Here is a 69,694-nt window from a genome sequence, read left to right as displayed (position 1 = left end):
GAGGACAGTGAGGCCCTGGCCCAGGTTGCCCAGAGCAGGGGTGGCTGCCCCATCCCTGGAGGGTTCAAGGCCAGGCTGGATGGGGCTTGGAGCAGCCTGGTCCAGTGGGAGGTGTCCCTGCCCATGGCAGGGGTGGCACTGGATGGGCTTTGAGGCCCCTCCCAACCCAAACCATTTGATGATTATGAGTTAGTAGCAAAGAGCACTGCTGATTGTGCCTGGAGCAGGGATGGAGGTTCTATCCCTCGCTCTGGGGTTGGTGCGTGGCTGGTGGGGTTGGAGCCTCACAGTGGCCTCGGAAGGGCAGAGCTGTGTTCTCCATCCTTACATCTGGTGTCTGCTTCCTACTTCCCTACACGAGATGCCGCAGCCGGTGGGTTTGGGATACCTGGCCCTTATGTCTCCTGGAGAAGAGGGTTTCCCCCTGTTGATATTGGTGCATATTTTCTGCCTCAACTTCGTGTTTAAAGGATTTTTCCTTTTCTTTCCAGAGTCACACGCCTTATTTCCGCAAGAAGTTTTCCCTCGGGGCGAGCAGGGGTGCTGGGTGATGCCCAGCTCCACGTCCCCAGAGCAGAGGGAGCGTCCCAGCAGCCCCCACCCACCGTCTGGCCACCTTTGCCCATCCCGCGGCCGGCGGCAGAGGAAGCACCTTGATGTGGGCTTCAAGTTTCACTTCTTCGTTCGGGTTAAAGAAGTTTCAGCTTCCCAGATATTCTCCCCTGGGCCTGGGGAGGAGATGTAAGGATGGGGAGCCCCTGGCCCAGGTTGCTCAGAGCAGGGGTGGCTGCCTCATCCCTGGAGGGGTCAAGGCCAGGCTGGATGGGGCTTGGAGCCCCTGGTCCAGTGGGAGGTGTCCCTGCCCATGGCAGGGGTGGCACTGGGTGGGCTTTGAGGCTAAGCCTAAACCTGCCCCTAAGCCCAACCCTAACCTTACAAAAATGGCACCATACCCCTAACCCTGAGACAAATGGCGCCCTAACGCTAACCATAACCCTAACCCTAAATCTAATGGCGCCTTTACTCAACCCCTAACCCAGAAAATAAACCTAGTGGCGCCCTAAACCTAACCCTAAGCCTTACGCTAATGGCGCCCTAACAAAACACTGACCCTAACACTAACCATAACCCTAACCCGAATGGCATCCTAACCCTAGGGTTATGGTTAGGGTTAGGGGTTAGGGTAAGGTTAGGGGTTAATGGTTAGCGTTAGGGGTTAATGGTTAGGGGTTAATGGTGGGGGGTGGGGTTAATGGGGGGGGGTGTGGGGGGGAAGGGGAGGGAAGGGGGGAAGGGGTGGTATGGGAGGGTGTGAGGGGTGTGTGGGGGGTATGGGGGGGTTATGGGGGTGTGGGGGGGGTGAGGGGTAGGGGGGTAGGTAGGGTTAGCGATTAGGGTTAGTGTTAGGGTCAGGGTTAGGATTAGGGTTAGCGGTTAGGGTTAGTGTTAGGGTCAGGGTTAGGATTAGGGTTAGGGGTCAGGGTTAGGGTCAGGGTTAGGGTTAGGATTAGGGTTAGCGGTTAGGGTTAGTGTTAGGGTCAGGGTTAGGATTAGGGTTAGCGGTTAGGGTTAGTGTTAGGGTCAGGGTTAGGATTAGGGTTAGGTTTAGGGTCATTAGGGTTAGGGGTTAGGATTAGGGTTAGGTTTAGGGTCAGCGTTAGGGTTGGGTTAGGGGTTAGGGTTAGTGTAAGGGGTTAGGTTCAGCGTTAGGCTTAGGCTTTGGGTTAGAGGTCAGGATGATGGTTAGGGGTTAGGGTTAGATGTTAGGGCTGTTAGGGTTAGGTGTTAGGGTTAGTGTTAGGGCTTAAGATTAGAGTTAGGGTCAGAGTTAGTATTAGGGTCATTAGGGTTAGGTTGTAAGGTTAGGGTTTGGGGTCAGGGTTATTGTTAGGGTTGGGATTAGGGTTAGTGGTCAGGGTTTGGTTTAGGCTTGTGGACATTAGGGTTAGGCTTAGGGGTTAGGGTTGTGGTTAAGGATTAGAGTAGGTTTAGGTGTAGGGTTAAGGGTTGTGGTTAGCGTAAGGGTTAGGGGCTAGGATTAGCGTTAACGTTAAGAGTTTTAGGGTTAGGGTCATTAGGCTAAGGTTTAGTATTAGGGTTAGAATATAAGTTTAGATTTAGGGTTAGGGGTTAGGGTAAGCATTTGGGGTTAGTTTTAGGGTTAGTGTTAGGGTTTGGGTTATGGTTAGGTTTAGGGTTAAGGTGAGTGTTAGGGTTATGGTTTAGGGTTTGGGTTAGTGTTAGGGTTAGGTTTAGTGTTAGGGGTTAAGGTTAGGGGTTAGGGTTAGATTTATGATTAGGAGTCAGAGTTAGGGTTAGATTTAAGTTTAGGGTTATGGTAATTAGGGTTAGGGTTAGATTTTGGGTTACGATTTAGGGTTAGGGGTTAGGTGTTAGGGTATGGGTTAGATGTAGGATTAGGAGTTAGGGTTAGGGTTTGGGGTTAGTATTTGTGTTAGGGCTAGGGTTAGGGTAAGGGATTAGGATTAGGTTTAGGGTAGGGTTAGGGTTAGGGTTTATGTTTAGGGTTTGGGGGTTAGGGGTTTAGGGTTAGGTTTAGTGGGTTAGGATTAGGGTTAGGGTTAGGGGCTAGGATCAGGGTTAGGTTTAGGGGGTTGCGGCTAGGGTTAGGGGTTAGGTTTAGGGTTGGGTGTTAGGGTTAGGTTTAGGGGGTTGGGGGATTAGGGTTCGGTTTAGGGTTAGGGGGTTGGGGGATTAGGGTTAGGGGGTTGGGGGATTAGTGTTAGGTTTAGGGTTAGGGGGCTGGGGGTTGGGGTTGGGGTTAGGGTTGGGGTGGGGGTTATGGTGTTGGGTTGGGGGGTTGTGGTGGGGGTTATGGGGTTGGGTTGGGGCTAGGGGGTTTGGGTGGGGGAATTTGGGGGGGGAATTTGGGGGAATTTGGTTTAGGATCACTAGGTTAGGGTTAGGGTTAGGGTTCGGTTTAGGGTTAGATAACTTGTCCAGTGCACATTACTTTTGTGCCTCACTCAACCTACACACTTCCTGCTCTTGAAGTATCTTGTTCACCATTTCTGTTCCCAGTACCGAGAACTCATCTTGGCGTCATCAGGAATGGCCTGAGACTTTGCTGACATTCAAGGAGGTCGAGCTGAACTGAGCAAAGTTCTCAAATTAAACCTCTTCAAACCTCTGTGTGGCCCCTGTTCAGCAACGCTGCTGCCCCACGGGTTTGAAACCTCCATGTGCTCGAACCAGCATTCTTGGATTAAATAATTTTGTCTGAAAAAATGGATCAGCAAAATCTTTCTGGCTTTCCTTCTTCAATCTGAAGAGTTTCTTTGAAAACTGAAGCAGTGGGAAGCGTGGCCTGCTGGGAGGTACACTTAATGGGTAAATGCCTGACAAGGGTGCAATGGATTATAGCGCTTCTCCTGTAAAAGGCAAAAATACCCCCAAACCAAATTACTTTCAAAATTAAAATGCGACTCGGTACTCTTCTCTTAGACTTCCCTTCAATGCTTTCCTCACACAGAGACCCGTGCGATAGTCCCTGCTTTAATTTAAAATTTAAGCTGTTTCTTCTCAGTGTGGGAAAGATGAAAGAGTGTTTCCAATTTTTAAATATTTGTGGAGAACTTGTAGAATTTTTATTGCTGAATTTATATTTTGAATCAAAATGGGCTTTAGAGAATGAAAATAAAGAGAGGATTTTGGTGGAAAATTTTCATTATTTTCAAAGTTTCAGGCTCTTTTTTATACAAAAATAAAGAATTCAAGTGTAAAAATTTGTTCTCGTGATGGTTTATTTTTGTTAATAATATTTTTTCATTTAAAGATGTGAGTTGGTTTTTTTTTAAAACTGAAAATAGTGATTTAAAACCAAGGCATTTTCCCTTCTTTTATCTGTTAAAAATAATAAGAAAAGAAACTTTCAAGAAAACCCCAAACCAACCCCTACCCCTCAACCCCCAAAATCCAACCTACAATGCTTATATGGGAATTTATTTTTTTTCTAGAAATACACCACTTTCACTTAAAAACAGATGGCATTTCTCCCTCCACTTGACTTGAGACATTTTCAGATATTCCCTGCAATACAGATCATACAAATATTTAGGAAAGAAACAGAACTTGTTATCTGGGCAGTTTCCCTGTTGCTGACATGAGTTCCAAACCCTGAGCTGTGCTCACTCGTCACATCTGGGATGGAGGAAACGATCTCATGGGTTAAGAAGTGTGCTTAGCCTGGGTTTATGTTCTAGAGGACAGTTCCCTTCAACATGTTTGTAAAATAAATTGTGTTTGCGAGCCCTTCTTTTTGTCCTCCAGGGTGTTCCTAAGCCCTTCAATGTTTTTTTTTCATAGGAAGAAAATCCAGATAAATTTTTGTAGGTCGATTTCTTTCAGATTTACATCTATGTGGGTTCTCTGTGACCACTGTGGAATTTTAATTCAGTTCTACCCACCCAGATGGATGCTTGAAATATGTCGGTTCCCCTAAGCCCCCTCAAGACCCCATAAACCCTCCACAAGATGCCCTAAAACCCCCTGACCCCCAAACACCCACAGGACCCTCACGATCCCCCTAAACCCCCCCCCCAACAAATCATAGAATCGTAGAATCATCAGGTTGGAAGAGACCCACCGGATCATCGAGTCCAACCATTCCCATCAATCACTAAACCATGTCCCTCAGCACCTCGTCCACCCGTCCCTTAAACCCCTCCAGGGAAGGTGACTCAACCCCCTGCCTGGCCAGCCTCTGCCAGTGCCCAATGACCCTTTCTGGGAAGATTTTTTCCCCAGCTCTCTCAGCCGTTCCTCATAAGGCCTGTTCTCCAGCCCCATCACCAGCTTCGTTGCTCTTCTCTGGACTCGCTCCAGAGCCTCAACATCCTTCTTGTGGTGAGGGGCCCAGAACTGAGCACAGGATTCGAGGTGCGGTCTCCCCAGTGCTGAGTCCAGAGGGAGAAGATCCTCCCTGGACCTGCTGGTCACGCCACTTCTGATCCAAGCCAAGAGGGAATGGCCTCAAGGTCCACCAGGGGAGGTTCAGGCTGGACATTAGGAATAAAATTTCACAGCAAGGGTCATTGGGCACTGGCAGAGGCTGCCCAGGGAGGGGGTTGAGTCACCTTCCCTGGAGGGTTTAAGGGACGGGTGGATGAGGTGCTGAGGGATATGGTTTAGTGATTGATAGGAATGGATGGATGTGATGATCCTGTGGGTCTTTTCCAACCTAGAGATTCTATGATTCTATGATTACTAAATCATATCCCTAAGCCCTTACTTTATCCATCTTTTAAATACCTCCAGGAATGGGGACTCAATCACCTCCCTGAGCACCCTGTTCCAGTGCTCGATAACCCTTTTGGTGAAGAAGTTTTTCCTAATGTCCAATCTGAACCTCCCCTGGTGGACCTTGAGGCCCTTCCCTCTCATCCTATCCCCTGGTTGAAGGGACCAGCAACCATCTTTACAAGTTCCTTTCAGGTAGTTGTAGACAGTGATAAGGTCCCCCCTCAGCCCCCTCTTCTCCAGGCTAAACAACCCCGGTTCAACCTTAAGACTTGTTCTCCAGCCCCTTCACCAGCTTCGGTGCTTTTCTCTGGTCACGCTCCAGGACCCCAATTTCTTTCTTGCGGTGAAGTGTGTCGTGGCCCACTTTAAAAGAAAGTGAGTACTTTTTCCCAGCACGGCCTCGAGTAATTCAAAATCACTCTGAGGAATAGGTGTACACGATATCTTTTACTAAACAAGATGCATGCCTTTAAAACACTGGATTCAAACAATCAAACAACCCCCATGGGCCAGAGCACAGACAGGAATAGCTGCAGCCACAAAGTGACCGAAACAGCCCGTCAGCAGCGACGCTTCGCAGCGCTGTAAAAATCTCTGAACTGAGCCCCAAACAGCACCCAGAGCCCTGATGTTTCCCGGAGTCAAACCCAAAATCAAACCCAACCCGCCTGCTACTGCCCACTGCAGCTGCAGCTGTTGCAAAGAGAAAAGGGGAAAAGAAGACAAGGAGAAAAGATAGGAAAGGAGAAAAGAGTTACAAGAGACCAATAGTTGCAAGAGGTGAGAGATGGTCACCACCTTAGGAGCTCCACATGTCGCAGCACGTGTTTCCTTGTCTGGCTGGTCCAGAAGATGGTGAGTGTCCACACCCGACAGACAAACACGAGACAAGACAGAGAGGGACAAGCAGACAAAGACCCAGAGAGAGAGAGTGGAGAGAGAGTTGCAGAGAGAGGGAGAAAACAGACAGAGACAACAGATAAACAGAGAGACACAAGACACACAAACAAACAAAGAGTTGCACAGAGTGTTGTGGAGAGAGAGATTCAAAGCTTCCTGGGGCTTTTTTACACCCTCTGCCCATGCCCCTCACCTGATCAGGTTGGGGGGGACAGGTAACAGCCTCAGGCATGTCCCTCCTGCTTAGACAAGTCCAGGTGTGCTCTCCAGCATTCTGGCCTCGCCACTGAGGCTGGGGTCCATCCTTCTGCTTTGAGCCATGCCAGGCTAGGTCCACACACTTTCACCCTCTCGATGTTTGGCATCCAACTGAAAGCAGAGGGCTGTGCTTCCTTCCCGGAGAGGGGAGAGAAATGGACCCTCTAAGGAGCGTCCCTCTCGGCGGGATGGATGTGCCCTGCAGACACACGCCTCTACAGTGGGCTGGGGACAATCAGCTCACCACCAGGGAAAGGCACCAGACTGCATCCCGTTCTGGAGTCCTTAGCATGGGAAGAACATGGAAGTGTTGGTGCGAGTCCAGAGGAAGTCACAAAGCTGATCGCCTCCTTCAGAAAGGCTGGAGCACCTCCTATCAAAGGACAGGCTGAGGGTTGGAGTTGTTCATCCTGGAGAAGTGGAGGATGCAAGGAGAACTTCTAGCAGCTTCTGGTACTGCAAGGGGTTCCAGGAAAGCCAGGAACGGGCTCTTGATCAGGGAGTTCTGGGACAGGACAAGGGGCAACGCTTTCAACTGAAAGAGGGGAGACTGAGATGAGATCTTAGGAAGAAATGTTTTCCTGTGAGGGTGGTGAGGCGTTGGCACAGGCCACCCAGAGAAGCGGTGGCTGCTTCATCCCTGGTGGTGTTCAAGGCTGGGCTGGATGGGGCTTTGAGCAACTTGGTGCAGTGGGAGGTGTCCCTGCCCATGGCAGGGGGGTGGAACTGGATGGGCTTTGAGGTTCCTTCAACCCAAACTACTCCATGACTCCACGAGCAGAAAGCACAGCTTGTAAATTGCCTGTTTCCCAACATCCATCCATGGGAACAAGGTGACCTAAGACACACCTTGCACCACCAGTGCCAGTAACAGTTTGATGCATCGGACAGTGACTCAAAATGCAGCTATTAATTAAATGAACAAGAAATACAGGAGAATAACGGGTCATTGGAGAAAAGAATAGGAATGTGTCAGAGGGTGGAACTACACAGTCTGCAGCTGCAAAATCATTGAACTTGGAGGGTTGTGTTTTCAGGCCTTGTCCAATTTTGGCCATGCTGGCATGCGCTGCCCCAGTACCTGACTGGAGAGCAGCATCGCTGTGGGCACTGAGTCTGGCCCCAGGATCCAGGCAGCAGGAAATTCACGCCATCTAATATAGTAAAAAAACTTTTGCAAACACGACCCTCCAAGCCAGTCCAGCAGAACCAAGGATGAAATGTCTGTGCTCAGGTCTAACAAAAACCCACTGTGTATGCTGGCTCCCACAAACCAGTCCCTTCAGCCCTTTTGTCCCTGCTAGGGATAAACGACTGCACTTCCCTGAGCTCTCGGTCAACTATTTATACCTGAGAAACAGCATTCTGGCACTGGGAGATGCTGCCCTGGCTCCCAGACCTGCAAATAAATTCCTCCATTTCGGATACCGACAGACACACACAGAGCTTGACGTGATCCAGCAATGGAGCTCGCAGCCCAAAGCCAACCCCAGAAATCCAATCATGCCCTGGGCTGCATCCAAAGCAGTGGGACCAGCAGGGCAAGGGAGGGGATTCTGCCCCTCTGCTCCGTGCTGGTGAGACCCACATGGAGTCCAGCACCCAGTTCTGGAGTCCTAAGCACAGAAAGGACATGGAGCGAGTCCAGTGGAGGCCAGGCAGATGATCCCAGGACTGGAGCACCTTGTGTATGAGGACAGGCTGAGAGAGTTGGGGCTGTTCAGCCTGGAGAAGAGGAGGCTCAAGGGATTACTTAGAGCAGCTTCCAGTACTGAAAGGGGCTCCAGGAAAGCTGGAGAGGGGCCCTTTCCAAGAGTATGAAGTGATGGGATGAGGGAGAATGGCTTTAAATTGGAAGGGAGAAGATTTAGATTAGACATCAGGAAGAAATTCTTCATGGTGACGGTGGGAGGCTCTGGCTTGGGTTTCCCAAAGAAGTCGTGGCTGCCCCATCCCTGGAGGTGTTCAAGGCCAGGTTGGATGGGGCTTGAACCTGATCCAATGGGAGATGCCCCTGCCCATGGCCGAGGGGTGCAACTGGATGGGCTTTGAGGCCTCTTCCAGCCCAAACCATCCCATGATTCTACAATTCTATGACCAAAAAGGAGGAAAACCCCTTGGCTATGGACCAGAGCTAAACGCAGCTTCCTTTCCGCTCCTGGAAAATCCCAGGTGCCCTCACTGGGCAACGCCATGCAGCCCTTTGGGCATCCTCGTGTCCCCCGGGCAACCAAGTTCTACCCATGGGCAAACCAGTGGCCTCACTGGGCAACCCAGTGCCAGCGTTTGTGCTCTATGTCTCACTTCACCTAGAGGAAACATTTTCATCCCCTTCGTTTTACCACTCTGGATTAACCACGAGCAATGTGGATGGTTCATTAAATATTTAGGCTGATGCATCTCCATTATTGTGGCCTTTTTCAGTCTCTCCTTGTTATTCCAGGTGATGCAGCTCGGCCTGAGACTGCACCAAAGCGTTCTACAGCTTTCCACAAGCGCAGTGCCCCCCTGCCCCAGTGCTCCTGTGCACACACGCATTTCCCAGAGAAAGCTGAGCTTCTGCTGCCAAGGATCTGACAGCAAAAAGACCTCAAATTCTTTGGTGTCTACAAAGCTGAGCACACTCTGATTGCACTTTAATCACACGACTTGCTTTCAACAGGTGATGAATCAACTTATTCAAACCAAAATGGAAAGTTCAACACACAACCTGGTTTTCTATAGCTCAATGAGATAAAATAATTTCAATTAAAGCAAGCCACGCTCTGCCCCTCGGCAGGACATGCACACACCCTTGGACGAGCTCCCAGTCTCCATCTGTGCCCACTCTCTCTCCTTGCCCAGAGACAGTTCTGTTCACATGAATCACTGCACAGCGAGGGACACCACTAAGAGTTTTAGTGGCATCTTGAACTATTTGCTAGATTGAGTAATAATAATAATAATAATAACAATAATAATAGTAACAACAATTAGATGTTACTGTAAATGGCCTGGGGTGCTCTGCAAAGCACACAGACCAGGGACTTTCTGCACCAGGCTGAGCAGGGACAGCAAAAGGCAACAAAATGGATGAGGATTTGTTCCCACCAGAGCATCCAGAGTGGCCTTTCAAGCAGAGGGCTAATGATGAATCCTGGGCTGCATCAAAAGAACCAGGGCCAGCAGGGTGAGGGAGGGGATTCTGCCCCTCTGTTCCGCGCTTGTGAGACCCCACCTGGAGTCCTGTGTCCAGGTCTGGAACTCTCAGCAGAAGGAGATGGAACTGTTGGAACGGGTCCAGGGGAGGGCTACAAGGATGATCCGAGTGTTGAAGCCTCTGCCGTATGAAGACAGGCTGAGAGGGTTGGGCTTCTTCAACCTGGAGAAGAGAAGGCTCTGAGGAGACCTTATAGTGACCCTCCAGAACCTTAAGGGGGCTACAAGGAATCAGGGGAGGGACTTTTTATAAAGGCATGTAACGACTGATAGGAGGAGGGGAAGGGGTACAAACTAGAAAGCGCAGATTTAGACTTGACATAAGGAAGAATTTCTTCACTATGAGAGTGGTGAGGCGCTGGAACAGGTTGTCCAGGAAAATTGTGGATACCCCATCCCTGGAGGTGTTCAAGGCCAGGTTGGGATGTGTCCCTGCCCATGGCAGGGGTCTTTGAACTGGATGATCTTTACGGTCTCTTCCAACCCAAACTATTCGATGATACTATGATTCTGTGGTTCTCTGATTCTGTGATTCTCTGATTCTCTGATTCTATGATCCCAGGCATTTGGGGATGGTGGCACCAGCCCAGATGGTGCTGGAGAATGGGTTGGCGCCAGGACCTAAATGTGCCAGGCATAGTGCCAGGAATGAATTAAAATGCAGCCAAGCACGGGCTCAGCCAGTGCAACCAATGCCTCCAGGAAGGGCTCTGCTCCCTCCAGCCTCGGGAAGGACGTCTGGGGGCCAGCATGCACAGAAAGGACAACGGAGCTCCTCAGGAGGAGGCACCGCTCTCTGCACAGCGAACCTTCCTCAGCAGGCTCCACGGAAGCGTCTTGGTAAAACAAGTGCCACTAACGAAGAATTCCAAGAGGGAATGAACCTCAGAAGGTGGCCAGCCCAGCGACAGAGAAAACCAAGTGACCAGAATGAAGTGATTAGACTTGGGGATGGGGCGATGGGTGGCGTGGGAACAACTGAGGGGTGTGATCAGGCCTAGAGGTCCCTCTCTGGAGGTACCGAGCACCACCTGGAACCTGAGAACGATTAAAAGAGTATTGGAGCCTTCACTCTGACCTTGCCTTTTCAGTAGCCAGTGCGTGTAAATCCATAACAGTTTGACCCATAAACATGAGGCTTTGGAGCCTCAAATGAGGCTTCGGAAGCAAAACATAAGACTTTGGAGCCCAAACCAAGACTTTGGAAAGTAGTATAAGGCTTTGGACACTAGAAATGTAGTTTTGGAACTTAAAAAGAGGCTTTATGCCAAAAACATGGGGATTTAGGCCTTCAAAATGAAACTATGGACCCTAAGAAAATGCTCTGGGTACCAGAAGACATGTTAGAAATGATGATTTCAGCCCCAAAGGTGAGGCAGGGATCTCCCAGGGAAGTGCTGGGACCATGCCAGGGACACAGGGCTCTGGGACGAGGGCAGTGGCAGGAGCTGAGGGGACACAGGGGTAGATGGGGCCTGGGGACACCCTGAGAGCCCCCACGGGCCATTATGACCCAGCTCCCACCCCTCCCAGTGGAGCTCCTGCCCCTCCCGGCCAGAGCAGCAGTGGCAGGGGGGCCCTTTGTGACCTCACAGCCGATGCAGCCTCAGCCCGTCAGTGTCTGACCAGGCAGCAACGGGAAAGGGCAGGAGCACGGAGCCAGCGAGGAGACTCCGAGCGCAGCCCACGTCTTTCCCTCACACCCCAGCAGCCCCACGGTGCTGAGGCATTTCCCTTCAGCTCATCTCCCCACACTCCCAATTTCCTCCATCCCACAGGATGGCGGAGAGACCCCCCAGCTGCCCCAGGGCGGCCTGGGAGGAGGTGGGGGCACCCCAGATGAGCTCCCGGCTGGAGCCCGTTGCGGTGACCATGATCCAGCCACTGCAGCCCAGTGAGTGAGGGTGGGGTTGGGCTGGAGCTTGGAGAACAAGTCTTAGGAGGAGCAGCCGTGGGACCTGGGGTTTAGCCTGGAGAAGAGGAGGCCGAGGGGGAGACCTTATCAGTGTCTAAACTGCCTGAAAGGAGATTGTAGACAGCTGGCTGTTTGTACCTTTTCCCAAGTGATAGGACAAGAGGGAATGGCCTCAAGTCGCACCAGGACAGGGTCAGGTTGGACATTTGGAAACATTTCTTTACCGAAAGGCCTCTCGGGCACTGCAACGGCTCACAGGGAGGTGGTGGAGTCATCACCCCTGGAGGTTTTTAAAAGCTGGGCCGATGAAGCGCTCAGGGATCTGGTTTAGTAGTGGAAAGGTATGGTTGGGCTTGAGGATCTGAAATTTCTCTTCCAGCCTAGGGATTCTATAATGCCGGGCTCCTGTTTCCTCGGCACAGCAGCAGCAGGAGCCCCACGGGCATGGGGCACGGCAGGACTGGGATGCCAGGGTTGCTGGGGGCCAGGAGCCACCCCTGCACAGCCTCCATCCTCAGCCATGCCATGCTTAAAGCCCTTTTCCCGGTTTGGGAAGCTCGTTGGCAAGGATGCTGTGTCCCACCAACTCATTTGTGTTTGCCCTCCCTGTAGGCGAGACTCTGCCGGAGAACAATCCAGAGGACCCAGAGCTCCAACCCGGATGGGATCCTGGGAGCGCCTTGTTGCCTTCTGGGCTCTTCAGCAGCAACACGAGCAGTTCCCAGGACTTGGATCCATGGCATTGCCAGGAAGATACCGTGAGCAAGGGGCCCCAGAACCAGTGGGGCTGGCACAGCCTCACTGTCCCCGGGGAGAGGGTTCCTACTGTCCCCAAGCAGGGACAATCTGGGGGCAGCACTCCAGTGTCCCAGCAGCAGCTCCAGACCTCCTGGCCACCAGTGAGCTGTAGGGCCAACAGATGGTGTCCACGAGCCCAGCCCTCCTTCTGCTGCCCTGGGGACCCTCTGCTCTCATCCTTCGCCTGCAGAAAGTGCACCCCTGCTCCCTGCCCTCCTGTGGGCTCTGCTGCCAGCACTGCTGGGCGTCTCTTGCATGAGCCGCTCGCCTTGCTCAGCCAAGCAGCACCGTCAGGGTGCTCAGCGTGACATGTCTTCCCTCCCTTCCTTCCTCCCACAGGTGTTTGGAGAATCCATCCACTCTGCCCTGGTGATTGAGGTTCTCCTTGAGGGCATCGACAACTTGACTGCAGATGAAATCTCTGTACGGCAGATGGGCAGGAATATGCTGGAAATGGCCCTGAGGGACACTGAGTCTTGTCTGACAGATGTAAGCGCCCCGGGGCTGGATTACCCTCCCCACCAGCCCCGTCAGGCCCGGTTCTTCCCTCCTGCTCTAACCCAGCTCTCTGGGGCACCTGGAGCCATTCCAAGGCAGCGGAGGGATGGGAAGGGCAGCAGCTGCAGTGGATGTTTGGGCATGGCTGCACTCCAGTGGCAGCAGCATCCTTCTCTGTGTCCTCTCCAGGTGCCAAACATCATGAGGGGAATCCACAAAAACATGGAGTACATCCACAGGGAGGAAGCCTGGCACATCCTGGTCCAGCTCCTTCTCCTGTTGACCCAGTGGAGGCCCAGGGAAGCAGTCAGGAGCCTCTTGGAGATCTCTCCAATGTGTGACAGGTACTGGTCGTGACAGCATGGAGAGCTGCCCAAGCCAGAGCCCCACCACCACGTTTCTCCCTGCCACAGGGGGAGCCCCCCTCCTGCCCCTCCTCCCTGCCCAGGCAGGGCCCCCCGGCCCCCCAGGGGATGGGGTGGGATGGGGCAGGGCTGCAGCAGCGATGCTGAGCCAGCGCTCTGGGTCTGCAGCGCTGCCCTGGCCATGTGGGGGGCCATGATCTCCCTGCCGAAGACTTTGTGGAACGTCTTGACGGAGCTGCTCGACGTGCTTCAGGACCAGAGGGTGCGCAGGGTGTTCAGCTGTGCCACGGAGGACGGCTTCATCTTCCTTTTGTCTGTGAGTGACCGTGCTCCCTGCAGGGCTGTGCCTGCATTCCTGGGAAAGAGGCACAGCCCCTCCCCTTCTCCCTGTTTCCAGACGGGCACCTCCTGGGGTACACATGGACACAGCCCCTCTGCTTCCCTCCTGCGGCGTCCCCTGCGCGGATCTGCAGCCTGGACACCTGAGGCCGGGCCAGAGGAAGGGGCAGAGGGATTGCTGGGGCCTGGCCTTCAGCACAGCCTGAGGAGGCTTCAAGCCTCCACCCGTGCCTCGCGCCTCCTTCGTGCCAGAGAGGCGCAGGGAGCCCAGCAGGCTCTGCTCCTCTCACTGCTCTCTGTATTTCAGCGGCTGGTCTGCAATGACGTTGGAGCAGAGGAGTTTGCTGCCCTGTATAAAGCCCAGAGACAACTGAGGCATCCGAGCCCAGTGATGCTCTCACTGGCGCTCAGAGCCCTCGTCATGCTTTCAGAGAATCCCCAGATGGTGAGTGGGATGCAGCCAAGTGGAGCCGTACTGGCGGCTGGGGCCCGGGGCGGTGGGAATGTGCTGGCTCGGCATGGGCTGGGGGTCACAATGGTGGGTGACAGAGGGAAACAAATCCATCTGCCCCTTCGGGCTGGTCAGAAAGTGGGGTGGCTGAGCAGCTCTCCTGCACTCCCTTCCAGTCCTCGAGCTCTCTCCGCATCCCCATCAGCAGCCACTGCCTGCCAGGAGGTGCTGCAGCCTCTCCTGTCCCACCTGTGGGGAAGCTGAACGGCAGGCAGCTGCTCGGGGCTATTTTTGCCAGTGTGGTCTTTTCCCCCTTCACAACAAGAAAACCGTTGCACACAGGCCAGAAAAATGACGGTCCTGCTTCCAGATGTGATGGAGAACCTGCAGGACACCAGCGGCGATGACAGGATGAAGGCCTTGCAGCTCCTCAGGACCGTGATGGATCCCATGCCGAAGGAGGAGGCCAGGCCCATGGCTCTGCCGCTGACGGAGAAGCTCCTGCCCCTCTTTGACGACGTAAGGAGCCGTGGGGGTCTCAGCCCCGCAGGGTGCTCTGCACTGACGCTGCCCCTCAGCGCGGCCCAGGCGGCAGCAGACGGGCAGGAGGACTCTCCTCGCTCCTCCCGTGGGGCCGTTCGGGGCTCAGGGCTGTTCAGCCTCAGCTGCAGCTCTGCCCCACAGCCCTGGTGCTGGGGATCCGGCCACGGAGTGTCCACCCTTGCAGCCGCCGCGCTAACACCCTCGCTCGCCGTGGGCAAGAAGTGGCTGTGGCTGAATTCCCCTGTCCTCCTCCCTTGCAGGAGCACAGCGAGGTGCGGCGGCTCTCCATCATGCTCTTCGGAGATGCTGTGAAGGCAGTGGAGGGGAGGCGCAAGAGTAAGATGAAGAAGAATGTGCAGAGGGCCCTGATCCCGCTCTTCTTCCACATGAACGATGAGATGGAGAGCGTGGCCAAGGTGCGGTGAGCAGGGACCAGGGCGGCGGGGAAGGGCACGTGGACACCACTGGGGTGGCCTTGGTGTGCGGGTCAAGGGCTGCTGGATGTCAGAGCCTGGGAATATGTCCCCCCAGGGTCCCACCGCTCCCCTCGTTCCCTGTGCTGGTCCCACCATGGCCGGCTGCAGCGGAGGGTGAGGAGCTGGGGTCCCCCCACAGCCCCTCTCTCCCCATTCTGCCCTCCCCCAGCCCAAAGCCAGGGTCCCAGCAGCACTGGAGTCCCTGGCACAGACATTTCCCAGCCCTGCCCTGCCTCCTCCAGCAGGGTGAGGAGAGCCGGCTTGTTCCCCAGCCAGGGGAGGGGAGAGCGGTTGGAAAGGAGATAGAGCCAGAGGGGGACCCACCCTGCGTCCCAGGATCAAAGCTCGGCCCACTCGCAGCACAGAATGAAGGAGTGGGACAGCCAAGTGTCCTGCTGGAGGATGAGCCAGCAGTGGCCCAGGTGGCTAAGAAAGCCAATAGCATCTTGGCTTGGATCAGAAACTGCTTGGCCAACAGGACCAGGGCAGTGATTGGGCCCCTGGACTCAGCACTGGTGAGGCCACCCCTCGAATCCTGGGGTCAGTTCTGGGTCCTGCACTACAAGAATGACAAGAAGGTCCTGGAGCACGTCCAAAGAAGGGCAACAAACTTGTGAAGGTGCTGGAGAACAAATCTTACGAGGAGCAGCCGAGGGACCTGGGGGTAGTTTAGCCTGGAGAAGAGGAGGCTGAGGGGAGACCTGATCACTGTCTACAACTGCCTGAAAGGAGGTTGTAGAGAGGTGGGTGTTGGTCTCTTCTCCCAGGTGATAGGATGAGAGGGAATGGCCTCAAGCTGCATCAGGGCAGGCTCAGGTGTGACATTAGGAGAAACCTCTTCACCAAAAGGGCTCTCAGGGACTGGAATGGCTCCCAGGGAGGTGGTGGAGTCACCGTCCCTGGAGGTGTTTAAACGCCAGGCAGATGAAGTGCTCAGGGATATTGTTTAGTAGTGGATAGGTACGGTTGGTCCTGATGATCTCAAAGGTCTTTTCCACTTAGGGATTCTAGGATTCTGTGATACATGGGAGGTGCTGCTGGCTCCATCCTGCCCTGGTATCTACAGGACTCCAGCCCTGGGCTCACATGGCTCCTCAGCCTGCCCCCACCCCTGGCTGCAGCTCTGCAGCTCTCTAGGATCTCTGTTCTGATGGCCGGCGGTGGGAGATGCCTGAGGTGGCGGCTGCCCCATGTTCCTACCCTGGGCACGGAACCCAGTTCTGGCTCAGACCCTGCTGGCAACAGCTCAGAACCCAGATGAGAGGAGGAGGAGGATGCCAGGTCTCCTTCCCTGGGCTGTGCCAAAATCTTCCAGCTTTTGCTTCTCTGCAGGCTTCCAAGGACACCCTCCTGGTCTGCTCAGAGTTCCTGGGATGGAGGAAGCTCAGCCGCCTGGCCCAGACATATCAGAACCCTGAGATGGGAAAGTGCTTGGTGAGGAGAACCCCAAATCCCCGGGCTGGGCTGTCCCCCATGCCTGTGAGCCCAGAGCCAGTGCCTGCCTCCTCCTTCCCTGTCCATGAGCACACAGACCCCACGGGCTCTTCTCCAGCCCCACTCCCCTTCTTGTCCTGGATGCCGAAGGAGATGCTGGCCCAGCCCAGCTCTGGCAGTGGGATGGGGGTTGGGGGTGGGATGGAGGGTGTGGGGTCTGGGCACACCCAGGCTCTCTCTGAACCTCAGCTGCGGAGCATCTCGACCAGCCCTGTGTTCTTGTGCTCCACCTAGCTGGACTGCAACAGGAGCCGAGTGGATAAATTCCTGCACCAGAGCCTGCCCTACCTGCAGAACCCTCAGGCCACCTTGCGTGTGACGGCCATCTCATTCCTGGGTGAGCCACAACCCCGGGTCCCTTTCCAATCTTTGTCCTCGCTAAGGTCTCTTCCAACCTAAAGCATTCCATGCTTCTAGGACTTTTTCCAAGGGCACAGAGTGATAGGATGAGGGCAATGGCTTTCAACTGGAGGGCGGGGAGGAATGTAGATCATACTTTAGGAAGAGATTCTTCACGATGAGGGTGGGGAGGCCCTGGCTCAGGTTGCCCAGAGAAATTGTGGTTGCCCCATCCCCGAAGATGTTCAGCGCCAGGTTGCTGGGGCTTTGAGCAGCCTGGTCCAGTGGGAGGTGTCCCTCCCCACGGCAGAGGAGTGGATCTGGATGGGCTTTGCGGTGCCTTTCAACCCAACTCATTCTACGGCTCCATCATTCTAACTTGCCATCAACTAAACCCCCAAGATCCCATCCCTGAAGATACTCAAGGCCAAGCTGGATTTGGCTCCACTTGATCCAGTGGGAGGTGTCCCTCCCCATGGCAGGGGGTTGGAACTAGATAGGCTTTGAAGGGCCGTCCAACCCAACCCATTCTGTGATTCTCCTGGCAGCCTGGCACCAGTCCCCACCTCTGCACTGGCAGCACGGGACAGCCCGATGACTGCCAAGAGCCCTGGTTGCCCCAAGGAGCACCCACCATGCCGGTGGTACTGGGAGGCAAGCTGCATCCCAGCACCTTGGGCACTGCCCTTCCCGGGATCACCCTGCCCTGGGGCTGGGAGCGGGGAGTGCTGGGGAGCAGAAGGTGTGACCAAGTTCTCTTTCCAGGTCTGGCCGCACGGTGCCTTAAGAACTGGAGCTCAGAGGATCTGCTGGAGATCTGCGATGGTGAGGAGGGGCAGGGCTTGGGCTGGTGGGGCAGGGCTTGGGCTGATGGGGCAGGGGCAGAGCCTGGGAAGAGCTGCCATGCTTGGTTCTGCTCCAGGGAGACGCTTCGGGGCAGAGGAACGTGTCAGGGGCAAATGGGCCATTCCCCAGCACGAGCTTCCAGCTGCCCTCTGTCTCAGCTGCACCTCCTGGCCAAGAAAAGAGATGACCAGGGCTGGGAGGGTCTGGGGAGACTCCTGGGGGTCTCTGCAGGCAGTGGAGTTCCTCTCCAAGGAGACCTTAGAGGAACATTCCAGCATGAGAAGGGGCTCCAGGATAGCTGGGGAGGGGCTCTTGTTCCGGCAGTGCAGGGATAGGATGAAGGGAACAGTTTTGAGCTGAAAGAGGGGAGATTGAGACAAGACCTTAGGAAGAAATGTTCTCCTGTGAGGGTGGAGAGGCCCTGGCCCAGGCTGCCCAGAGAAGTCGTGGCTGCCCCATCCCTGGAGGCATTCAGGCTAAGTTGTATGGGGCTGAACCAGCTGGAGGTGTCCCAGCCCATGGCAGGGGGGAGGAACTGGATGGGCTTTAGGGCCCTTTCTGACCCAAACCATTCCATGATTCTCTGATTTCTGCTTCCTGCCCTTGCAGCCCTCCTGCCCTTGAAGGAGGACCCAGATCCCTCGGTCAGCTCCCAGGCAACTGAGACCTCAGACATGCTGTCGAGAAAGAGGCCCACTCCAAGATGGAGGCTGCAGTGGCTGCGCTGGTGGCCCTTCTGAACCGTGGAGAGACCGAGTTGTCCTCCCAGAGTGGATGCGTTCCTATATATATTGTCTTTAATAAAGCTGAGGAACAAGCTGCGTCCCATAGTGACTTCTCATGGGAGCGCCCCAAGTGTCCCTCCTTGAGCACTGCGTGCAGGCTTGGGCTCCATGGGATAACAAGGATCTGAAGCTCCTGGAGAGCATCCAGAGGAAGGCATGGAGTTGGTGAAGGGTTTGGAGAAGAAGCTGTGTGAGGAGCAGCTGAAGTCATTGGGTCTGTTCAGCCTGGAGGAGACTGAGGGGAGACCTCATCGTGGTCTGCAGCTTCCTCAGAAGGTGAGGAGGAGGAGAATCATAGAATCATAGAATAACCAGGTTGGAAGAGACCCACCGGATCATCCAGTCCAACCATTCCTATCAAACACTAACCCATGCCCCTTAGCACCTCATCCACCCGTGCCTTAAACCCCTCCAGGGAAGGGGACTCAACCCCCTCCCTGGGCAGCCTCTGCCACTGCCCAATGACCCTTTCTGGGAAAAATGTTTTCCTAATGTCCAGCCTAAACCTCCCCTGGTGGAGCTTGTGGCCATTCCCTCTTGTCTTGTCCCCTGTCACTTGGGAGAAGAGGCCAGCTCCCTCCTCTCTACAACCTCCTTTCAGGGAGTTGGAGAGAGCAATGAGGTCTCCCCTCAGCCTCCTCTTCTCCAGGCTAAACACCCCCAGCTCTCTCAGCCGTTCCTCATCAGGCCTGTTCTCAAGCCCCCTCACCAGCTTCATTGCTCTTCTCTGGACTCGCTCCAGAGCCTCAACATCCTTCTTGTGGTGAGGGGCCCAGAACTGAACACAGGATTCGAGGTGCGGTCTCACCAGTGCTGAGTCCGGAGGGAGAAGAACCTCCCTGGCCCTGCTGGTCACGCCGTTTCTGATCCAAGCCAAGATGCCATTGGCCTTCTTGGCCACCTGGGCCACTGCTGGCTCATGTTCAGTCGCTGTCGACCAACACACCCAGGTCCCTCTCCTCCAGGCAGCTTTCTAGACAGACTTCTCCTAGTCTGGAGCTGCTCAGGGTTGTTGTGCCCCAAGTGCAGGACCCGGCATTTGGCCTTGTTAAGCCTCATCCCGTTGGTCTCAGCCCACGGATCCAGCCTGTTCAGATGCCTTTGGAGCCTCCCAACCCTCCAGCAGATCCAGCTTCCACCCAGCTTAGTGTCGTCCCCAAACTTGCTAAGGGTGCACTCGGTGACTTCATCCAGATCATTGATAAAGACATTGAACAGGGCTGGACCCAGCACTGAGCCCTGGGGAACACCACTTGTCACTGGCCTCCAGCTGGAGTTAACTCCATTTCCCACCACTCTCTGGGCCCTCCATCCAACCAGTTTTCCACCCAGGAGAGTGTGCGCCTGTCCAGCCCAGAGGTGACAGTTTCCCAAGCAGAACGCTGTGAGAAACTGTGTCAAAGGCTTTACTGAAGTCCAGGAAGATCCATCCACAGCCTTTCCCTCATCCAGCAGCCAAGTCACTTTGTCATAGAAGGCGATCAGGTTAGTCTGGCAAGACCTGCCTTTTGTGAACCCGTGTTGACTGGGCCTGATCCCCCGGTTCTCTTGCATGAGCTTCATGATCGCACTCAAGATCACCTGTTCCATGACTTTCCCTGGCACTGAGGTCAGACTGACAGGCCTGGAGTTTCCTGGATCCTCCCTGTGGCCCTTTTTGTAGATGAGCACAACATCAGCCAGCCTCCAGTCCAGTGGGACTTCCCCAGCCTTCCAGGACTGTTGGAAGATGATGGAAAGGGGTTTGGCCAGCACATCCGCCAGCTCCTTCAGTACCCTAGGGTGAATCCCGTCCGGCCCCATAGACTTGTGGGTGTCCAGTTGGGCTAGCAAGGCTCTGACCACCTCCTCTTGGATCATGGGAGCCTCCTTTGGCTCCTCCAGCTCCTGGGTTTGTACACAGACGGAACGACTTTCTTTACAATTAAAGACTGAGGCAAAGAAGGCATTAAGTACCTCAGCCTTTTCCTCATCCCCTGTCACTGCTGTTCCTTCTGCGTCCAATAGGGACTGTATGGTCTCCCTAGTCCGCCTTTTATTATTTATATATTTATAGAAGGATTTTTTATTATCTTTCACAGACTTTGCCAATCTGATTTCTAGCTGAGCCTTAGCCCTTCTGATTTTTTTCCCTACACAATCTCACTTCCCTCCTGTAGTCCACCCAAGAGGCCTGTCCCCTCTTCCAGAGCCCATAAACGTTTCTCTTCTGCTTGATATCACTCAAGACCTCTCTGTTCAACCAAGCTGTTTTTTTCCCCTGACGGCTTTTTTCCCGGAAAAAAATAGCTTCAGTGGGTGCTCGTAAGCTCCTGTCCTGATCAGGAGTCGGGCTGGGAGGGAGCAAAACCCTGCCCTGAGGACACGTGCAGTGAAGACACCACCTGCCTCCTCCAGATCCTGCTGGAGAGTGAGTCCAGAGTGTGCTTGGCCTGGACAGCAGAGAGGTCTCCTCGGAAACAGGGCAGCATCACAGAGGACGACATCACTGAGGCCACGGACAGAACAATATTTTGGGTTGGAAGGGACCTCAAACATCCATCTGGCCCAACCTCTCCCTTCCATGGGCACCAACACCTTCCACTCAATCAGATTCTCAAAGCCCCGTCCACTACCAATGATGGGGCATCCACAGCTTCTCTGGGAAACCTGATCCAGTGTTTTAGCATCTTTATCATAAAAAGCCCCTTCAGATATTGAAAGGCTGCAATAGGGTCTCCTGGGAGACTTTTCTTCTTGAGCCTGAACAACTCCAGGTTTTCCCTGACCCAGGTGCAGGACCCTTCACCCGCCCTTGTTGAACCCCATGAGGGTCACACGAGCTCACTGCTCCAGCCTGCCAGGGTCACTCTGGGTGGCATCCCTTCCCTCAAGGGTGTCAAGGATATTTGGACAAGAGCTTCATAGCACGAGGATCCAGCATATTCAGACACCCCTGCTAGAAGGATTTGGGAACGTTTGTGCTGGAAGGTTAAACAGCGCCCAGGCAAGGGAATGGGATTCCCTGCTCTTGTAAACTGGGAGATGCTCACTGGCACAACGTTGGCCTGTTGCAAGCAGGGCACTTTCAAAGACTTCTGGACGTTCTTCTGGAGTTGCCATGGTCGTGGGAGCTGTTTGTGTGCAGCCAGCTTGAGAGTGAGAGAATTCATCAGGGTCTCCCCTTGCAATTAGTCTTGGGGCACTGAATCCCCTCCCTGTCTCGGAATCTGCTGTGTAGCCTCCACGCTGGCTCTGCCCGAGATCCAAATTCACGGACATCGGTTTGTAGCGTGCCAGGTGGCTGTCGAGGAGATGCAGTCGGTGCTGCTGGGGGCTGGCTTGGAGAGAGCTGCTCCTAAATCCTGGGGGGCCTTTTCTCTCAAATCCCATCCTTTCCCCAAAATTCAGTAACCTGAAAACTCTTTAGAGGACCTAAGGGTCTCCAGTGGAAGAGAACTCTGTGTCTCCACAAGTGACACCCACCTGGGGTTTCACAGGGGAACAGAAGTGGTGCTGAGTTCCCTACAAGTGTGAAAAGGCACCTCCCTGAGCATGTGATCCTGAGATCCAGAAAAGACTCGGCACCTCATTGTGCAGCTGTGCTGGGTTCAACTCGCAGTAGACATTGAACCCAAGGCATAAACACGTCTATCGATTCCTTTCATGGATGGTGCTGGGTTTTCATTCATAAGTGCAGAAGCTTTGCTGATGCCACACGGGAATCTGTTTGTTGTGCCCTCTGCAATTTTCCATCTCTTTTTGACTGATATAGTGGGAAAATTTTAGATTTTTGGTATCTCTTGTAACACCCTCCTGGGTCCGGGTCCGTGGCTGTGCCTTTTCTCTTGAGATGCTCCTCAAATCTCAGCCCACCCAACTGATCTGACCGAAACAGAAAGATTTCTCTCCCTTCTGCTGTGGAGAAATGCCCCTGCCATGTCTGCAGGGATTCCCTTTCCTCCCTGAACTCTCCTGTGATGCCCCCAAATGGTTCTCACTAGCCCTCAGAAAATACCCTACAGGGCACCAGAGCTCAGAACACTCTTCCTGAGCAGCAGTTACTTGATTGTTGGGGTTTCTTTCTCCATTTCTCTCCCGGCATGTGTCTGGGAAGCGTGCAGTTTGTCCTTGCAGCCCCAGTGCCCATCGTGGTACAGAGGACCCTTCCGCATCACTCTGTCTCTCCTTCTCCCAGGCTCCCCTGGGTTGAACTGGAGAAGATTGTTCAGCTGGGGCTCCAGGGATCAGTCAAATGTGCAGCCAAAGCTCTGAGCTGAAGTCAGGGGCTGGGAGACAAAGCCAGCTGAGGGGATGGGAGCTCCTCATGGGAAAAGGATGCCACGGAGTGAGAGACTCCAGCTCCCAGCACACCATGGGGTGAAGGTCCAAGCTCCCAGCATTCTCAGAGATGACGGACTCCAGCACCCAGCCTGCCGTGGGGTGAAGGACTTCATCTGCAACCACAGAATCATAGAACGGTTTGGATTGGAAGGGACCTTAAAGATCATCCAGTTCCAACCTCCCTGCCATGGACAGGGACTCTTCCCACTGAACCAGGCTGCTTAAAGCCCCATACAACATGGCCTGAACTCTTCTGGGGAAGGGGCATCCACAGCTTCCCTCAGCAACCTGGGCCAATATCTCACTATATTCATCAGGAAGAATTTCTAATGTCTAATCTAAACCTCCCCTCCTCCCCCAAATTAAAGTCATTCCCCTCATCCTGTCACTCCATGCCCTTGTAAAAATTCCCTCCCCAGCTTTCCTGGAGCACCCTGCAGGTACCCAAAGGCCCCTGTAAGTTCTCCTTGAAGTCTTCCAGAGGCTGAACAACCCCAACTCTCTCAGGCTGTCCTCATAGCAGAGGTGATCCAGCCCTCTGATCATCCTCATGGCCTCCTTGGACCTGTCCCAACAGTTCCATGTCCTTTTTATGCTGGGGATTCCAGAGCTGCATACAGGACTCCAGGCTGGGTCTCACAAGAACAGAATAGAGGGGCAGAATCCCCTCCCTCACCCTGCTGGCCACGATGCTTTGGATGCAGCCCAGGACACCGTTGGCCTTCTGGGCTACGAGCACACAGTGCTGGCTCATGTCAAGCTTCTCATCAATCTGCACCCCAAGCCCCTCTCTGCACAGTTGCTCTCAGTCACGTCATCCACCAGTTCGTGGTTATTATGGTTGGTACAGAACTATTTGCACTTGTGTCACTGGGTGTCAGGTGAGCACCTACTTTGTGCAGGTGGAGCCCTTACAGAAGCGTGTCTGACGCTGATCAGAGCTGGCCTGTCTCGCAGCATCTCTGTAATACAGTGGGATCTCCCTGGTGCAGCACTTCCAAGCTGGACCCTTCCTCCAAAGGGGCCTGGATTGAGTTAGGAGTCACCAGTTTGTGCCGACGGAGGCTTCTAATCAAGCGTGGTTGGCAGTATCTGAGCAACTTCCATAATAACGGTGACTGTAGCAAGAAGAGAAATTGAGAAACCACAGCTGGTGGCTCAAAGGAAAATTCAAAACTTGTTTGGGGGTGGGGAGCAAGGAGAGGAGCAGAAAATAAGCAAATTCCATCAGTGTTTAATTTACAGGAGCAGAAAAGGCTTCCCTGCACCTCCCCCTCCATGGGTCCCAACCCTTGTCTGTGCCCAATGACAGCGCAAAGAGGGAGGTGGATCTGAGAGGTCAAACACCAACTGCTCGTGCTGTTTGTGCTCCAGAGCACCTCAGAAAAGAGCATGGAGAGAAAGCTTAGGATGGAGATGCATGGAGAGGGAAAAGCACTGAGTCGCATCCATCCACTCTGGGGATCTGCATTTGTACTGGTGTGGACCCTGTGCCTAAAACACTGGATTCTGACCAAGGAAACCTTCAGCAATAACCATTAACGCAAACAACCCTTCCTGCCCTTGGGTGAGGCTCAGGCGGTCCTTGATTTCCTACTCTGAACCCCAGCAACCTACAGTCAGTCCTTTCAGAGCGTCCAACAAAGCCAGGATCAGGACAGTGAGGCCTTTTCCCACTAGCATCCCCAAAGCAGAAAAGCTACAGAGAAGCAACAGCATGAGTTGAAGCAACCGTCGGCAAATCCAGGCACTGTGGGATGATTCCTTCGGTGAGACACGTAGGACTGTCCGTGTGGGGAGAAACAGAGGAGCTACTGCATGAGGAACTGCCCGTCTGCAGCCTGGGTATCTCAGTCACAATCAATAGTGTCGATAAGAAATGGAAAGTGATTCATTTGACCCAAAAGTCTGACTTGGGCTGCACAGAGACGTTCCTCCAGAACACAAGGAAGCAGTGGGCAGTCCCTTATGCTCCCAAGTCTTCAACTGGTATGACAAGGTTATAGAAGGATGCTCATCAGTCCCGGTTGTGCTGCCTCTAGAACCACATTTGGTTTTTTCTGGTTCTTTTGCCGTGGTAACCTTGGAATGCTATGAAATGACTCGTGTGATCACACAGGTGTTGAGGTGGGAAGATGGGGTAGGGTCAGGGCCAGTTGTGGGTTAGTCAGCGTTTGGGTTTCGGTTCAAGTGAGGGTTCCAGAGAGGATTTAAGTTTGTATCTGAGTTTCTGAGGAGGCCCTCACCCTCTCCCCCATCTCCGTAAAGAGCACATTGGTTTCGTCAATATTTAATTTCTTCTCCACCAAGTTGAATTCCTTTCCTTGCAAAAATGTATCAGCCCAAAACGGTACTGACAAAGCTCTTCGCTGTCAGGTCTTTATCAGACTTTTGTCACCACAAATTCAGCTCCTTTTGATATGGAACTGAAGAGCTTTCTACTCCAAGCACAGATTTTGATCATCTTTCTTGTTCTTCAAAAGGATGCTGTTCAATGATGGATGCTTGCTAATTGATGCTTGCTGGACGGATGCCAAATCACTACTTGCACTCACTGCACTGTGGAGGAGGAAACACCTCACTCTTACAGCACCAGGTTCTCACAGCCTCCTAACCCCCACCCAGGAGCCATGCAAGTGTTTTTCCAAAGTCCTACCCTTGGCATTGCCCGTTCTCACATCCCACTGCTCAGGAAGAGTCCTAAGGAATGAGAGAGGGACAGGATCTCCCTTCCCAGGGTCTGGGGGTCAGGGCTTATCCACTTGGTTAATGGGGTCAGGGCTTGGTCCTTTGGATTAATGAAACACATCCAGGCTGACTCAGCGTTAGAGACACCTTTACCTTGCTTTTCATCACTGCCTCCAGTTTTCTGCTCTAACTGGGCCCTGGAGATGCTTTCTCAGCAGTGCCCTCAGTGGGACCCATTAACACTACAAGAAACCTTGGAGCTTGAATGTGAGTTTTACTTCTTGAAAGGTTTGTTCTACTTCCTCTCAGGGTGTGAGATTCATGGACTCAGCATCCAACCCACCAGAGGGGTCATTAAAATGCCCTGGGCTGCTCCTCTGCTGCTGAGCTGGGCTGGGCTCCTGGGACTGAGGGAGCTCAGGGCAAGTGGACAGAGCTACAAAGAGCGAGCTCTGGCGAGGAGCAGCTCCTCTGCAAAGACAGCAGGGAGAAGGGAACTCCCAGGGTTTCTCATGGAGAGACCAGCAAGGCAGAGGGAGCTTAAAGGTGGTCAGGAGGATGACTGAGGGCTGACTGGAGGAGAAATCTTCACAGTCCTTGACATGGTAAGTCTGGGTGCAGGACAATTTTGCTGCAGGGAGAAGCTGTGGGTGCAAGAGGCACCTCCTGCAGGAGAGCGTATTTTGCTGTCCAGAGGTTGCTGCGTCGATCAGGACCATTCCAAATCACCTTAGAAAAACTGAATGGACTGTTCAGTGGAAAGGACAAGGAAGGGATTTGGGATAGGAGTCTCCCAAACCACCTTGAGCCCCTCCTCTGCCTATGGACCAGCATCACCTCTGCTGGCCCCACCAAGTTGTTCTTCCCTCTGGAGCCTCCAAACAGGACCACGTGCCCAGGCAGTGCCCTGCAAACAGGCAGGTTTGTGTAGGGGAGTGCCAAGGGGCTGGGATGGGGTTTGTGAGCAGGGAAAAAACGTGCGACAGGGAAACACATCACTGGAGGAAAACCTCCAGGCAGCAGGGATAGGATCAGGGAATGAGGAGAAACTAAAGCCAGAAAGGTTCTGGGAGGGAGAGTTTACATCCTGTGTTACAGAGATGCCCTTCAGAGAAGCACAGAGATGGTATGAGACACAAAATGCTGTTGGGCGTGTGAATGAGCTGTGTGTGTCCTAGGATGAAAGTGGGTGCTGAGACCTTAGGAAAGGGTGAGACATTGAGTGGTGTGAGGTGGACATTGAGTGGTTTGAGGGTAACACGGGAGTGTGATTCCCCTCGATCTCAGAAACGTGCAAGCCCAGGGCAGCTGGGAACAAGAGCAAGGACAGAGCAGTTCCCCTCCCTCTGCACTGAGCCAGACAATGCTCTCACCTCGCAGGACTCCCTCTTATCTCTCTGAGTGCAGCAGAGGCGCTGATGGAGGCGGGGGTAGGGGGAAGGGGGTAATGAGAAATTACTTTCATTTGGCTTAGAGAAGGCTCCCTTAACTTGTCACTGTCCTTTCCTCCCTCAACAGTGCCCAATGCCTAGATGCAGCAGATGTCCAACAGCAGCTCCATCACCCAGTTCCTCCTCCTGGCATTCGCAGACTCACGGGAGCTGCAGCTCTTGCACTTCTGGCTCTTCCTGGGCATCTACCTGGCTGCCCTCCTGGGAAACGACCTCATCATCATCACCATCGCCTGGGACCACCACCTCCACACCCCCAGGTACTTCTTCCTCCTCAACCTCGCCCTCCTCGACATGGGCTCCATCTCCACCACTGTCCCCAAATCCATGGCCAATTCCCTCTGGGATACCAGAGAAATCTCATATGAAGGATGTGTTGCCCAATTCTTTCTGTTTGACTTCTTCATTTCAGCAGAGGTTTCTCTTCTCACAGTCATGTCCTATGACCGCTACGTTGCCATCTGCAACCCCCTGCACTACGGGACCCTCCTGGGCACCAGAGCTTGTGTCCACATGGCAGCAGCTGCCTGGGGTGCTGGGTTTCTCTCTTCTCTGCTGCACACGGCCAGTACATTTTCCCTGCCCCTCTGCCAGGGCAATGCTGTGGACCAGTTCTTCTGTGAAATCCCGCAGATCCTCAAGCTCTCCTGCTCACACTCCTACCTCAGGGAAGCTTGGCTTCTTGTGGTCAGTATCTTAATAGTCTTTGGCTGTTTTGTTTTCATTGTGGTGTCCTATGTGCAGATCTTCAGGGCTGTGCTGAGGATGCCCTCAGAGCAGGGACGGCACAAAACCTTCTCCACGTGCCTCCCTCACCTGGCTGTGGTCTCCCTGTTTATCAGCACGGGCACTTTCACTGACCTGAAGCCCTCTTCGATCTCCCCATCCTTCGACCTGGTGGTGTCATTTGTCTACTCCGTGGTTCCTCCAGCAGTGAACCCCCTCATCTACAGCTGGAGGAACCAGCAGCTCAAGGATGCAACGTGGAAGCTGATAACTGGATTTTACACTGAAGCAATGAACTGCTGAACTTCTGCTTCACTGCAGTTATCATGTGACTCACTAAAGGTGCACACTGCCTTATTTTATTGATGGTGGTGTTGGGTTTTTTTAAGTTTACATTCTCATCACCTTTTTAATTCACTCTCTTCTTTCCATTTGTAACCAAGTAACTGAGTAAACAGCAACCCATGCTCTCTGTATTTCATAGAATCATAGAATCACCAGGTTGGAAAGGACCCACTGCATCATCAAGTCCAACCATTCCCATCAGTCACTAAATCAGACCCCTCAGCATCTCGTCCACCCGTCCCTTAAACTCCTCCAGGAAATGTGACTCAACCCCCTCCCTGGGCAGCCTCTGCCACTGCCCAATGACCCTTTCTGGGAAACATTTTTGCCTGATGTCCATCCTGAACCTCCCCTGGAGGAGCCCGAGGCCATTCCCTCTTGTCCTGTCCCCTGTCACTTGGGAGAAGAGCCCAGCTCCCTCCTCTCTACAACCTCCTTTCAGGGAGTTATAGAGAGCAATGAGGTCTCCCCTCAGCCTCCTCTTCTCCAGGCTAAACACCCCCAGCTCTCTCAGCCGTTCCTCATCAGGCCTGTTCTCCAGCCCCCTCACCAGCTTTGTTGCTCTTCTCTGGACTCGCTCCAGAGCCTCAACATCCTTCTTGTGGTGAGGGGCCCAGAACTGACCCCAGGATTCGAGGAGCGGTCTCACCAGTGCTGAGTCCAGAAGGCGAAGAACCTCCCTGGCCCTGCTGGTCACGCCATGTCTGATCCAAGCCAAGATGCCATTGGCCTTCTGGGCCACCTGGGCCACTGCTGGCTCATAAAATCATAGAATAACCAGGTTGGAAGAGACCCACCGGATCATTGAGTCCAACCATTCCTATTAAACACTAAACCGTGTCCCTCAGCACCTCGTCCACCCGTCCCTTAAACCCCTCCAGGGAAGGGGACTCAACCCCCTCCCTGGGCAGCCTCTGCCAGTGCCCAATGACCCTTTCTGGGAAAAATGTTTTCCTAATGTCCAGCCTAAATCTCCGCTGGCGGAGCTTGAGGCCATTCCCTCTTGTCCTGTCCCCCGTCCCTTGGGAGAAGAGCCTCCCTCACCTGGCTGTCGTCTCCCTGTTTGTCAGCACTGCAGGGTTTGCCCACGTGAAACCTCGCTCCATCTCCTCCCCATCGCTGGATCTGGTGGTGGCAGTTCCATACACAGTGGTGCCTCCAGCAGTGAACCCCCTCATCTACAGCTTGAGGAACAAAGAGATCAGTGATGTAGTCTGGAAATTCATGACTCAATGTTCCTAAGAAGCAATAAAGTGCTCCTCAGCTTCTGCCTAGCAGTTCTCATGTAACTCCTCCCAGGCAAAGACAGTCTTTATTTAATTGTTGTTTGTTTCTTAATTCTAAAATCTTTACCCCCTTTCTTATTCACTTTCTGCTTTTTTTGCTGACTGGGTGTTTGTTTGAATAAGGAGCTGAGATCCTGTGTATTTAAGCAAAATAAAGGACCCTTCATTGGCTTCTGTTTTCCTGAATTCTTTCCCCCAAGGCCTCTCTGGAGCTGCAGGAACAGGTCCTGTGGTCATGGGTGGAGGGGACAAACAAGCAGGCAGCTAAATTGGAACAGAACTTCAGCATCCAGGCCAGGATGGCTCCGTACACAGCCTGGAGTGAGTGACAAAGCACTCGGGAAACAAATCCGATCTGAGCGAAGGAGAAGGGGGCAAGGCTGGCACAGTTAAACAAAAACGGGACCACCTGGGCTGGGAACATCTCCCACGTGGAAAATAAGCAGGAATCCTGGGATCTCCCAATCCTAGGATGCGTAAGATCTCCCAATCTCACACACAGAGCAAGGAGCAGGCATCTCCCGATGGAGAGACCACCTGCCTCCTCCAGATCCTGCTGGAGAGTGAGTCCAGAGGGTGCTTGTCCTGGACAGCAGAGAGGTCTCCTAGGACACCGGGCAGCATCACAGAGGATGACATCCCTGAAAGAGGCTTTAAAAGATAGAAATGAGTTTTAGAACCTATAAATAAGGGCTTGGCCTCTAAAACAAAGGTGTTGGAACTCCAATATTAACCTTTGGGATTTAAAATAGAGGCTCCTAACCTTGGGTTTTAGACACAGAAAACGAGAGTTTAGACCTTCAAAATGTAACTGTGGGTCCCAAAATGTCTATGGGTCCTAGAAAACAGGTTAGAACCCTGGAATTGAAGATTTCAGCCCAAAACATGAGACTTCTGCACTAAAAGGATGGGCGTGGTGCTACAAACGCGTCTTTTCATCCCTCAGGGGCGGAGAATCTCTTGGTTCCAAGAAATGAAGCTCTGGTCCTGAATGCAGGGCTTTAGGCACTCCAGTAGAGGCTTCGAGCCATCAAGGAGGGGGTTGGATACTTTCCATGACAGTCTGGAGCTTCAAAAGGAGGGTTTGGGTCCTACCAGTGGTGCTTTCGAAGTGAAACTGAGGCTTTGAGCCCGGACCTCGGGTTTCATGCCCTGAAATGATGCTGTGGTACCAAAGACAACAGCTTTGCAGCTTGAAATATACCTGAGAGGCTAAAAATGAGGATCTGGGCCTTTACAATTGCAAACAACTCCAAAAATGAAGCTTTGTTCCCGGAAAAGGAAGCTTTGGAATCTAGAAAGGAGCTAAAAATAAAGCTTTGGCCCATAACACTGAGGTTTCAGACATCCAGAATCAACTTTGGTCCTTAAAAATTATGCTCTGGGACAATGAAATGTGTCTTTAGACTTAAAAAACGAGGGTTGAGACTCAAAATGTAACTATGGGCCTCCTAAGAAAAGCTATAAGTGTTAAAAGACAAGTTGGAACCCTAAAATCAAGGATTTCCACCCTAAATATGAGACTTGGGGCACTAAAGAGATGGGTGCAGTGCTACAAGTTAAGTCTTTTGTCCCTGCGAAGGAGACAAACCTCTTGGTTCCTCTGTTGCCTCAAGAAATGAAGCTCTGGTCAAAACTGCAGGACTTTGGGTGCTCCAATGGAGGCTTCAGGCTGTAAAGGGGGAGGTTGGATCCTTTATGTGAGAGTTTGGAGCTTCAAAAAGAGCCTTTGGGCCCTACAAATGTTGCTTTGAAACTGAAATTGCATCTTTGAGCCCCGACATCAGGTTCTTTGCCCTAAAAAGATGCCATGGTAGTGAACAGGATGGCTTTCACCCTAAAAATGGGACTTGAGAGGCTCAAAAAGAGGATTTGAGCCCTCACAGTGAGGCTTTGTTGCCTGAAAAGGAGGATTTGGGAGCTAAAACTGAGCTTTTGAACCCTGTTAGAGGCTTTTGTCTCCAACATGGAAGCTGTGGACATAGAAAACCAGACTTTGTGCCTTAAAAATTGTGCTGAATAGTGCTGAAGGCTGAAGAGCTTTCCTGAGGCATCAAATCTGCTGAGTTTGAACCCCCAGGGGTGCAGAATCCCCCGCTGCCCTGGAGTCTCGGCCAAGGCTTTTCCCCTCCTGTCCATCCCAGAAGGATCCTGCTCCTCTGGACGAGAAGCTGGATGTTCCCAGGTGTCACAGGAGCTTTGGCCAGGTGATAGCTGCGTTCATGGAGCCGTCAAGTGCCAAAGTCCTTTCTTTCAATCGTGGCCTCGGTGCCCTGTTGACGTCTAAACTGAGCTCTCTTGTTCCCTAGGTTTGTCTATGAGCATAAAATAGAGACCCACTTAGCAGGCTGCCCCAAGCAGGAGGTGGGAAGTGATGTAAATTGCATTGGGTTTGGTCTCTCTTTATATTCCTTTTATCTTTTTTTCTTTCGTCTATTAATCTATTTTTACCTTGGCCCTCAAATGGAAAAAACATCTCCATGGAGAAGCACGGACAGAGAGCTGGCCAGCTGAAGTTTGCCCTGAGGAGGTGGACGTGGGCACCAGAACACTTGCTCTTCCTCACTAACAAGAGACCTCCACCAATCCCATGCCCTTTCAAAAGGGATTTCACAAAGAAATATTGATCTTCTCCTGGAACTTCCTCAGCCTGCAGAAGAGAAGGCATCGGGGGGACGTTATAGAGGCCTTCCCGTACCTGAAGGGGTCACCAAGAAAGCTGGCAAGGGACTTTTTCCAAGGGCATGGAATAATAGGATGACGGGATGGTGTTATGGCCAGGGAAGATTTAGATTAGACATTAGGGAGGAATTGTTCACAAAGAAGGTGGTGAGGACGTGGCTCAGGTATCCCAGGGAAGCTGTGTGTGCCCCCTGCCTGGAGGGGTTCAAGGTCGGGCTGGATGGGGCTTTGAGCAGCCTGGTCCAGTGGGAGGTGTCCCTGCCCAGGGAAGGGGGGTTGAAACTGGATGGGCTTTAAGGTCCTTACCAACCCAAACCATTGTATGATTTTGAAACTTCTAGAAAGTTTCAGATAAAACGTTTTTCTTAGGTGCACTTTGAAATCTTCCTCTGTAACCACACTGGGAAATGACTACAAGGAGCCATGCGAGGCTTGAAGACTTGAAGAAAACAACAGGAAGAGAAAGAGCTCATTAAGGCTTTCTGTAGGTTAATGAGATCCAGGATGGAATTGCTGATGAGTCCTTGAACCTCAGCTGCTGAGAGGAGTTGGAACAAAGCTCTCAAGAAGTCAAAAGCAAAGCTCAAAATTTCTTGAAGTCTTAGTTGGTCTCAGTGAGCATCGTTAGTGACAAAGGCTCCCCAGGGACTCATTAGAGCCGAGAATTGGAGGCCATGATTGCAGGAGGACAAAGGCGCCGTGCAGGCAGCTGTGATGCTGAGAAAAGCCTGGGTTCACTTGGTGAAGCAGAAAGTCCAAGCCCTGACCCCCAGGCCCTGGGCAGGGAGATGTGGCTTTGACTGCAATGATGTTGGTGCCATGAGCCTTCTCACATTGCTGAATTGAAGTGGAAGCAGTTATTCCATGTGATTCCAAATACAGGCCTGTAGGGTTCCTTGAGATGCCAAGGCTCTCACACAGCTCCACGTGCACCAGAAGAGTTGGGGGATAGAAGGGTAGGGTTATTAATGTGCTGGATCGTAGAAGAGTGGCAGAAAATGCGTTTGAGAGAAAGATCATGTCAGAGAGGAGTCGAGTCATAGAGGTGCAATACAGAAGGACAGATGGTTCATAGAACGTTCAAATCATTGTGGATCATAGAATACTCAGGTCATGGAAGAGTCAAGTCATACGAGTGTGAGAGTTTAGTTGGGTATTGGCAGTGTTTAGTCATGGAAAGGTCATAGAAGAGTTCGCTCATAGAAGTTTCATGGAAACATTGAGGCACAGAAAGTGTGCGTTGTAGAAGCATCAGGATATAGAAAGACTGCAGAAGTATCACATTATAGAAGAGTTATCCAAGAGCCATAGAATTGTCAGTTCATAAAGGAAGCGTCTCATATGAGTCAGGTCATAGAGAGTCATAGAGGGGTCAGGTCATAGAAGGGTTTGTTAATAGTTGGGTCCTAGAAGAGTCGGGTCACAGAAGCATCTGGTCATATATTGGTCATAGAAGTGTTGGAGCATAAATGATTCATGTCATAGAAGAGTCACAGAAGACCTGGATCGGAGAAAGACACAGCATTGAAGAGTCAGAGAGTAGCTGGGTCATAGAACGGTTTGTTCATAGAAGGCTTAAGTCATAGAAGGACCTGGTCATGTAAGAGATGGTCGTGGAAGAGTTTAGTCATAGACAAGTCGGCTCGTAGAGGAGATATAGAAGAGCCCAGTCACAGATGGTCCATAGAAGAGTCAGCTCATAGAATATTTGAGTCATAGAAGATTTGGGTTATAGAATATTTGGGTCATGGAAGAGTCGACTCATAGAAACTTGAGTCGGGTCATAGAGGGGTCATAGAAGTGCCGGTTCACAAAAGGCTTAGGCCATAGAAGGGCCGGGTCATAGATTAGTCGGGTCATAGAGGAGTCGGGTTATAGAAGAGTCAGGTCATAGAAGAATCACAGAGAAGTCAGGTCATAGAAAGTTACGGAAGAGTCAGAGGAGAGTTGGGTCACAGAAGGCTTGGGTCATAGAAGACTTTTTTTAGAAGTGTTGGGTCATAAAAGACTCATATCTTAGAGGATTGGCGTCATAGAGGGTTGGGTCATATAAGAATTCAACTGTAGAAGGTTTAGAGAAGTGTTGGGTCATAGAAGGATCAAAGAAGATTTGGGCTATAGAAAGATCAGGTCATAAAAGGGACAGAGAAGTGCTGTTTATAGAAGAGTCTGGTCATAAAAGTTTCATAGAAAGTTTGGGTCATTTAAGGGTCATAGAGCAGTCTGGACATAAAAAAATTCAGGTCATAAAGAAGTCTTAGAAGGGTCATATAAGTCTTGGGTCATAGAAGATTCACTAGAGTCAAAGAGGGCTCAGGTGACAGAAAACCTGCGTCCTAGAAGAGGTGGCTTATGTAAGTGTCTGGTCATGGGAGAATCAGACCGTGGAAGGGTTGGGTCATAGAAGGATGGTGAGACATAATCTACCAAGGGAAATAAAATCCCCTTCTCTTTCAGACACCCAGAAATGGGATCCTACTAGACAAATTCTGGGGCAAAGCCTTTTGCTCCCCTACTCATCCACTGGCCATTTCTGATGTGGCAGTGGTACCAGCGGTCAGGGAGTTCCAACACTCTCCATGACCTCTGGAAGATGATGGAGACACTGTGACATCTTCCTGTTCCCTCAGCTCCCTGCGATGCTGCCCCTCCTGTCTCATAGACTGTGAAGAATTCCTTTTGCCCAAGAGATCCCTGACTTGACCTCTACCCACTACTGGTCAAACTCCTCCAGAGTCCTACCATGAGTCACAAAGCCCTGTGAGACCTTGATGGGGAAGGCAGGGACAGAGGACACAGTGAACCTCAGATCTGTCTACACCTGACCCTTCTAAATCCAGCAGTGCCTACGCAGGGTATTTTTCTTCTTTAACTGTTCCTGAAGCAGCAAAATCTCATCATGGGTCCTTGAATGGACTTTCAAGCTGAGACTCAGTTTATCTGGAGCCTTGCAGTGCTTGGAAGATGCTGTCCTTGACTACCATCTCTCCTGAGCTCTGTGACCATGTCCCAGCTCTGTCTCCCATGGGAATGGCTCCAGCTCCTCCTGCCTGTGCCCCTGGCTGAGGGCATTGCTGTCCATTAGGGCTGAAGCCCTGAAGCTGTGGCACCAGGCAAACTCATCCCTGCCATGAGGAAACCACGACCAAGGGTTTCAAGACCCTGTGTGCGCATAAGCTTTGCAGAAGATGTGTCTGGGGGAAAGGGAGCTGAGTGTCTTCCCAGCCCCAAGTCTAAAGACCTCGGATGAAATGCCTGAATTCACTCCGTGGGACAGATCCTCCTACTTTGGAGAAATGATTTCGTTCCCTGTCACCTTTCTGAGGTCCTGTCTAATGGTGCGACAAGAAATTGATTCTCATTCCCTGTTATTTTTCTAACAGGAGCAATGACACTGCAGGACAGAAGTGTGCCTGCCCAGATGATGAAGGAAGCATCAGGGATGGCTTCAGCCTGTTTCTCAGAATGTTCCCCTGGAGCCCCAGGGACACCTCGAGGGAGCCCAGAGGGAGCAGAGAAAGCGCTGCCTTGGGCTGCTCCTCTGCTGCTGAGCTGGGCTGGGCTCCTGGCAGGGAGGGAGCTCATCATGAGACAGGAGATCATAAAAGAGCCAGGTCTGGCCGGGAGCAGCTCCTCTGCAAAGCCCAGCAGGGCTGAGGGCACTGCCTGCAGGCAGCGAGGGGACAGGAGGGAGCAGAGAGAGGGGAAAGGCAGGTGGGGTGGCAGGAGAGAGGAGGCTTCATTTGGAGAAAACTCTTCACAGCCCTTCTCCAGGTGAGTCTCTGAGTGCAGGACAATGCAGGTGCGGTTGCTGGAGGGATCTCCTAAAGCCGGCACAGCCACAGCCTGTGGGATCTGTCAGGAGGGCTCTTGCATTAAAGATAAGGAACTTCCCAGACTCTGTGTTTTCAGTTTCCTGCACCTGGGGAATTTGGTGGGAGAAATGGAACCAGAGCCTTTCATGCTTAAACAAATCACTGAGACTCCTGAGCAGTATCCTTGAGCGGTCAGCAGGTCCGATAGGAGCCTCCAAATATGTCTCCAGCTGGTCCTCTGCCCATGGACAGCAGCAGCATCACCTCTGCTGGACCCATCAGGCTCAGTCTGTTCCATCCCTTTCTGCTTATCAACAAGACCCTACGTCCAGCTTAACCCGGGCAGATGTTTGTGTAGGGCCAGGGGGATGCAGAGAGGGTCAGATGGGATCTGTGAGCACTGACAGGGAGAAGGCATGGGACAGGGAATCAGCTCCATTGAGGAAAACCTCCAGAGAGAAGGGATAGGATCAGAGATGGAGAGGAAACTTAAACCAGAGATGTTGCTGTTGTTCTCTTGTTCTCTCTGCCAGTGTCTCTGGGGATGGGAGTTGCAGAGTCAGGCACTGATCTTCTGTGCGGCTTTGGGCAGTGCATTCCTGAGGAATTAATTATCTCGTCTGCACTAAGATATCCTCGTTAGGATATTTGGCTTTTCTTGAGTTTTCCTCGCAAGCACTATGCTGCCCTCACAGATGCAAACCTGTCCCGTCACACCTTTAGGCATCCGAAACCTCTAAGCCTGCTACCTTCTCAGCTCCTCATCCCCAGCAGCGCAGATGCTGACAGGCCCTTCTGCACCAGGAGCAGTTCCCCTGGACAACGCTGAGCCCCAGCAGTGTCCCCTGTCCCCACCGTCCCCATGTCCCCTGCTGCAGAGCAGGGCTGACTCCTTGCAGCCAGCGGGCAGAGGCTCTGCTCCTCCCGGCACATTCAGCCGGCACCGAGCAGGGCTCCAGGCTCAGAGCTGAAGGAAGGGCTGAAAAAAGGTGACAAGGTGTGAGCAGGAGGGAGGGGAAGGAGAAATGGCTTTGATTTGGCTCAGAGGTTATCCTAACTTGTCACTGTCCTTCTCTCATATGACAGTGCCCCATGTCTGGAGGCAGCAGATGTCCAACAGCAGCTCCATCACCCAGTTCCTCCTCCTGCCATTCGCAGACTCACGGGAGCTGCAGCTCTTGCACTTCTGGCTCTTCCTGGGCATCTGCCTGGCTGCCCTCCTGGGAAACGACCTCATCATCATCACCATCGCCTGGGACCACCACCTCCACACCCCCATGTACTTCTTCCTCCTCAACCTCGCCCTCCTCGACATGGGATCCATCTCCACCACTGTCCCCAAATCCATGGCCAATTCCCTCTGGGACACCAAGACCATCTCCTACTCAGGATGCGTTGCCCAAATGTTTCTATTTATTTTCTTCCTTGGTACAGAATATTTTCTTCTCACAGTCATGTCCTACGACCGCTACGTTGCCATCTGCAACCCCCTGCACTACGGGACCCTCCTGGGCACCAGAGCTTGTGTCCACATGGCAGCAGCTGCCTGGGGCGCTGGGTTTCTCTCTGCTCTGCTGCACACGGCCAGTACATTTTCCCTGCCCCTCTGCCAGGGCAATGCTGTGGACCAGTTCTTCTGTGAAATCCCGCAGATCCTCAAGCTCTCCTGCTCACATGCCAACCTCAGGGAGGTTGGGCTTCTTGTGGTTAGTTTCTTAGTAGCTTTTGGCTGTTTTGTTTTCATTGTGGTGTCCTATGTGCAGATCTTCAGGGCCGTGCTGAGGATCCCCTCGGAGCAGGGACGGCACAAAGCCTTCTCCACATGCCTCCCTCACCTGGCTGTGGTCTCCCTGTTTCTCAGCACTGACACGTTTACCTACCTTAAGCCTCCCTCCTTCTCCTCCCCATCCATGAATTTAGTTGTGTCATTTCTCTATGCAGTGGTAACTCCAGCACTGAATCCCCTCATCTACGGCTTGAGGAACAAGGACCTCAAGGATGCGCTGCGGGAACTTATAACTGGACAGAGCTCTGATGCAATAAATTCCTGACCTTCTGCATAGCAGTTCTGGTGTTACTCATGGCTGGTGTTACTGCCTTCTATATTTTTATATTTCTACTGTTTTTTTAGCTTGTGATCGTGTTTTCAACTCTTTTTGAGTTCGTTGTGGGTTAGGTAATGACAACCCACACTATTGTAATCAAAATAAAGCCACTGCAGCACCTTGTCTCTTCCTCTGACCCTCCCTCCAAGGCTTTCTGGAGCTTCAGGAACAATTCCTTTGCTCATGGCTGGAAAAGAAGAAAGTCCCAGCAGGGCAGCACTGCCAGGCACCAGCACTTGATCCCCCAGAGCTGTTCTCTCTCCATTTCCACACTCTCCTCCTCCCCCCTTGCCTTGCTGTAAGGCCTGAGGGCTCTGAGCTTGGTCACAGCCATGCTGCTTGTGGGACAGAGCTGCCTCCACAGCAGCCTTTCCATAGAGCAAGGGGACATCCTCAGGGCAGAGCCTCAAGGCTTGGGGCTTCTTCTAAACTTTCTCTCAGGAACTGACTCAAGCATTTGTCCCAGAAGCAATAATCCTGGTGAAACCCCTGCCAACCACCATTCCCAGCACTGGCCTCTCACCCCAGCTTGGAGAGTTTCTTTGTTCTTCCATGAGAGTACACTGATTGAGTAGACCAAAGGCCAATTTGGCATTGTACGGATCAGATGTGAGCGCACACATCATGTCTGTGAGCTGAGATGAACCTGAACGTGTAGAAAGAGCAGTTTCTTCAGTTTCCACGAAGATCTCTGGGACAGATATTGCCTCGAAGTCTCTTCTCATTGCAAGTAACAAGACATGGGAAATCGCCTCAATATAGCACTTGGATGTCCCTCCACGAACCAAGGTCCCCATGTTCATTCCTCATGATGTGGGGCAAGCGTACTTTTACCTGTTCAGGTCCTAGGACATGAGGAGGTGATGGATGAGTAGGGGGTTAGGATGTCAGTTGTGTCTCAGAAACTCAGAATCCAGTAGGAAACATCTGACTGTGACGGGGACGGTGAGGTCAGTTGTGTCTCTGGAGGTGACGGGGCAGCGGCAGGAACACGGCTGGGAAAGGAGCTCTGCCCAAGCCCCCACAGGACCTGTGCAGGGAGAGGGCTTGGGGACGGATGGAAAACACAACGGAGCCTCCTCAGGCCAGGAACAGGCTGGCAGCATCACCAGGAAAATCCCTTACGGTACGGGGGCACCACGGGTCCTTCACACCTCGGCACCTGCCAGGATCTGCTGACAGCATCTCTGGGGCAAATCCCTTGTGTTCCTTCTGTTGCCCCAGCAGCGTCACAGACACAAATCCCTTACAGTCAGGGGGCACCTCGGGCCCTTTGCCATTTCTTCTGCCCACAGGGATTGCATGAAGTTATTACAGTTTCTGGAAATTTCTATATGTACACAAAAACTGATTTTATTATAAAAATTTATGACTGGATAAGGGTTTAGTGGTGTCTGGGGATGATGTGCCATGTGCAGAAATAGGTGTTAAGCAGCCTGCGATCAAGCACCAAGTGCAGAGAGGAGCAAATGCAGGTAGGGAGCTTACTGGTAGGACCCAAATACAGAACGATATGGAGAGCTAGGATGATGTCTGGGAGAGGAAAGAGTCACAAGGAGGAACTTGTCAGGAAGAAGGAATGTCAAGGGAAGGGTAGTGGATGGGCAGACTGTTTTTTGAGCTTGAAGATCACAGGCTTCTAGAATATCTTGGGTTGGAAGGGGCTCATGAGGATCACTGAGTCCAGCTCCCTGATCCTCACACGACTGTGTAAAATGGAACCATATCACTAAGATGATTGTCAAGATGCTCCTTGAATTCTGACAGGCTTGGTGCCATCACCACTTCCCTGGGGTGTTCCAGTGACCGAGCATCCTCTCCATGAGGAACCTTTTCCAGATGTCCAGTTGGAACTTCCCCTGATGCAGCTTCATTCCTTTTCCTTGTGACCTACCCTGGTCACCAGGGAAAGGAGATCAGCGCCTTCCCCTTCACTGCCCTCCTTGAGGAAGCTCAAGACTGGGATGAGGTCCCAGCCGTGTCCCACGCTGGGCTCTGCACACAGCCCTGCTCTGGGCAAGAAGAGAGGCTGGACACGAAGAGCAACGGAAATCCAGGACTCCTGGTTTCAATCCAGCAGATGCCACCACAGACCGTGTCCTCACCGTTCCGTTCCAGCCCCTCTGCCCAGGCCAGGGCGAGAGTCTGAGCTCAGCAGCAGAGCAGCCTGCCCCACACGAGGACCTGCGGGAAGAGGATTATCTTTCTTGTGGATTCTGCAGCCACAGAAATGCTCCCTTGCACTTCTCCAAGGACATCCCTTTCCCCAAGGGAGCATGTCCAGCCTGGCCTGGCTGCCGGTGCTGCTTTCCTCCCTGTGCAGCCCACAAGGCCACTTCTATGACCCAGATTTCTATGTTCAGGCCCTTCTATGTCCGTCAGGGAGTGCGAGAGAGAGATAGACCAGTGGAGCAGGGCCCTCTCACTAACTCAGGGGCTGCTGGGGCTGTTGTGTCCGAACATCATCCACCTGCAAACTGCACGGTTGGGGGAACAAGAGATGGGGAAGGGCAGCAAGTTCCTGCCGGAGGAAGGAAACCTGCTCCCCTCACCCAGACAGCAAAGCCCCAGATCCCCCTGGTGAACAAGTACCAGCTGCTGCAGGTGGAATCTAACCCTGAGGATGAGGATGATGGTTCCCACAGCCTAGAATCCTTCCCTAGGCTGCACCATCCTCAGAAAAAGATAAAAACATCCTCCATCAAGAAGAAGAGGAGGGTGATTGTTCTAGCGGACTCCCTCCTAAAAGGAACAGAGGGACCCATTTGCAGACCGGACCCGCTACACAGAGAGGTCTGCTGCTTACCGGGGGCATCAGGGAAGGAGGGAGCTAGAAAACTTCCTTCCCTGGTCCACAAGACAGACTACTATCCTCTGATAGTCCAAACTTGTAATGACGACCTAACAAACAAAAAGGCCAAAGCCATCAAGAAAGACTTCAGGACCATTGGGAGAATGATGGAGGGCTCTGGGGCACAAGTAGTATTCTGCTCCATCCCAAGGCTAAATAGGGAGGAGCGGGAAGCCAGGAAGAAGAATTCGATTAATACCTGGCTCCGAGCCTGGTGCGAGGAGAGGGGCTTTGGCTTCTTTGATCATGGGGTGGCTCACGCACCCCCAGGCTTTCACGCTAAGGGTGGGACATGTGGGCCTCCTAGGGGGGCTAATGCCCTTGCTAAAAACCTAACTAAGCTCATAAATCGAGCTTTAAACTAGATGTGAAGGGGGAGGGGGTTGAGCCCAGGCTAGACAGGAACGAGCCTGGACGAGGGAAATTGGTGATTGGGAGAGGGTGTGCTGGTGAGGACCACCAGTACCTCACCAACCAGAAAGTGGGGGAGAACACACCTCGGGGTGCTCAAGGAGATACAGGCACTCTGGAGCTAGCTACTCCAGTTACCAGGCAGTTGGGAACAAACTCTGTTCCCTCTAAGAGGGCTGAAGGCTCGGCAGCTCAGCTGAAGGGCATTTACACCAATGCACGCAGCATGGGGAATAAGAAGGAAGAGCTGGAAGCTGTCGTAGGGCAAGGGGCCTATGATGTCGTTGCCATCACAGAAACGTGGTGGGACGACTCATATAACCGGAGTATGGCTATGGTGGGGTACAAACTCTTCAGGTGGGATAGGAAGGGTAGGAGAGGAGGCGGGGTAGCCCTCTTTGTAAGGGAGGACTTGGACTCCGTTGAGATGGAGTGTGGCGATCAGGAGGTTGAGTGCCTGTGGGTCAAAATCAGAGGAGCCCATAAGAAGGTAGATATTGTGATGGGAGTCTGTTACAGACCACCCAGCCAAGGAGAAGCAGCTGATGGGCTCTTCTATAAACAGCTGCGGTCAATCTCTAGATCAATGCCTCTCGTTCTTGTGGGAGACTTCAATCTGCCTGATATCTGCTGGGAGTACAATGTCTATGGGTCCTAGAAAACAGGTTAGAACCCTGGAATTGAAGATTTCAGTCCAAAACATGAGACTTCTGCACTAAAAGGATGGGTGTGGAGCTACAAATGTGTCTTTTGATCCCTCAAGGGATGAGAACCTCTTGCTTCCAAGAAATGAAGCTCTGGTCCTGAATGCAGGGCTTTAGGCACTCCAGTAGAGGCTTTGAGCCATCAAGGAGGGGGTTGGATACTTTCCATGACAGTCTGGAGCTTCAAAAGGAGGGTTTGGGTCCTACCAGTGGTGCTTTCGAAGTGAAACTGAGGCTTTGAGCCCGGACCTCGGGTTTCATGCCCTGAAATGAAGCTGTGGTACCAAAGACAAAAGCTTTGCAGCTTGAAATATATCTGAGAGGCTAAAAATGAGGATCTAGGCCTTTACAACTGCAAACAACTCCAAAAATGAAGCTTTGTTCCCGGAAAAGGAAGCTCTGGAAGCTAGAAAGGAGCTAAAAATAAGGCTTTGGCCCATAACACTGAGGTTTTGGACATCCAGAATCAACTTTGGTCCTTAAAAATTATGCTCCGGGACAATGAAATGTGTCTTTAGACTTAAAAAACGAGGGTTGAGACTCAAAATGTAACTATGGGCCTCCTAAGAAAAGCTATAAGTGTTAAAAGACAAGTTGAAACCCTAAAATCAAGGATTTCCACCCTAAATATGAGACTTGGGGCACTAAAGAGATGGGTGCAGTGCTACAAGTTAAGTCTTTTGTCCCTGCGAAGGAGACAAACCTCTTGGTTCCTCTGTTGCCTCAAGAAATGAAGCTCTGGTCAAAACTGCAGGACTTTGGGTGCTCCAATGGAGGCTTGAGGCTGTAAAGGGGGAGGTTGGATCCTTTATGTGAGAGTTTGGAGCTTCAAAAAGAGCCTTTGGGCCCTACAAATGTTGCTTTGAAACTGAAATTGCATCTTTGAGCCCCGACATCAGGTTCTTTGCCCTAAAAAGATGCCATGGTAGTGAACAGGATGGCTTTCAGCCTAAAAATGGGACTTGAGAGGCTCAAAAAGAGGATTTGAGCCCTCACAGTGAGGCTTTGTTGCCTGAAAAGGAGGATTTGGGAGCTAAAACTGAGCTTTTGAACCCTGTTAGAGGCTTTTGTCTCCAACATGGAAGCTGTGGACATAGAAAACCAGACTTTGTGCCTTAAAAATTGTGCTGAATAGTGCTGAAGGCTGAAGAGCTCTCCCGAGGCATCAAATCTGCTGAGTTTGAACCCCCAGGGGTGCAGAATCCCCCGCTGCCCTGGAGTCTCGGCCAAGGCTTTTCCCCTCCTGTCCATCCCAGAAGGATCCTGCTCCTCTGGACGAGAAGCTGGATGTTCCCAGGTGTCACAGGAGCTTTGGCCAGGTGATAGCTGCGTTCATGGAGCCATCAAGTGCCAAAGTCCTTTCTTTCAATCGTGGCCTCGGTGCCCTGTTGACGTCTAAACTGAGCTCTCTTGTTCCCTAGGTTTGTCTATGAGCATAAAATAGAGACCCACTTAGCAGGCTGCCCCAAGCAGGAGGTGGGAAGTGATGTAAATTGCATTGGGTTTGGTCTCTCTTTATATTCCTTTTATCTTTTTTTCTTTCGTCTATTAATCTATTTTTATCTTGGCCCTCAAATGAAAAAAAAATCTCCATGGAGAAGCACGGACAGAGAGCTGGCCAGCTGAAGTTTGCCCTGAGGAGGTGGACGTGGGCACCAGAACACTTGCTCTTCCTCACTAACAAGAGACCTCCACCAATCCCATGCCCTTTCAAAAGGGATTTCACAAAGAAATTTTGATCTTCTCCTGGAACTTCCTCAGCCTGCAGAAGAGAAGGCATCGGGGGGACGTTATAGAGGCCTTCCCGTACCTGAAGGGGTCACCAAGAAAGCTGGCAAGGGACTTTTTCCAAGGGCATGGAATGATAGGATGACAGGATGTGGCTTTATGGCCTAGGGAAGATTTAGATTAGACATTAGGGAGGAATTGTTCACAAAGAAGGTGGTGAGGACGTGGCTCGGGTGTCCCAGGGAAGCTGTGTGTGCCCCCTGCCTGGAGGGGTTCAAGGTCGGGCTGGATGGGGCTTTGAGCAGCCTGGTCCAGTGGGAGGTGTCCCTGCCCAGGGAAGGGGGGTTGAAACTGGATGGGCTTTAAGGTCCTTACCAACCCAAACCATTGTATGATTTTGAAAGTTCTAGAAAGTTTCAGATAAAACGTTTTTCTTAGGTGCACTTTGAAATCTTCCTCTGTAACCACACTGGGAAATGACTACAAGGAGCCATGCGAGGCTTGAAGACTTGAAGAAAACAACAGGAAGAGAAAGAGCTCATTAAGGCTTTCTGTAGGTTAATGAGATCCAGGATGGAATTGCTGATGAGTCCTTGAACCTCAGCTGCTGAGAGGAGTTGGAACAAAGCTCTCAAGAAGTCAAAAGCAAAGCTCAAAATTTCTTGAAGTCTTAGTTGGTCTCAGTGAGCATCGTTAGTGACAAAGGCTCCCCAGGGACTCATTAGAGCCGAGAATTGGAGGCCATGATTGCAGGAGGACAAAGGCGCCGTGCAGGCAGCTGTGATGCTGAGAAAAGCCTGGGTTCGCTTGGTGAAGCAGAAAGTCCAAGCCCTGACCCCCAGGCCCTGGGCAGGGAGATGTGGCTTTGACTGCAATGATGTTGGTGCCATGAGCCTTCTCACATTGCTGAATTGAAGTGGAAGCAGTTATTTCTTGTGATTCCAAATACAGGCCTGTAGGGTTCCTTGAGATGCCAAGGCTCTCACACAGCTCCACGTGCACCAGAAGAGTTGGGGGATAGAAGGGTAGGGTTATTAATGTGCTGGATCGTAGAAGAGTGGCAGAAAATGCGTTTGTGAGAAAGATCATGTCAGAGAGGAGTCGAGTCATTGAGGTGCAATACAGAAGGACAGATGGTTCATAGAACGTTCAAATCATTGTGGATCATAGAATACTCAGGTCATGGAAGAGTCAAGTCATACGAGTGTGAGAGTTTAGTTGGGTATTGGCAGTGTTGGGTCATGGAAAGGTCATAGAAGAGTTTGCTCATAGAAGTTTCATGGAAACATTGAGGCACAGAAAGTGTGCGTTGTAGAAGCATCAGGATATAGAAAGACTGCAGAAGTATCACATTATAGAAGAGTTATCCAAGAGTCATAGAATTGTCAGTTCATAAAGGAAGCGTCTCATATGAGTCAGGTCATAGAGAGTCATAGAGGGGTCAGGTCATAGAAGGGTTTGTTAATAGTTGGGTCCTAGAAGAGTCGGGTCACAGAAGCATCTGGTCATATATTGGTCATAGAAGTGTTGGAGCATAAATGATTCATGTCATAGAAGAGTCACAGAAGACCTGGATCGGAGAAAGTCACAGCATTGAAGAGTCAGAGAGTAGCTGGGTCATAGAACGGTTTGTTCATAGAAGGCTTAAGACATAGAAGGACCTGGTCATGTAAGAGATGGTCGTGGAAGAGTTTAGTCATAGACAAGTCGGCTCGTAGAGGAGATATAGAAGAGCCCAGTCACAGATGGTCCATAGAAGAGTCAGCTCATAGAATATTTGAGTCATAGAAGATTTGGGTTATAGAATATTTGGGTCATGGAAGAGTCGACTCATAGAAACTTGAGTCGGGTCATAGAGGGGTCATAGAAGTGCCGGTTCACAAAAGGCTTAGGCCATAGAAGGGCTGTGTCATAGATTAGTCGGGTCATAGAGGAGTCGGGTTATAGAAGAGTCAGGTCATAGAAGAATCACAGAGAAGTCAGGCCATAGAAAGTTACGGAAGAGTCAGAGGAGAGTTGGGTCACAGAAGGCTTGGGTCACAGAAGGCTTGGGTCATAGAAGACATTTTTTAGAAGTGTTGGGTCATAAAAGACTCATATCGTAGAGGATTGGCGTCATAGAGGGTTGGGTCATATAAGAATTCAACTGTAGAAGGTTTAGAGAAGTGTTGGGTCATAGAAGGATCAAAGAAGATTTGGGCTATAGAAAGATCAGGTCATAAAAGGGACAGAGAAGTGCTGTTTATAGAAGAGTCTGGTCATAAAAGTTTCATAGAAAGTTTGGGTCATTTAAGGGTCATAGAGCAGTCTGGACATAAAAAAATTCAGGTCATAAAGAAGTCTTAGAAGGGTCATATAAGTCTTGGGTCATAGAAGACTCACTAGAATCAAAGAGGGCTCAGGTGACAGAAAACCTGTGTCCTAGAAGAGGTGGCTTATGTAAGTGTCTGGTCATGGGAGAATCAGATCATAGAAGAGGTGGGTCATAGAAGGATGGTGAGACATAATTTACCAAGGGAAATAAAATCCCCTTCTCTTTCAGACACCCAGAAATGGGATCCTACTAGACAAATTCTGGGGCAAAGCCTTTTGCTCCCCTACTCATCCACTGGCCATTTCTGATGTGGCAGTGGTACCAGCGGTCAGGGAGTTCCCACACTCTCCATGACCTCTGGAAGATGATGGAGACACTGTGACATCTTCCTGTTCCCTCAGCTCCCTGCGATGCTGCCCCTCCTGTCTCATAGACTGTGAAGAATTCCTTTTGCCCAAGAGATCCCTGACTTGACCTCTACCCACTACTGGTCAAACTCCTCCAGAGCCCTACCATGAGTCACAAAGCCCTGTGAGACCTTGATGGGGAAGGCAGGGACAGAGGACACAGTGAACCTCAGATCTGTCTACACCTGACCCTTCTAAATCCAGCAGTGCCTACGCAGGGTATTTTTCTTCTTTAACTGTTCCTGAAGCAGCAAAATCTCATCATGGGTCCTTGAATGGACTTTCAAGCTGAGACTCAGTTTATCTGGAGCCTTGCAGTGCTTGGAAGATGCTGTCCTTGACTACCATCTCTCCTGAGCTCTGTGACCATGTCCCAGCTCTGTCTCCCATGGGAACGGCTCCAGCTCCTCCTGCCTGTGCCCCTGGCTGAGGCCATTGCTGCCCATTAGGGCTGAAGCCCTGAAGCTGTGGCACCAGGCAAACTCATCCCTGCCATGAGGAAACCACGACCAAGGGTTTCAAGACCCTGTGTGCGCATAAGCTTTGCAGAAGATGTGTCTGGGGGAAAGGGAGCTGAGTGTCTTCCCAGCCCCAAGTCTAAAGACCTCGGATGAAATGCCTGAATTCACTCCGTGGTACAGATCCTCCTACTTTGGAGAAATGATTTCGTTCGCTGTCACCTTTCTGAGGTCCTGTCTAATGGTGCGACAAGAAATTGATTCTCATTCCCTGTTATTTTTCTAACAGGAGCAATGACACTGCAGGACAGAAGTGTGCCTGCCCAGATGATGAAGGAAGCATCAGGGATGGCTTCAGCCTGTTTCTCAGAATGTTCCCCTGGAGCCCCAGGGACACCTCGAGGGAGCCCAGAGGGAGCAGAGAAAGCGCTGCCTTGGGCTGCTCCTCTGCTGCTGAGCTGGGCTGGGCTCCTGGCAGGGAGGGAGCTCATCATGAGACAGGAGATCATAAAAGAGCCAGGTCTGGCCGGGAGCAGCTCCTCTGCAAAGCCCAGCAGGGCTGAGGGCACTGCCTGCAGGCAGCGAGGGGACAGGAGGGAGCAGAGAGAGGGGAAAGGCAGGTGGGGTGGCAGGAGAGAGGAGGCTTCATTTGGAGAAAACTCTTCACAGCCCTTCTCCAGGTGAGTCTCTGAGTGCAGGACAATGCAGGTGCGGTTGCTGGAGGGATCTCCTAAAGCCGGCACAGCCACAGCCTGTGGGATCTGTCAGGAGGGCTCTTGCATTAAAGATAAGGAACTTCCCAGACTCTGTGTTTTCAGTTCCCTGCACCTGGGGAATTTGGTGGGAGAAATGGAACCAGAGCCTTTCATGCTTAAACAAGTCACTGAGACTCCTGAGCAGTATCCTTGAGTGGTCAGCAGGTCCGACAGGAGCCTCCGAATATGTCTCCAGCTGGTCCTCTGCCCATGGACAGCAGCAGCATCACCTCTGCTGGACCCATCAGGCTCAGTCTGTTCCATCCCTTTCTGCTTATCAACAAGACCCTACGTCCAGCTTAACCCGGGCAGATGTTTGTGTAGGGCCAGGGGGATGCAGAGAGGGTCAGATGGGATCTGTGAGCACTGACAGGGAGAAGGCATGGGACAGGGAATCAGCTCCATTGAGGTAAACCTCCAGAGAGAAGGGATAGGATCAGAGATGGAGAGGAAACTTAAACCAGAGATGTTGCTGTTGTTCTCTTGTTCTCTCTGCCAGTCTCTCTGGGGATGGGAGTTGCAGAGTCAGGCACTGATCTTCTGTGCGGCTTTGGGCAGTGCATTCCTGAGGAATTAATTATCTCGTCTGCACTAAGATATCCTCGTTAGGACATTTGGCTTTTCTTGAGTTTTCCTCGCAAGCACTATGCTGCCCTCACAGATGCAAACCTGTCCCGTCACACCTTTAGGCATTCGAAACCTCTAAGCCTGCTACCTTCTCAGCTCCTCATCCCCGGCAGTGCAGATGCTGACAGGCCCTTCTGCACCAGGAGCAGTTCCCCTGGACAACGCTGAACCCCAGCAGTGTCCCCTGTCCCCACCGTCCCCATGTCCCCTGCTGCAGAGCAGGGCTGACTCCTCGCAGCCAGCGGGCAGAGGCTCTGCTCCTCCCGGCACATTCAGCCGGCACCGAGCAGGGCTCCAGGCTCAGAGCTGAAGGAAGGGCTGAAAAAAGGGGACAAGGTGTGAGCAGGAGGGAGGGGAAGGAGAAATGGCTTTGATTTGGCTCAGAGGTTATCCTAACTTGTCACTGTCCTTCTCTCATATGACAGTGTCCTGTGTCTGGAGGCAGCAGATGTCCAACAGCAGCTCCATCACCCAGTTCCTCCTCCTGGCATTCGCAGACTCACGGGAGCTGCAGCTCTTGCACTTCTGGCTCTTCCTGGGCATCTACCTGGCTGCCCTCCTGGGAAACGGCCTCATCATCATCACCATCGCCTGGGACCACCACCTCCACACCCCCATGTACTTCTTCCTCCTCAACCTCGCCCTCCTCGACATGGGATCCATCTCCACCACTGTCCCCAAATCCATGGCCAATTCCCTCTGGGACACCAAGACCATCTCCTACTCAGGATGCGTTGCCCAAATGTTTCTATTTATTTTCTTCCTTGGTACAGAATATTTTCTTCTCACAGTCATGTCCTACGACCGCTACGTTGCCATCTGCAACCCCCTGCACTACGGGACCCTCCTGGGCAGCAGAGCTTGTGTCCGCATGGCAGCAGCTGCCTGGGGCACTGGGTTTCTCTCTGCTCTGCTGCACACGGCCAGTACATTTTCCCTGCCCCTGTGCCAGGGCAATGCTCTGGACCAGTTCTTCTGTGAAATCCCCCAGATCCTCAAGCTCTCCTGCTCACATGCCAACCTCAGGGAGGTTGGGCTTCTTGTGGTTAGTTTCTTAGTAGCTTTTGGCTGTTTTGTTTTCATTGTGGTGTCCTATGTGCAGATCTTCAGGGCCGTGCTGAGGATCCCCTCGGAGCAGGGACGGCACAAAGCCTTCTCCACGTGCCTCCCTCACCTGGCTGTGGTCTCCCTGTTTCTCAGCACTGACACGTTTACCTACCTTAAGCCTCCCTCCTTCTCCTCCCCATCCATGAATTTAGTTGTGTCATTTCTCTATGCAGTGGTAACTCCAGCACTGAATCCCCTCATCTACGGCTTGAGGAACAAGGACCTCAAGGATGCGCTGCGGGAACTTATAACTGGACAGAGCTCTGATGCAATAAATTCCTGACCTTCTGCATAGCAGTTCTGGTGTTACTCATGGCTGGTGTTACTGCCTTCTATATTTTTATATTTCTACTTTTTTTTTTTTAACTTATGATCATGTTTTCAACTCTTTTTGAGTTGGTTGTGGGTTAGGTAATGACAACCCACACTATTGTAATCAAAATAAAGCCACTGCAGCACCTTGTCTCTTCCTCTGACCCTCCCTCCAAGGCTTTCTGGAGCTTCAGGAACAATTCCTTTGCTCATGGCTGGAAAAGAAGAAAGTCCCAGCAGGGCAGCACTGCCAGACACCAGCACTTGATCCCCCAGAGCTGTTCTCTCTCCATTTCCACACTCTCCTCCTCCCCCCTTGCCTTGCTGTAAGGCCTGAGGGCTCTGAGCTTGGTCACAGCCATGCTGCTTGTGGGACAGAGCTGCCTCCAGAACAGCCTTTCCATAGAGCAAGGGGACCTCCTCAGGGCAGAGCCTCAAGGCTTGGGGCTTCTTCTAAACTTTCTTGCAGGAACTGACTCAAGCATTTGTCCCAGAGGCAATAATCCTGGTGAAACCCCTGCCAACCACCATTCCCAGCACCGGCCTCTCACCCCAGCTTGGAGAGTTTCTTTGTTCTTCCATGAGAGGACACTGATTGAGTAGACCAAAGGCCAATTTGGCATTGTACGGATCAGATGTGAGCGCACACATCATGTCTGTGAGCTGAGATGAACCTGAACGTGTAGAAAGAGCAGTTTCTTCAGTTTCCACGAAGATCTCTGGGACAGATATTGCCTCGAAGTCTCTTCTCATTGCAAGTAACAAGACATGGGAAATCGCCTCAATATAGCACTTGGATGTCCCTCCACGAACCAAGGTCCCCATGTTCATTCCTCATGATGTGGGGCAAGCGTACTTTTACCTGTTCAGGTCCTAGGACATGAGGAGGTGATGGATGAGTAGGGGGTTAGGATGTCAGTTGTGTCTCAGAAACTCAGAATCCAGTAGGAAACATCTGACTGTGACGGGGACGGTGAGGTCAGTTGTGTCTCTGGAGGTGACGGGGCAGCGGCAGGAACACGGCTGGGAAAGGAGCTCTGCCCAAGCCCCCACAGGACCTGTGCAGGGAGAGGGCTTGGGGACGGATGGAAAACACAACGGAGCCTCCTCAGGCCAGGAACAGGCTGGCAGCATCACCAGGAAAATCCCTTACGGTACGGGGGCACCACGGGTCCTTCACACCTCGGCACCTGCCAGGATCTGCTGACAGCATCTCTGGGGCAAATCCCTTGTGTTCCTTCTGTTGCCCCAGCAGCGTCACAGACACAAATCCCTTACAGTCAGGGGGCACCTCGGGCCCTTTGCCATTTCTTCTGCCCACAGGGATTGCATGAAGTTATTACAGTTTCTGGAAATTTCTATATGTACACAAAAACTGATTTTATTATAAAAATTTATGACTGGATAAGGGTTTAGTGGTGTCTGGGGATGATGTGCCATGTGCAGAAATAGGTGTTAAGCAGCCTGCGATCAAGCACCAAGTGCAGAGAGGAGCAAATGCAGGTAGGGAGCTTACTGGTAGGACCCAAATACAGAACGATATGGAGAGCTAGGATGATGTCTGGGAGAGGAAAGAGTCACAAGGAGGAACTTGTCAGGAAGAAGGAATGTCAAGGGAAGGGTAGTGGATGGGCAGACTGTTTTTTGAGCTTGAAGATCACAGGCTTCTAGAATATCTTGGGTTGGAAGGGGCTCATGAGGATCACTGAGTCCAGCTCCCTGATCCTCACACGACTGTGTAAAATGGAACCATATCACTAAGATGATTGTCAAGATGCTCCTTGAATTCTGACAGGCTTGGTGCCATCACCACTTCCCTGGGGTGTTCCAGTGACCGAGCATCCTCTCCATGAGGAACCTTTTCCAGATGTCCAGTTGGAACTTCCCCTGATGCAGCTTCATTCCTTTTCCTTGTGACCTACCCTGGTCACCAGGGAAAGGAGATCAGCGCCTTCCCCTTCACTGCCCTCCTTGAGGAAGCTCAAGACTGGGATGAGGTCCCAGCCGTGTCCCACGCTGGGCTCTGCACACAGCCCTGCTCTGGGCAAGAAGAGAGGCTGGACACGAAGAGCAACGGAAATCCAGGACTCCTGGTTTCAATCCAGCAGATGCCACCACAGACCGTGTCCTCACCGTTCCGTTCCAGCCCCTCTGCCCAGGCCAGGGCGAGAGTCTGAGCTCAGCAGCAGAGCAGCCTGCCCCACACGAGGACCTGCGGGAAGAGGATTATCTTTCTTGTGGATTCTGCAGCCACAGAAATGCTCCCTTGCACTTCTCCAAGGACATCCCTTTCCCCAAGGGAGCATGTCCAGCCTGGCCTGGCTGCCGGTGCTGCTTTCCTCCCTGTGCAGCCCACAAGGCCACTTCTATGACCCAGATTTCTATGTTCAGGCCCTTCTATGTCCGTCAGGGAGTGCGAGAGAGAGATAGACCAGTGGAGCAGGGCCCTCTCACTAACTCAGGGGCTGCTGGGGCTGTTGTGTCTGAACATCATCCACCTGCAAACTGCACGGTTGGGGGAACAAGAGATGGGGAAGGGCAGCAAGTTCCTGCCGGAGGAAGGAAACCTGCTCCCCTCACCCAGACAGCAAAGCCCCAGATCCCCCTGGTGAACAAGTACCAGCTGCTGCAGGTGGAATCCAGCCCTGAGGATGAGGATGATGGTTCCCACAGCCTAGAATCCTTCCCTAGGCTGCACCATCCTCAGAAAAAGATAAAAACATCCTCCATCAAGAAGAAGAGGAGGGTGATTGTTCTAGCGGACTCCCTCCTAAAAGGAACAGAGGGACCCATTTGCAGACCGGACCCGCTACACAGAGAGGTCTGCTGCTTACCGGGGGCATCAGGGAAGGAGGGAGCTAGAAAACTTCCTTCCCTGGTCCACAAGACAGACTACTATCCTCTGATAGTCCAAACTTGTAATGACGACCTAACAAACAAAAAGGCCAAAGCCATCAAGAAAGACTTCAGGACCATTGGGAGAATGATGGAGGGCTCTGGGGCACAAGTAGTATTCTGCTCCATCCCAAGGCTAAATAGGGAGGAGCGGGAAGCCAGGAAGAAGAATTCGATTAATACCTGGCTCCGAGCCTGGTGCGAGGAGAGGGGCTTTGGCTTCTTTGATCATGGGGTGGCTCACGCACCCCCAGGCTTTCACGCTAAGGGTGGGACATGTGGGCCTCCTAGGGGGGCTAATGCCCTTGCTAAAAACCTAACTAAGCTCATAAATCGAGCTTTAAACTAGATGTGAAGGGGGAGGGGGTTGAGCCCAGGCTAGACAGGAACGAGCCTGGACGAGGGAAATTGGTGATTGGGAGAGGGTGTGCTGGTGAGGACCACCAGTACCTCACCACACAGAAAGTGGGGGAGAACACACCTCGGGGTGCTCAAGGAGATACAGGCACTCTGGAGCTAGCTACTCCAGTTACCAGGCAGTTGGGAACAAACTCTGTTCCCTCTAAGAGGGCTGAAGGCTCGGCAGCTCAGCTGAAGGGCATTTACACCAATGCACGCAGCATGGGGAATAAGAAGGAAGAGCTGGAAGCTGTCGTAGGGCAAGGGGCCTATGATGTCGTTGCCATCACAGAAACGTGGTGGGACGACTCATATAACCGGAGTATGGCTATGGTGGGGTACAAACTCTTCAGGTGGGATAGGAAGGGTAGGAGAGGAGGCGGGGTAGCCCTCTTTGTAAGGGAGGACTTGGACTCCGTTGAGATGGAGTGTGGCGATCAGGAGGTTGAGTGCCTGTGGGTCAAAATCAGAGGAGCCCATAAGAAGGTAGATATTGTGATGGGAGTCTGTTACAGACCACCCAGCCAAGGAGAAGCAGCTGATGGGCTCTTCTATAAACAGCTGCGGTCAATCTCTAGATCAATGCCTCTCGTTCTTGTGGGAGACTTCAATCTGCCTGATATCTGCTGGGAGTACAATGTCTATGGGTCCTAGAAAACAGGTTAGAACCCTGGAATTGAAGATTTCAGTCCAAAACATGAGACTTCTGCACTAAAAGGATGGGTGTGGAGCTACAAATGTGTCTTTTGATCCCTCAAGGGATGAGAACCTCTTGCTTCCAAGAAATGAAGCTCTGGTCCTGAATGCAGGGCTTTAGGCACTCCAGTAGAGGCTTCGAGCCGTAAAGGAGGGGGTTGGATACTTTCCATGACAGTCTGGAGCTTCAAAAGGAGGGTTTGGGTCCTACCAGTGGTGCTTTCGAAGTGAAACTGAGGCTTTGAGCCCGGACCTCGGGTTTCATGCCCTGAAATGAAGCTGTGGTACCAAAGACAAAAGCTTTGCAGCTTGAAATATACCTGAGAGGCTAAAAATGAGGATCTAGGCCTTTACAACTGCAAACAACTCCAAAAATGAAGCTTTGTTCCCGGAAAAGGAAGCTCTGGAAGCTAGAAAGGAGCTAAAAATAAGGCTTTGGCCCATAACACTGAGGTTTTGGACATCCAGAATCAACTTTGGTCCTTAAAAATTATGCTCCGGGACAATGAAATGTGTCTTTAGACTTAAAAAACGAGGGTTGAGACTCAAAATGTAACTATGGGCCTCCTAAGAAAAGCTATAAGTGTTAAAAGACAAGTTGAAACCCTAAAATCAAGGATTTCCACCCTAAATATGAGACTTGGGGCACTAAAGAGATGGGTGCAGTGCTACAAGTTAAGTCTTTTGTCCCTGCGAAGGAGACAAACCTCTTGGTTCCTCTGTTGCCTCAAGAAATGAAGCTCTGGTCAAAACTGCAGGACTTTGGGTGCTCCAATGGAGGCTTGAGGCTGTAAAGGGGGAGGTTGGATCCTTTATGTGAGAGTTTGGAGCTTCAAAAAGAGCCTTTGGGCCCTACAAATGTTGCTTTGAAACTGAAATTGCATCTTTGAGCCCCGACATCAGGTTCTTTGCCCTAAAAAGAAGCCATGGTAGTGAACAGGATGGCTTTCAGCCTAAAAATGGGACTTGAGAGGCTCAAAAAGAGGATTTGAGCCCTCACAGTGAGGCTTTGTTGCCTGAAAAGGAGGATTTGGGAGCTAAAACTGAGCTTTTGAACCCTGTTAGAGGCTTTTGTCTCCAACATGGAAGCTGTGGACATAGAAAACCAGACTTTGTGCCTTAAAAATTGTGCTGAATAGTGCTGAAGGCTGAAGAGCTCTCCCGAGGCATCAAATCTGCTGAGTTTGAACCCCCAGGGGTGCAGAATCCCCCGCTGCCCTGGAGTCTCGGCCAAGGCTTTTCCCCTCCTGTCCATCCCAGAAGGATCCTGCTCCTCTGGACGAGAAGCTGGATGTTCCCAGGTGTCACAGGAGCTTTGGCCAGGTGATAGCTGCGTTCATGGAGCCATCAAGTGCCAAAGTCCTTTCTTTCAATCGTGGCCTCGGTGCCCTGTTGACGTCTAAACTGAGCTCTCTTGTTCCCTAGGTTTGTCTATGAGCATAAAATAGAGACCCACTTAGCAGGCTGCCCCAAGCAGGAGGTGGGAAGTGATGTAAATTGCATTGGGTTTGGTCTCTCTTTATATTCCTTTTATCTTTTTTTCTTTCGTCTATTAATCTATTTTTATCTTGGCCCTCAAATGAAAAAAAAATCTCCATGGAGAAGCACGGACAGAGAGCTGGCCAGCTGAAGTTTGCCCTGAGGAGGTGGACGTGGGCACCAGAACACTTGCTCTTCCTCACTAACAAGAGACCTCCACCAATCCCATGCCCTTTCAAAAGGGATTTCACAAAGAAATTTTGATCTTCTCCTGGAACTTCCTCAGCCTGCAGAAGAGAAGGCATCGGGGGGACGTTATAGAGGCCTTCCCGTACCTGAAGGGGTCACCAAGAAAGCTGGCAAGGGACTTTTTCCAAGGGCATGGAATGATAGGATGACAGGATGTGGCTTTATGGCCTAGGGAAGATTTAGATTAGACATTAGGGAGGAATTGTTCACAAAGAAGGTGGTGAGGACGTGGCTCGGGTGTCCCAGGGAAGCTGTGTGTGCCCCCTGCCTGGAGGGGTTCAAGGTCGGGCTGGATGGGGCTTTGAGCAGCCTGGTCCAGTGGGAGGTGTCCCTGCCCAGGGAAGGGGGGTTGAAACTGGATGGGCTTTAAGGTCCTTACCAACCCAAACCATTGTATGATTTTGAAAGTTCTAGAAAGTTTCAGATAAAACGTTTTTCTTAGGTGCACTTTGAAATCTTCCTCTGTAACCACACTGGGAAATGACTACAAGGAGCCATGCGAGGCTTGAAGACTTGAAGAAAACAACAGGAAGAGAAAGAGCTCATTAAGGCTTTCTGTAGGTTAATGAGATCCAGGATGGAATTGCTGATGAGTCCTTGAACCTCAGCTGCTGAGAGGAGTTGGAACAAAGCTCTCAAGAAGTCAAAAGCAAAGCTCAAAATTTCTTGAAGTCTTAGTTGGTCTCAGTGAGCATCGTTAGTGACAAAGGCTCCCCAGGGACTCATTAGAGCCGAGAATTGGAGGCCATGATTGCAGGAGGACAAAGGCGCCGTGCAGGCAGCTGTGATGCTGAGAAAAGCCTGGGTTCGCTTGGTGAAGCAGAAAGTCCAAGCCCTGACCCCCAGGCCCTGGGCAGGGAGATGTGGCTTTGACTGCAATGATGTTGGTGCCATGAGCCTTCTCACATTGCTGAATTGAAGTGGAAGCAGTTATTCCATGTGATTCCAAATACAGGCCTGTAGGGTTCCTTGAGATGCCAAGGCTCTCACACAGCTCCACGTGCACCAGAAGAGTTGGGGGATAGAAGGGTAGGGTTATTAATGTGCTGGATCGTAGAAGAGTGGCAGAAAATGCGTTTGTGAGAAAGATCATGTCAGAGAGGAGTCGAGTCATTGAGGTGCAATACAGAAGGACAGATGGTTCATAGAACGTTCAAATCATTGTGGATCATAGAATACTCAGGTCATGGAAGAGTCAAGTCATACGAGTGTGAGAGTTTAGTTGGGTATTGGCAGTGTTGGGTCATGGAAAGGTCATAGAAGAGTTCGCTCATAGAAGTTTCATGGAAATATTGAGGCACAGAAAGTGTGCGTTGTAGAAGCATCAGGATATAGAAAGACTGCAGAAGTATCACATTATAGAAGAGTTATCCAAGAGTCATAGAATTGTCAGTTCATAAAGGAAGCGTCTCATATGAGTCAGGTCATAGAGAGTCATAGAGGGGTCAGGTCATAGAAGGGTTTGTTAATAGTTGGGTCCTAGAAGAGTCGGGTCACAGAAGCATCTGGTCATATATTGGTCATAGAAGTGTTGGAGCATAAATGATTCATGTCATAGAAGAGTCACAGAAGACCTGGATCGGAGAAAGTCACAGCATTGAAGAGTCAGAGAGTAGCTGGGTCATAGAACGGTTTGTTCATAGAAGGCTTAAGACATAGAAGGACCTGGTCATGTAAGAGATGGTCGTGGAAGAGTTTAGTCATAGACAAGTCGGCTCGTAGAGGAGATATAGAAGAGCCCAGTCACAGATGGTCCATAGAAGAGTCAGCTCATAGAATATTTGAGTCATAGAAGATTTGGGTTATAGAATATTTGGGTCATGGAAGAGTCGACTCATAGAAACTTGAGTCGGGTCATAGAGGGGTCATAGAAGTGCCGGTTCACAAAAGGCTTAGGCCATAGAAGGGCTGTGTCATAGATTAGTCGGGTCATAGAGGAGTCGGGTTATAGAAGAGTCAGGTCATAGAAGAATCACAGAGAAGTCAGGCCATAGAAAGTTACGGAAGAGTCAGAGGAGAGTTGGGTCACAGAAGGCTTGGGTCACAGAAGGCTTGGGTCATAGAAGACATTTTTTAGAAGTGTTGGGTCATAAAAGACTCATATCGTAGAGGATTGGCGTCATAGAGGGTTGGGTCATATAAGAATTCAACTGTAGAAGGTTTAGAGAAGTGTTGGGTCATAGAAGGATCAAAGAAGATTTGGGCTATAGAAAGATCAGGTCATAAAAGGGACAGAGAAGTGCTGTTTATAGAAGAGTCTGGTCATAAAAGTTTCATAGAAAGTTTGGGTCATTTAAGGGTCATAGAGCAGTCTGGACATAAAAAAATTCAGGTCATAAAGAAGTCTTAGAAGGGTCATATAAGTCTTGGGTCATAGAAGACTCACTAGAATCAAAGAGGGCTCAGGTGACAGAAAACCTGTGTCCTAGAAGAGGTGGCTTATGTAAGTGTCTGGTCATGGGAGAATCAGATCATAGAAGAGGTGGGTCATAGAAGGATGGTGAGACATAATTTACCAAGGGAAATAAAATCCCCTTCTCTTTCAGACACCCAGAAATGGGATCCTACTAGACAAATTCTGGGGCAAAGCCTTTTGCTCCCCTACTCATCCACTGGCCATTTCTGATGTGGCAGTGGTACCAGCGGTCAGGGAGTTCCCACACTCTCCATGACCTCTGGAAGATGATGGAGACACTGTGACATCTTCCTGTTCACTCAGCTCCCTGCGATGCTGCCCCTCCTGTCTCATAGACTGTGAAGAATTCCTTTTGCCCAAGAGATCCCTGACTTGACCTCTACCCACTACTGGTCAAACTCCTCCAGAGCCCTACCATGAGTCACAAAGCCCTGTGAGACCTTGATGGGGAAGGCAGGGACAGAGGACACAGTGAACCTCAGATCTGTCTACACCTGACCCTTCTAAATCCAGCAGTGCCTACGCAGCGTATTTTTCTTCTTTAACTGTTCCTGAAGCAGCAAAATCTCATCATGGGTCCTTGAATGGACTTTCAAGCTGAGACTCAGTTTATCTGGAGCCTTGCAGTGCTTGGAAGATGCTGTCCTTGACTACCATCTCTCCTGAGCTCTGTGACCATGTCCCAGCTCTGTCTCCCATGGGAACGGCTCCAGCTCCTCCTGCCTGTGCCCCTGGCTGAGGCCATTGCTGCCCATTAGGGCTGAAGCCCTGAAGCTGTGGCACCAGGCAAACTCATCCCTGCCATGAGGAAACCACGACCAAGGGTTTCAAGACCCTGTGTGCGCATAAGCTTTGCAGAAGATGTGTCTGGGGGAAAGGGAGCTGAGTGTCTTCCCAGCCCCAAGTCTAAAGACCTCGGATGAAATGCCTGAATTCACTCCGTGGTACAGATCCTCCTACTTTGGAGAAATGATTTCGTTCGCTGTCACCTTTCTGAGGTCCTGTCTAATGGTGCGACAAGAAATTGATTCTCATTCCCTGTTATTTTTCTAACAGGAGCAATGACACTGCAGGACAGAAGTGTGCCTGCCCAGATGATGAAGGAAGCATCAGGGATGGCTTCAGCCTGTTTCTCAGAATGTTCCCCTGGAGCCCCAGGGACACCTCGAGGGAGCCCAGAGGGAGCAGAGAAAGCGCTGCCTTGGGCTGCTCCTCTGCTGCTGAGCTGGGCTGGGCTCCTGGCAGGGAGGGAGCTCATCATGAGACAGGAGATCATAAAAGAGCCAGGTCTGGCCGGGAGCAGCTCCTCTGCAAAGCCCAGCAGGGCTGAGGGCACTGCCTGCAGGCAGCGAGGGGACAGGAGGGAGCAGAGAGAGGGGAAAGGCAGGTGGGGTGGCAGGAGAGAGGAGGCTTCATTTGGAGAAAACTCTTCACAGCCCTTCTCCAGGTGAGTCTCTGAGTGCAGGACAATGCAGGTGCGGTTGCTGGAGGGATCTCCTAAAGCCGGCACAGCCACAGCCTGTGGGATCTGTCAGGAGGGCTCTTGCATTAAAGATAAGGAACTTCCCAGACTCTGTGTTTTCAGTTCCCTGCACCTGGGGAATTTGGTGGGAGAAATGGAACCAGAGCCTTTCATGCTTAAACAAGTCACTGAGACTCCTGAGCAGTATCCTTGAGTGGTCAGCAGGTCCGACAGGAGCCTCCGAATATGTCTCCAGCTGGTCCTCTGCCCATGGACAGCAGCAGCATCACCTCTGCTGGACCCATCAGGCTCAGTCTGTTCCATCCCTTTCTGCTTATCAACAAGACCCTACGTCCAGCTTAACCCGGGCAGATGTTTGTGTAGGGCCAGGGGGATGCAGAGAGGGTCAGATGGGATCTGTGAGCACTGACAGGGAGAAGGCATGGGACAGGGAATCAGCTCCATTGAGGTAAACCTCCAGAGAGAAGGGATAGGATCAGAGATGGAGAGGAAACTTAAACCAGAGATGTTGCTGTTGTTCTCTTGTTCTCTCTGCCAGTCTCTCTGGGGATGGGAGTTGCAGAGTCAGGCACTGATCTTCTGTGCGGCTTTGGGCAGTGCATTCCTGAGGAATTAATTATCTCGTCTGCACTAAGATATCCTCGTTAGGACATTTGGCTTTTCTTGAGTTTTCCTCGCAAGCACTATGCTGCCCTCACAGATGCAAACCTGTCCCGTCACACCTTTAGGCATTCGAAACCTCTAAGCCTGCTACCTTCTCAGCTCCTCATCCCCGGCAGTGCAGATGCTGACAGGCCCTTCTGCACCAGGAGCAGTTCCCCTGGACAACGCTGAGCCCCAGCAGTGTCCCCTGTCCCCACCGTCCCCATGTCCCCTGCTGCAGAGCAGGGCTGACTCCTCGCAGCCAGCGGGCAGAGGCTCTGCTCCTCCCGGCACATTCAGCCGGCACCGAGCAGGGCTCCAGGCTCAGAGCTGAAGGAAGGGCTGAAAAAAGGGGACAAGGTGTGAGCAGGAGGGAGGGGAAGGAGAAATGGCTTTGATTTGGCTCAGAGGTTATCCTAACTTGTCACTGTCCTTCTCTCATATGACAGTGTCCTGTGTCTGGAGGCAGCAGATGTCCAACAGCAGCTCCATCACCCAGTTCCTCCTCCTGCCATTCGCAGACTCACGGGAGCTGCAGCTCTTGCACTTCTGGCTCTTCCTGGGCATCTACCTGGCTGCCCTCCTGGGAAACGGCCTCATCATCATCACCATCGCCTGGGACCACCACCTCCACACCCCCATGTACTTCTTCCTCCTCAACCTCGCCCTCCTCGACATGGGATCCATCTCCACCACTGTCCCCAAATCCATGGCCAATTCCCTCTGGGACACCAAGACCATCTCCTACTCAGGATGCGTTGCCCAAATGTTTCTATTTATTTTCTTCCTTGGTACAGAATATTTTCTTCTCACAGTCATGTCCTACGACCGCTACGTTGCCATCTGCAACCCCCTGCACTACGGGACCCTCCTGGGCACCAGAGCTTGTGTCCGCATGGCAGCAGCTGCCTGGGGCGCTGGGTTTCTCTCTGCTCTGCTGCACACGGCCAGTACATTTTCCCTGCCCCTGTGCCAGGGCAATGCTCTGGACCAGTTCTTCTGTGAAATCCCGCAGATCCTCAAGCTCTCCTGCTCACATGCCAACCTCAGGGAGGTTGGGCTTCTTGTGGTTAGTTTCTTAGTAGCTTTTGGCTGTTTTGTTTTCATTGTGGTGTCCTATGTGCAGATCTTCAGGGCCGTGCTGAGGATCCCCTCGGAGCAGGGACGGCACAAAGCCTTCTCCACGTGCCTCCCTCACCTGGCTGTGGTCTCCCTGTTTCTCAGCACTGACACGTTTACCTACCTTAAGCCTCCCTCCTTCTCCTCCCCATCCATGAATTTAGTTGTGTCATTTCTCTATGCAGTGGTAACTCCAGCACTGAATCCCCTCATCTACGGCTTGAGGAACAAGGACCTCAAGGATGCGCTGCGGGAACTTATAACTGGACAGAGCTCTGATGCAATAAATTCCTGACCTTCTGCATAGCAGTTCTGGTGTTACTCATGGCTGGTGTTACTGCCTTCTATATTTTTATATTTCTACTTTTTTTTTTTTTAACTTATGATCATGTTTTCAACTCTTTTTGAGTTGGTTGTGGGTTAGGTAATGACAACCCACACTATTGTAATCAAAATAAAGCCACTGCAGCACCTTGTCTCTTCCTCTGACCCTCCCTCCAAGGCTTTCTGGAGCTTCAGGAACAATTCCTTTGCTCATGGCTGGAAAAGAAGAAAGTCCCAGCAGGGCAGCACTGCCAGGCACCAGCACTTGATCCCCCAGAGCTGTTCTCTCTCCATATCCACACTCTCCATCTCCCCATTTCCACACTCTCCTTCTCCCCCCTTGCCTTGCTGTAAGGCCTGAGGGCTCTGAGCTTGGTCACAGCCATGCTGCTTGTGGGACAGAGCTGCCTCCACAGCAGCCTTTCCATAGAGCAAGGGGACCTCCTCAGGGCAGAGCCTCAAGGCTTGGGGCTTCTTCTAAACTTTCTCTCAGGAACTGACTCAAGCATTTGTCCCAGAGGCAATAATCCTGGTGAAACCCCTGCCAACCACCATTCCCAGCACTGGCCTCTCACCCCAGCTTGGAGAGTTTCTTTGTTCTTCCATGAGAGGACACTGATTGAGTAGACCAAAGGCCAGTTTGGCATTGTACGGATCAGATGTGAGCGCACACATCATGTCTGTGAGCTGAGATGAACCTGAACGTGTAGAAAGAGCAGTTTCTTCAGTTTCCACGAAGATCTCTGGGACAGATATTGCCTCGAAGTCTCTTCTCATTGCAAGTAACAAGACATGGGAAATCGCCTCAATATAGCACTTGGATGTCCCTCCACGAACCAAGGTCCCCATGTTCATTCCTCATGATGTGGGGCAAGCGTACTTTTACCTGTTCAGGTCCTAGGACATGAGGAGGTGATGGATGAGTAGGGGGTTAGGATGTCAGTTGTGTCTCAGAAACTCAGAATCCAGCAGGAAACATCTGACTGTGACGGGGACGGTGAGGTCAGTTCTGTCTCTGGAGGTGACGGGGCAGCAGCAGGAACACGGCTGGGAAAGGAGCTCTGCCCAAGCCCCCACAGGACCTGTGCAGGGAGAGGGCTTGGGGACGGATGGAAAACACAACGGAGCCTCCTCAGGCCAGGAACAGGCTGGCAGCATCACCAGGAAAATCCCTTACGGTATGGGGGCACCACGGGTCCTTCACACCTCGGCACCTGCCAGGATCTGCTGACAGCATCTCTGGGGCAAATGCCTTGTGCTCCTTCTGTTGCCCCAGCAGCGTCACAGACACAAATCCCTTACAGTCAGGGGGCACCTCGGGCCCTTTGACATTTCTTCTGCCCACAGGGATTGCATGAAGTTATTACAGTTTCTGGAAATTTCTATATGGGCACAAAATCTGCTTTTATTATAAAAATTTATGACTGGATGAGGGTTTAGTGGTGTCTGGGGATGATGTGCCATGTGCAGAAATAGGTGTTAAGCAGCCTGCGATCAAGCACCAAGTGCAGAGAGGAGCAAATGCAGGTAGGGAGTGTACCGGTAGGAACCAAATACAGAACGATATGGAGAGCTAGGATGATGTCTGGGAGAGGAAAGAGTCACAAGGAGGAACTTGTCAGGAAGAAGTAATGTCAAGGGATGGGTAGTGGATGGGCAGACTATTTTTTGAGCTTGAAGATCACAGGCTTCTAGAATATCTTGGGTTGGAAGGGGCTCATGAGGATCACTGAGTCCAGCTCCCTGATCCTCACACGACTGTGTAAAATGGAACCATATCACTAAGATGATTGTCAAGATGCTCCTTGAACTCTGACAGGCTTGGTGCCATCACCACTTCCCTGGGGTGTTCCAGTGACTGAGCACCCTCTCCATGAGGAACCTTTTCCAGATGTCCAGTTGGAACTTCCCCTGATGCAGCTGCATTCCATTTCCTTGTGATCTACCCTGGTCACCAGGGAAAGGAGATCAGCGCGTTCCCCTTCACTGCCCTCCTTGAGGAAGCTCAAGACTGGGATGAGGTCCCAGCCGTGTCCCACGCTGGGCTCTGCACACAGCCCTGCTCTGGGCAAGAAGAGAGGCTGGACACGAAGAGCAACGGAAATCCAGGACTCCTGGTTTCAATCCAGCAGATGCCACCACAGACCGTGTCCTCACCGTTCCGTTCCAGCCCTTCTGCCCAGGCCAGGTCGAGAGTCTGAGCTCAGCAGCAGAGCAGCCTGCCCCACACGAGGACCTGCGGGAAGAGGATTATCTTTCTTGTGGATTCTGCAGCCACAGAAATGCTCCCTTGCACTTCTCCAAGGACATCCCTTTCCCCAAGGGAGCATGTCCAGCCTGGCCTGGCTGCCGGTGCTGGTTTCCTCCCTGTGCAGCCCACAAGGCCACTTCTATGACCCAGATTTCTATGTTCAGGCCCTTCTATGTCCATCAGGGAGTGCGAGAGAGAGATAGACAAGTGGAGCAGGGCCCTCTCACTAACTCAGCGGCTGCTGGGGCTGGTGTGTTCGAACATCATCAACCTGCAAACTGTATGGTTGGGGGAACAAGAGATGGGGAAGGGCAGCAAGTTCCTGCCAGAGGAAGGAAACCTGCTCCCCTCACCCAGACAGCAAAGCCCCAGATCCCCCTGGGGAACAAGTACCAGCTGCTGCAGGTGGAATCTAACCCCGAGGATGAGGATGATGGTTCCCACAGCCTAGAATCCTTCCCTAGGCTGCACCATCCTCAGAAAAAGATAAAAACATCCTCCATCAAGAAGAAGAGGAGGGTGATTGTTGTAGGGGACTCCCTCCTAAAAGGAACAGAGGGACCCATCTGCAGACCGGACCCGCTCCACAGAGAGGTCTGCTGCTTACCGGGGGCATCAGGGAAGGAGGGAGCTAGAAAACTTCCTTCCCTGGTCCACGAGACAGACTACTGTCCTCTGATAGTCCAAACTGGTAACGACGACCTAACAAACAAAAGGCCAAAGCCATCAAGAAAGACTTCAGGGCCATTGGGAGAATGATGGAGGGCTCTGGGGCACAAGTAGTATTCTGCTCCATCCCAAGGCTAAATAGGGAGGAGCGGGAAGCCAGGATGAAGAATTCGATTAATACCTGGCTCTGAGCCTGGTGCGAGGAGAGGGGCTTTGGCTTCTTTGATCATGGGGTGGCTCACGCACCCCCAGGCTTTCACGCTAAGGGTGGACACGTGGGTCTCCTAGGGGGGCTAAAGCCCTTGCTAAAAACCTAACTAAGCTCATAAATCGAGCTTTAAACTAGATGTGAAGGGGGAGGGGGTTGAGCCCAGGCTAGACAGGAACGAGCCTGGACGTGGGGCAATGGAGATTGGGAGAGGGTGTGCTGGTGAGGACCACCAGTACCTCACCACACAGAAAGTGGGGGAGAACACACCTCGGGGTGCTCAAGGAGATACAGGCACTCTGGAGCGAGCTACTCCAGTGACCAGGCAGTTGGGAACGAACCCTGTTCCCTCTAAGAGGGCTGAAGGCTCGGCAGCTCAGCTGAAGGGCATTTACACCAATGCACGCAGCATGGGGAATAAGAAGGAAGAGCTGGAAGCTGTCGTAGGGCAAGGGGCCTATGATGTCGTTGCCATCACAGAAACGTGGTGGGACGACTCATATAACCGGAGTACGGCTATGGTGGGGTACAAACCCTTCAGGAGGGATAGGAAGGGTAGGAGAGGAGGCGGGGTAGCCCTCTTTGTAAGGGAGGACTTGGACTCCGTTGAGATGGAGTGTGGCGATCAGGAGGTTGAGTGCCTGTGGGTTAAAATCAGAGGAGCCCACCAGAAGGTAGATTTTGTGATGGGAGTCTGTTACAGACCACCCAGCCAAGGAGAAGCAGCTGATGAGCTCTTCTATAAACAGCTGCATTCAATCTCTAGATCAATGCCTCTCGTTCTTGTGGGAGACTTCAATCTGCCTGATATCTGCTGGGAGTACAATGTCTATGGGTCCTAGAAAACAGGTTAGAACCCTGGAATTGAAGATTTCAGTCCAAAACATGAGACTTCTGCACTAAAAGGATGGGTGTGGAGCTACAAATGTGTCTTTTGATCCCTCAAGGGATGAGAATCTCTTGCTTCCAAGAAATGAAGCTCTGGTCCTGAATGCAGGGCTTTAGGCACTCCAGTAGAGGCTTCGAGCCGTAAAGGAGGGGGTTGGATACTTTCCATGACAGTCTGGAGCTTCAAAAGGAGGGTTTGGGTCCTACCAGTGGTGCTTTGAAAGTGAAACTGAGGCTTTGAGCCCGGACCTCGGGTTTCATGCCCTGAAATGATGCTGTGGTACCAAAGGCGACAGCTTTGCAGCTTGAAATATACCTGAGAGGCTAAAAATGAGGATCTGGGCCTTTACAATTGCAAACAACTCCAAAAATGAAGCTTTATTCCCTGAAAAGGAAGCTTTGGAAGCTAGAAAGGAGCTAAAAATAAGGCTTTGGCCCATAACACTGAGGTTTTGGACATCCAGAATCAACTTTGGTCCTTAAAAATTATGCTCCGGGACAATGAAATGTGTCTTTAGACTTAAAAAACGAGGGTTGAGACTCAAAATGTAACTATGGGCCTCCTAAGAAAAGCTATAAGTGTTAAAAGACAAGTTGGAACCCTAAAATCAAGGATTTCCACCCTAAATATGAGACTTGGGGCACTAAAGAGATGGGTGCAGTGCTACAAGTTAAGTCTTTTGTCCCTGCGAAGGAGACAAACCTCTTGGTTCCTCTGTTGCCTCAAGAAATGAAGCTCTGGTCAAAACTGCAGGACTTTGGGTGCTCCAATGGAGGCTTCAGGCTGTAAAGGGGGAGGTTGGATCCTTTATGTGAGAGTTTGGAGCTTCAAAAAGAGCCTTTGGGCCCTACAAATGTTGCTTTGAAACTGAAATTGCATCTTTGAGCCCCGACATCAGGTTCTTTGCCCTAAAAAGAAGCCATGGTAGTGAACAGGATGGCTTTCAGCCTAAAAATGGGACTTGAGAGGCTCAAAAAGAGGATTTGAGCCCTCACAGTGAGGCTTTGTTGCCTGAAAAGGAAGCTTTGGGAGCTAAAAATGAGCTTTTGAACCCTGTTAGAGGCTTTTGTCTCCAAAATGGAAGCTGTGGACATAGAAAACCAGACTTTGTGCCTTAAAAATTGTGCTGAATTGTGCTGAAGGCTGAAGAGCTCTCCCGAGGCATCAAATCTGCTGAGTTTGAACCCCCAGGGGTGCAGAATCCCCCGCTGCCCTGGAGCCTCGGCCGAGGCTGCCCCACGCTCACACAAAGGCTTTTCCCCTCCTGTCCATCCCAGAAGGATCCTGCTCCTCTGGACGAGAAGCTGGATGTTCCCAGGTGTCACAGGAGCCTTGGCCAGGTGATAGCTGCGTTCATGGAGCCATCAAGTGCCAAAGTCCTTTCTTTCAATCGTGGCCTCGGTGCCCTGTTGACGTCTAAACTGAGCTCTCTTGTTCCCTAGGTTTGTCTATGAGCATAAAATAGAGACCCACTTAGCAGGCTGCCCCAAGCAGGAGGTGGGAAGTGATGTAAATTGCATTGGGTTTGGTCTCTCTTTATATTCCTTTTATCTTTTTTTCTTTCGTCTATTAATCTATTTTTACCTTGGCCCTCAAATGGAAAAAGCATCTCCATGGAGAAGCACGGACAGAGAGCTGGCCAGCTGAAGTTTGCCCTGAGGAGGTGGACGTGGGCACCAGAACACTTGCTCTTCCTCACTAACAAGAGACCTCCACCAATCCCATGCCCTTTCAAAAGGGATTTCACAAAGAAATTTTGATCTTCTCCTGGAACTTCCTCAGCCTGCAGAAGAGAAGGCATCGGGGGGACGTTATAGAGGCCTTCCCGTACCTGAAGGGGTCACCAAGAAAGCTGGCAAGGGACTTTTTCCAAGGGCATGGAATGATAGGATGACAGGATGTGGCTTTATGGCCTAGGGAAGATTTAGATTAGACATTAGGGAGGAATTGTTCACAAAGAAGGTGGTGAGGACGTGGCTCAGGTATCCCAGGGAAGCTGTGTGTGCCCCCTGCCTGGAGGGGTTCAAGGTCGGGCTGGATGGGGCTTGGAGCAGCCTGGTCCAGTGGGAGGTGTCCCTGCCCAGGGAAGGGGGGTTGAAACTGGATGGGCTTTAAGGTCCTTACCAACCCAAACCATTGTATGATTTTGAAACTTCTAGAAAGTTTCAGATAAAACGTTTTTCTTAGGTGCACTTTGAAATCTTCCTCTGTAACCACACTGGGAAATGACTACAAGGAGCCATGCGAGGCTTGAAGACTTGAAGAAAACAGCAGGAAGAGAAAGAGCTCATTAAGGCTTTCTGTAGGTTAATGATATCCAGGATGGAATTGCTGATGAGTCCTTGAACCTCAGCTGCTGAGAGGAGATGGAACAAAGCTCTCAAGAAGTCAAAAGCAAAGCTCAAAATTTCTTGAAGTCTTAGTTGGTCTCAGTGAGCATCGTTAGTGACAAAGGCTCCCCAGGGACTCATTAGAGCCGAGAATTGGAGGCCATGATTGCAGGAGGACAAAGGCGCCGTGCAGGCAGCTGTGATGCTGAGAAAAGCCTGGGTTCACTTGGTGAAGCAGAAAGTCCAAGCCCTGACCCCCAGGCCCTGGGCAGGGAGATGTGGCTTTGACTGCAATGATGTTGGTGCCATGAGCCTTCTCACATTGCTGAATTGAAGTGGAAGCAGTTATTTCTTGTGATTCCAAATACAGGCCTGTAGGGTTCCTTGAGATGCCAAGGCTCTCACACAGCTTCACGTGCACCAGAAGAGTTGGGGGATAGAAGGGTAGGGTTATTAATGGGCTGGATCGTAGAAGAGTGGCAGAAAATGTGTTTGTGAGAAAGATCATGTCAGAGAGGAGTCGAGTCATAGAGGTGCAATACAGAAGGACAGATGGTTCATAGAACGTTCAAATCATTGTGGATCATAGAATACTCAGGTCATGGAAGAGTCAAGTCATATGAGTGTGAGAGTTTAGTCGGGTATTGGCAGTGTTGGGTCATGGAAAGGTCATAGAAGAGTTCGCTCATAGAAGTTTCATGGAAACATTGAGGCACAGAAAGTGTGCGTTGTAGAAGCATCAGGATATAGAAAGACTGCAGAAGTATCACATTATAGAAGAGTATAGAGTTGTCATAGAGCCATAGAATTGTCAGTTCATAAAGGAAGCGTCTCATATGAGTCAGGTCATAGAGTGTCATAGAGGGGTCAGGTCATAGAAGGGTTTGTTAATGGTTGGGTCCTAGAAGAGTCGGGTCACAGAAGCATCTGGTCATATATTGGTCATAGCAGTGTTGGAGCATAAATGATTCATGTCATAGAAGAGTCACAGAAGACCTGGATCGGAGAAAGACACAGCACTGAAGAGTCAGAGAGTAGCTGGGTCATAGAACGGTTTCTTCATAGAAGGCTTAAGTCATAGAAGGACCTGGTCATGTAAGAGATGGTCGCGGAAGAGTTTAGTCATAGACAAGTCGGCTCATAGAGGAGATATAGAAGAGCCCAGTCACAGATGGTCCATAGAAGGGTCAGCTCATAGAATATTTGAGTCATAGAAGATTTGGGTTATAGAATATTTGGGTCATGGAAGAGTCGACTCATAGAAACTTGAGTCGGGTCATAGAGGGGTCATAGAAGTGCCGGTTCACAAAAGGCTTAGGCCATAGAAGGGCCGGGTCATAGATTAGTCGGGTCATAGAGGAGTCGGGTTATAGAAGAGTCAGGTCATAGAAGAATTACAGAGAAGTCAGGTCATAGAAAGTTACGGAAGAGTCAGAGGAGAGTTGGGTCACAGAAGGCTTGGGTCATAGAAGACTTTTTTTAGAAGTCTTGGATCATAAAAGACTCATATCATAGAGGATTGGCGTCATAGAGGGTTGGGTCATATAAGAATTCAACTGTAGAAGGTTTAGAGAAGTGTTGGGTCATAGAAGGATCAAAGAAGATTTGGGCTATAGAAAGATCAGGTCATAAAAGGGACAGAGAAGTGCTGTTTATAGAAGAGTCTGGTCATAAAAGCTTCATAGAAAGTTTGGGTCATTTAAGGGTCATAGAGGAGTCTGGACATAAAAAAATTCAGGTCATAAAGAAGTCTTAGAAGGGTCATATAAGTCTTGGGTCATAGAAGACTCACTAGAATCAAAGAGGGCTCAGGTGACAGAATACCTGCGTCCTAGAAGAGGTGGCTTATGTAAGTGTCTGGTCATGGGAGAATCAGATCATAGAAGAGTTGGGTCATAGAAGGATGGTGAGACATAATCTACCAAGGGAAATAAAATCCCCTTCCCTTTCAGACACCCAGAAATGGGATCCTACTAGACAAATTCTGGGGCAAAGCCTTTTGCTCCCCTACTCATCCACTGGCCATTTCTGATGTGGCAGTGGTACCAGCGGTCAGGGAGTTCCCACACTCTCCATGACCTCT

General features: G+C 51.5%; 4 protein-coding genes across 4 annotated transcripts; all 4 read left to right on the top strand.

The window, feature by feature from the left end:
* The first annotated feature begins 27,364 nt into the window (after positions 1-27,364).
* LOC138732606 (olfactory receptor 14J1-like) lies at positions 27,365-27,958 on the top strand. Its single transcript, XM_069879246.1, has one exon. The coding sequence runs from the start codon at positions 27,365-27,367 to the stop codon at positions 27,956-27,958; it is 594 nt and encodes a 197-aa protein (XP_069735347.1).
* An 8,904-nt stretch (positions 27,959-36,862) lies between these two features.
* Positions 36,863-37,834, top strand: LOC138732605 (olfactory receptor 14A16-like). Its single transcript, XM_069879245.1, has one exon. It carries the CDS (start codon positions 36,863-36,865, stop codon positions 37,832-37,834), a length of 972 nt encoding a protein of 323 aa, XP_069735346.1.
* A 10,757-nt stretch (positions 37,835-48,591) lies between these two features.
* LOC138732604 (olfactory receptor 14A16-like) lies at positions 48,592-49,533 on the top strand. The gene has a single exon (XM_069879244.1). The coding sequence runs from the start codon at positions 48,592-48,594 to the stop codon at positions 49,531-49,533; it is 942 nt and encodes a 313-aa protein (XP_069735345.1).
* Positions 49,534-60,293: 10,760 nt separating this feature from the next.
* LOC138732602 (olfactory receptor 14A16-like) lies at positions 60,294-61,235 on the top strand. Its single transcript, XM_069879243.1, has one exon. It carries the CDS (start codon positions 60,294-60,296, stop codon positions 61,233-61,235), a length of 942 nt encoding a protein of 313 aa, XP_069735344.1.
* Positions 61,236-69,694: the final 8,459 nt, after the last annotated feature.

This window comes from Phaenicophaeus curvirostris, chromosome 34 (genome assembly GCF_032191515.1).
Source record: "Phaenicophaeus curvirostris isolate KB17595 chromosome 34, BPBGC_Pcur_1.0, whole genome shotgun sequence".
Taxonomy (NCBI): domain Eukaryota; kingdom Metazoa; phylum Chordata; class Aves; order Cuculiformes; family Cuculidae; genus Phaenicophaeus; species Phaenicophaeus curvirostris.
Note: the sequence above shows the minus strand (reverse complement) of the source record. Positions and strands in the feature narration are given on the sequence as shown.

What these genes read in the sequence shown, in the direction of transcription:
- LOC138732606 (XM_069879246.1), top strand. Translation starts at nt 27,365, where the DNA reads ATGTCCTATGACCGCTACGTTGCCATCTGCAACCCCCTGCACTACGGG.
- LOC138732602 (XM_069879243.1), top strand. Translation starts at nt 60,294, where the DNA reads ATGTCCAACAGCAGCTCCATCACCCAGTTCCTCCTCCTGCCATTCGCA.
- LOC138732605 (XM_069879245.1), top strand. Translation starts at nt 36,863, where the DNA reads ATGACAGTGCCCCATGTCTGGAGGCAGCAGATGTCCAACAGCAGCTCC.
- LOC138732604 (XM_069879244.1), top strand. Translation starts at nt 48,592, where the DNA reads ATGTCCAACAGCAGCTCCATCACCCAGTTCCTCCTCCTGGCATTCGCA.